This window comes from Pleuronectes platessa, chromosome 6 (assembly GCF_947347685.1).
Source record: "Pleuronectes platessa chromosome 6, fPlePla1.1, whole genome shotgun sequence".
Taxonomy (NCBI): Eukaryota; Metazoa; Chordata; class Actinopteri; order Pleuronectiformes; family Pleuronectidae; genus Pleuronectes; species Pleuronectes platessa.
The window spans coordinates 13,007,069-13,079,157 of record NC_070631.1 but is presented as its reverse complement, the minus strand read 5'-3'; the positions used below and the strand labels follow the sequence as shown (position 1 = coordinate 13,079,157).

Below are 72,089 nucleotides of genomic sequence, written 5' to 3'. Positions count from 1 at the left end.
CGAGCAGCCAGCACGCCTCGCTGCTAGAGACGTGGGAGAACATTAAAGAGGCGGAAGAGCTGAAAAGGGATTTTAATTTCTTGCCAATTGTGATGCAAGGAAGAAAGTAACTTGGCGTGTCCCTTTGTTATCTGTGAATGCAGCACGATAAAGACAAATTCACGTGGCTCGGGATCAGGACCACTGTGGGGTCGCGGCCGTTTGGTCATCTGGCCTGTATAATCAGTTATCCTGCCTCAGGTAGAACTTTTCAGAGTGAAGCAAAGAACAGATTTACAGTGTGAAACGTGTGCTAAATATTTGCGATGTGAGGAAATTCTGTTAATTTAGCCTTTGTATATCAAAGGTTATACCGGGTCAGGCTGTTGGGGCTGAATACTGAAGTCATTCACTTAGGGTAATGCAGTGTGTGGAGCATGAAGGGCGACGGTTCCATGATAGATGCTGATGAGGAGCGAGGAGAAGCATTGGAGGAGGGTAGAGGGAGGTACCAGTCGCAGGAGCAACAGATGGGGCCTAAAGCTCAGGTTGTAAACTTTCTGTTGGTAACATCTGTCCATTTGTCCATCTGCTACACTCTCTGTTTACAGTTTGTTCAGCAGAAACTCATTAATTAGAAAAATGCACGAGAGGCCACTGGTGCAAACCTTTTGTCACAGTTTATTAATTAGATACGGAAAAGAACCGAATACGTGCACTGGTGAAATGCAAATTCCTATTAGCCTAATGAATCATTTTAAATGCAATTTAATGGGTTTATAATTATAATTGCAAAAAAAGCTGGATTGGGAGGAAACACATGAAGCAAAACTTCACCCCCCCCCCCCTCCTCATTTTGGGATCCAATCAAATCCACAGTGTTATACCATTCCCACAGATAAGCGTATTTATCACATCTGTTCTACTCTGGGACAGGAGTCACGCTATGCCATTCTCTTTGTTCATTTTCTGAAGCACACAGAACTAAGTGGATGACATGGTATGTGGGTATGAGCCCTGATTACAGTTACATTAGCAATTGATGTAAACATGCCTCTCATGATCTGTGCAAATATCACACCACTTACCTAAATGTCAAAACTCACCATCTCATCAGTAACTCAATTTTTGTAAGTGGTTCATTTAGCTGATGCTCCTATTAGCACGCCAAAGCCACATGCATGTAAAATGATTACTTTGCACAAATATTAGTATTTTAGTAATAGTTTTCATTAAAGAAGGTAAAGTCCTGAAAAAGAGTTATTAGAAACCTTACATCACCTATGTGTATTTTACTTTTGTGGGGCTAAAAATATGCCCTCTTCAATTTGCTCCACAGCGAGCGGATAAGAGAATTAAGCAGCAGATCTGGGCTCAGTGGCCAGAGTGTTACATTTGACATTAATCCAGAACAGTGGACGGTTGGAGAAGGGAATAGCATCTTTTAATCCCACGCTCCATCCAAGCCAACCCTTTCATCGCACACAGGAGCGACTCACTCACGCTGAGCCCGACATCCTGTTCCTGCTTCATACAAACAAGCGTGTAAATCTCAAAACTTTACACCAACTCGTGCAAATAATTGAATGGTAACCCTTTGGTCTTTAAAGGCTCAACAAGACCAGTGGAGCATCACAGAGTGGAAGGGCTTTCTAGAAGTGTTTACTGCATGAGCACCTTTTCTATGCACTTTCCATTGTCAGCTGCAGCATCCTTCAGTGTTTCCTGAGTCTCAGGCCTCCTCACTGGGCAAGGCGAGTGCCCTGGTGAGCCCCCAGTGCTCACTGTCCCTCTAGATGTAACAGATGTTACTGGGGCAACAGTTGGTATTGAGAGGGAGGGGCTTCAGGCCATCTGTCCAGGGTCAAGGTTTGAAAAGGCCTGGTCGAGATGGTGGCACGTTCAGGAAAATGGTAAGTATTTGGTTGTAAAAGGGGGAATATAGCAAGCATTGTAATGCAGCTCAATGTGCGCTTTCATTTCACGCTGCCTTTGTGAAGCTTGTGAGTGTAAGATTAGGGAACTCCACAAATTGTCTGGGACAGGAGAAAACTGTGGAGCTTTTTGTGCAAAAGCACCATCTTGTGGTTCAACAAAATACTACACCCAAAGCATCATATTCTTCAAAACTTTATTGATATAAACTGGTATTGCATCAAACTGCTGAGTGAAGACCACAGGCTCCTGTGACACCCTCAAGATGAGTGAAGCAGAGAATGGGCAGCTTCCTTAAATCTCAGAGTCAAACTGAGATTTAAGCCTCTCAAGAGTTTGGTCGATTTCGTCCCGTAAATATGCCATCTTCTTATGACAGACTTTCCTCTGGAAGAACAGCAGAAGCAGCAGAACGTGAGGAGAAAGTGCAGCACAAGTATTCAACCCTCACTTTGTGTCATATCATCTACACAGACACTTACAAGGAAGACCTTTATCCTCTTTTTCTCTATGACATAGTATTCCGCAGCAGTTAGCTTAGTGAAGTCTTTCTTCAGGGTTAAGAATCCACAGTTAGGAGAGCGTTTTACATGTTCAGTCCTGGGCAGGAGAAAAGATATATAAAGACGATTATATTAAACTGAGAGTGGCACATAAAGAGGTCGTGGTCTTTTAATATAATGCAGTTTCACTCGGCGTATAATCCTGTGTAAAAGCAAAACCCACAAAACTAAAATATGCGTAATGTGGTAATCTGCTGATCAAGACTGAGAAACAGCTGCATCAAGTGGGAATTATGGTTCTGGGTTACATTATTGTCATTAATACATAGAAAATGGAACAACAATGTATATAAATATAATGACATCCTCAAAGACACGATGCAGTCATATGGTAGACAAATGCAGTAATACAAATTTAAGTGCAATATTTAAAATCAAACAGCAAGATGGCATAATAAATGCAAAGAAATGTGCAATAATTTTTTTAATTAAAAACAGCAAGAGTTCAGATGACATGTGCAGATTGTGTGTTAGGTGTTGCCTGCGAATTCACTGTTAATTTATTAATGTCTTAGATAGCCGCATTACACAAAAAATACTGAACATCCTCCCACCACGACCCTGGTGGGAGGATGCGGTATTTATCAGGGAAGAACCCATTAGATGTTGGTGCTGATCCAGATCAAGGGGTGGACCCAGACTTTTTTTAAACTTTCTTGAACTTTGTGAGATGGGAAATCTTTTTTTGTTTTTTTACATTTTCACCATTTTCCTCAAGGAATAACCGATGATGTGTGTGAAATTGGGAAATTCAGCTTGACTTAAAAGGGACTGTTTGTTCTTGGCAGAGCTCTGCCCTCTTCTGAGTGCTATCCATTCATCTGACATTTACCCTGTAACAAACATATTTCAAATATAATATCGGGCACTTTTGTTGACAGGACAGATTCTTAGCATGAAATGTTGAGAGATAGTGGTCAAGACACGGAGCAAAGGTCTGGTGTTGGAACACAACCTGCAGCAAAGAGGACCCAGTTCTGGATCTACAGCCTTGGCATAATATTCTTCAGTGCCTATATGAAGGTAGATAAGGTAAAGAGGGTGGTCTGAATAGGTTGAGATGCTTTTCTTACCAGGGATCATCATCTGGCTCCCAACCCTCGAGCTCAATCAGACAGTAGAAACAAGAAGCGACATCAGGCTCATTCTCACTGGGGCAGTGGATGAACCCGGCCCTGGCCATCTGATAAAGCAAACAAACAGAAACAAAGGCCTTAATGTCTTATCAAATAAAAAGCCAAGCACTAACTGAAGGAATGATATGTGCTGATAACTCAATGACAAAGATAACAAGTGTGATACAAGACAGAAAGGTCAGAGCTAAAGGAGGAGAAGTGTCAGTGCGGCTGATCTCCTTTTAACTGGTCGGGAAGTTATGATCTGGTAACATGGGGTGTAGTGTTGCTCATCAAGTGAGGTGTCAGCAGCTCGTCCGTCATGGCAAGAGCGGGGGGGGGGGGGTGCAGAGGGACGGTCCATGAAACTGAATCTGGCACCTGCTTAACCGTAAATCACAACCTGTCACAGCCTTGCAGTGTAAAATGGCTGTGAACACAAGGTTGAGGTTTAATAGCTTTCAATAATTATTCTCATAAAACCAAACAGTTATGTAATGTGCAGGTTTATGTATAATGGGCTGTATTCTGAAGAGCTGTCTGACACATCTTGTCTGAAATGAGAGGAAACATCTGAGATACGAGTCTGACTTCACATGGACCTGAACTTTAACCTCTTCCCTGCAGACATGCTCTCCTCCGGATATAAACACACATTGTCCTACTGCTCTGTCATAACTAACCATCAATCACAGATGGGTTTTTTAATACTAAATCAACAAATGTTGATTTGTTGAACAAATGTTAATTTAGAGGTGTCAAGAAGTGTCATGATCTCTGCCACAGCAAAGCATGTGTCCTCCTCACCTTCTCAGGGGTGCAGTTACATTCCTCCCTAAACGGCCAGTCAGCAAAGCTTTGTTCTCGTAAATCCTGACTGTACATGTTGTCGTAAAAGCGGAACCTGGTGCTCAGTACGTCTATGCTGGCCATGTCTTCAGCAGGAACAGGATCAACCCAACGTGTGTCTGAAGTCACAATGGCTCCACAATGGCTCCACACTAGCTCCTGCACACTAACACAGGTGATTTCAGTTTTCCACTGATGGAGGCCTGCTCAGGTTCGAGGTGGGCCGGGCTGCGACGGGGGATGTGAGGTCACCAGACTCATCTAGAAGAGGTCTGATCAGGAAGTAGTCATGGTTTTCACTCTTTGGGCAGTTTGTGAAATTTGTATTATCTTGGTATCGTCTTATTTACTTCACTTGTATTTGTTTTGTATATCCTACTTTCATGACACAGCTAAAACTGTAGTGCTACACTACACATTTTTCATGCTGCACGTGTGTTAGTTCCCCCAAAGTTCATGAACCACTCCGGCTGTATGTATGACATCTGATGAGTTGAAAGTATACAACACAATATTTTGATTTTAAAACATAAAACAGAATGGAATATTTGTAACCTTACATCACCCTCCTAACAATAAATATTTTGATTCACTAAATCCAAATCATTCTCCAGATCCACACCAGATTTCACCGCAGTAGAACTCTTCGCATTTGTCTGATTTCTTATCATCAAGATTGTTACATTATTTCTCAAAAAATTCACATAGCAAAATGTTAAACCCAGTGAGAAAGACTTCCTGGATCTGCACCAGTTTAATGGATCTTCCCTCCCACGTATCACGTCCTTCCACCTAGTTTTGTAGTTTTTGCTGAACCTTGCTTGAGGGGTGAAAACAGAACCTCCTTGTCAGAGGTTACTAAATGTATTTCATTCCACTGCACACATCAGGATGTATTTCTAAATGATCTCAGATGTGAAGGAGATTTCTACTTGAATTTTAACTCCAGTCAAGATCGTTCAACTCCTTTTTCAATTCAGCAGCATTGCACAGTCAATTCTTATTGTCTTTTTTACTGCTACTTTGAGGAGTAACAAGGACAACTTTGAAAGTATGAGTTTAATTTGGCGACTCTTGCCAAGATGAAAAAGATCTTTAAACTATTAACAACACAACATGAATAACTCCACATAAGAACATAGAGTTCCCGTTAGGGTTTCTTCTTCCAGCATTCATTTCTAATGGAAAAAGAGAATACATGTGAGAAAAGTTTTCAAGTTACTCATCTCAAAGGTAATTTCATTAAAAATAATTATTTTGGAAATGTGTTTCTTATGTTTGTGTAATGTATTTTTTTAATGTCCTCATGCAGAAACTTACTTAATCCCTCACTATCACCTTAATCAAACATCTGCTCCCCAGACGTTTTAATTAATAATTTTAATTAACACTTTAGGATTATATAAACTCTATCTATTCAAAATTAAAGTCACATCAAATGTTGTGTGAACTTTATCTCCCTCTGCTGGCAATTGAGAGAAATTTAAAGACGATGCACTGATCCTTTTTTATTGATGCACATTTGAGTCTAATCCTGTGATGAGATCATTTTAAACCTGCACCTGAAACCAAACAATTTACATAAAAAAGTACATTTGTTCCCACAGTGACGGATAATCAATAAATCAATTAAACTTCATTTGTATAGCACCTTCCATACAGGCAGGTGCAGTTCAAAGTGCTTCACAATTGACTGATGAGCCAAGAATAGACAAAACTAAAACAATGCTGACAAATAACATAAAGATATTTTGAAAGCTACGACAAATTATATTGTAACAAATTTCAAAAGTACAATATGTAGAATAAATAAAAGTCAAACGGGACAACTACTCACTGTAAAGATATTATCGGATGTATCAAAAAAGTAAGATTAGTACTCTAATTGAAATTAATCACATTTTCCAGCTGAGAGAGTGTAGAAGGTAATAAAGAAATCCAGAAATCCAGTTGTCCACTTTAATGGTTTGTAGTGTGAACTTTACCAGTGTGTTTATGAGTGTCAGAGACAGCCTTGGTCCACAGTGTGCCCCTGTAACTCTATCCCTCAGGCCCCCCGGTGCTGAAATGTGCTAACAACTGTAAACCGGTGTCCTTTTCCCCATCTAACCTTGTGCCTTCGGGAGTGCGGAGACATAGTTGTCTGAGTGTAGGACTTTTTTTATTCGGTGTGTATGAAACCAAATAGTCTGCAGCCCTGTGCCTGAATTGACTGGACATGTGTTGACATCATTTGGCTCCAGGTGGCCTGTGTGCTGGGTGGCTGCTCTGAGCAGACACATGCAGACTAACATCTACTTCTGATTTTCTGCATGTGCATGTCACTGTTGTCTCTTGACATTTTTCCATACATTGCTCTGTTTCTCTCAGCTTCTGATGTTTCCCTCAACATTGCTGCACCATAGGTGTGAGCTTAATCTGTTCGGCCTCCTTCACTTCCTGGTGCAGACCCTGGCCGTTGAGCATGTTGCACGAGCGGACACCTTTTGTGGAGTTGAGGCTTTCGTGAAAATAAAGGCCCATAACAGTTATTGACACATGCTTGTGTGTTTGCTTTGTTTGTTTCAATCTCCCAATGGGTGGTCCTCCATGAGAGACAGTGGAACTCTTTGCCACAAATCACCTCTTCACCGGTCGGCGTTTCTCTTCTCTCTTTCACTGCACCTCACTTTCATTCCTTATTCCTTCATTGACATTTGACTCCCTTTCCTTCACTCCCTGCTCTCTCCTTCCCCTGCCCTCACTTATTAAGGTCTGCCACGATCAGCTGCTGGAATCTCCTGCGCCAGCTTTGTTTTCACACCGGGCCGAGAGTGTGAGGGAGAGAGGGCGGGAGGAGATAGGAGGATGTAGAGGAGGGTAGGTGATAGAAGCAACGTGTTTGTGGTCTCTATTTCCGCCATGTCCTGCGCATTGCCTTATGGGTGTAAGGGTATGTTGTTTGCCCACGCAGCTACTGGAATCTTTTCGGACTCATGAGAACCACTGGGGATTGTTGGGGTCATTTTTGGTTTTATTGCATGTGAAGAGTTCTTGCCACTTTCATGCTGCATGCGGAAGGAGTTGACTCAAGAAACTGTCGTGACTCAGTTTTCCTGCAGAGGTTCAGAGTTTGGACTCACTCACAAGTAACAGGACTAGAAGAGCAGTCAATGTGGACCACAGGTAAGAAATCAAACCTATCTAATGCTATTTTGTCTGTTGGCGTCTATCTCAAATCTGGCATTGTCCTTTCTGGGGAGCAAGAAATACCTCCACTACAATTTTTGTGGTGATTGTTTGATTTCTTGATGTTGTAAATAAGCCTGGGAACAACACAAACAACTTTATTTCAATGAATGATTAGATAAATGTATGTAGGTGCATGTATGTAAGTGACTGATCTCAACTCTCTGCTTGAATATGTACACGACATGAGTCTGTGGAGCTAAGGACGGTCCTGACAGCTCCACCTGTCCTCTGCTGCCATCTCATCTAAACTGAACATAAACACTTTTAATCAGCGCTGCTTAAAGTGTGTAGCTGTTTGTGTGAGAGTTGGTCATGTTAGTGTGTGCGCCCTTTTTAGTTATTTGTTCAAAATAAGGTAGAACATCGGTCGTGTCTGATGAGACTATGCTTTGTCGCAGGGGTTGTGATTTATCCTTTTTCATTTCATCCATCCGCCACGTAAATCTAAACTGAGTTTAAGAAATACACTATAATCTATTGAGAATATAATCAGCTCAAATTGCTATAAAATCCACACATCATAATGTAATGACAACTTGCAACGTGTCAGCCCTAAAGCATTTAGTCTAGTAGTCACCGCACAACAGAAATTACTGAAGCAATGCTTCAGTTTTAGAGCTCGGTGTGTGATTTCAGTGCCGTTGGAAAGAAGACGTCCTCTCCTCCAGTGCTGGTGTAAAAATGTCAGGGATGTGTGAGAATGTGACAGTCAACATCCACATTCTCCGTCTCTGTAGGAGGCATGGATTCACAGGACAGGCACACCCACCTGAGTACACACTCCTCACAGACACACATCCTAATTTCCGTCTGTATCTCACCTAAAATTCAGTTTGGCTCGAAAACGGTGAAAATCGAAAACGGTGTTGCCCAAGCATGAACGTAGGCATATGAAACTAGAACGGCACTCAGTAGAACCTTTGCTAACTCTCTACAGCCTCCCTTACAAAAGCACCTTTGATATCACTAGATCTTGATTTTTATTTGGATCTACACCAAATTTCACACACTCATAAATATCAGTCCCTTTAACGTGTCTGATTTGTTTTTATCTAAATCTGTTATTTATTCTATATAAGAAATCAAGGAAACTTTTAAGGAATGCCCTTGTCTCGCAAAGTTAAAGAAAGTGGACAAAATAAATGGTTGATCTTTCCTGTGATCTGGATCCGCAACACAATAAAATGGGGATTTCCCTGAAACAAACCACATCCTTCCACCAAATGTCATGGTAACCCATCCTGGGATTTTCTGCATAATCTTTCTTACAAACAAACAGACATTCCCTTTCTGGTGGAGGTAATCAACTACTGGCTGCTGACACTTAAGAAGAAAAATACTCAGAAACTTTAGAAAACTATTTGTTTATTACTATAAGAAAAATGTCCTCCTTCATTTCTTGTCATTATTTACAACAAAGCATTACATGTTAAAAACCAGGTAAAGTAAGTGGAAGGTAAATCTAAGAAAAAATGTAATTATCTTTTTATATTGTATCTTAGGTATTCTATAGGGAAATCTTCTGTTCTCCTCTCTCTCTCCTCTTCTCTCTCTCTCTCTCTCTCTCTCTCTCTCTCTCTCTCTCTCTCTCTCTCTCTCTCTCTCTCTCTCTGTTTCTGAATGTCCATAGCCTCTACTAAGCAACAAAGCAGTTTATAACACCAAAGGCCTGTGGGTATCCTCATTTTGTTAAGTCTTTCCTCGGGAACAACCAATGCACAGGATATATACGGTTCAGCTTGGTCACATTTCCTGCACATATCCTCACCTGATCAATAATCTAAATTTAGTGAGATGATTATCCCTCACATTTGCAAACTGATACGCTGAAGCGTCAGACTTGCAGGCTCAGGCAGGTTCAAGGGGAATGCAAAGGTCTTTCTGTTCGTACTTGGTTGACTTCTGCGCTACGTGAATGTTCTTAATAATTCCCTGTAAATGGGATGGGTGTCATTATTATATATAATTGATTGTTAACTCCACCAAGAATTGTATATATTTTCCCCCTTGTCCGTTTACATGTTAGTTTATTTATTTAGTGAGCAAGGTTAACGCAAAAACAACTGAGGGCACTAGGACATTTACTTTTTTTAACATTGAAAAATCAGGCATGTTTAGGGGACTGGTATTTATGAGTGTGTGCATATTAGTTCCAAATAAAAGTCTGTATTTAGTGAGTTTAAATATTGGTTTCTCAAAGGGACTATTTTAACGTTTGCACTCTACTGAGGGCCTTTCCAGCTCTCCTTCAAGTAACACAGTTTATTTGAATCATACTTGATAGTCTAAGAAGCTTCAGTAAATGCTCTGCCACGTTGTGAGAGGAGGAACAAGTATGCTGCCTGACAGTTGCCTGGCCCCCTCACCTTTGACCTTCGAAGGCAGTCTCTAAATTCACCACCACAGTGTCAGGACACACCCAACGCATGATACGTGACCTCGGTGTGCGTACTCTGAATCAACACAAATCCTTGTCATTACATCATGCACGCAGAGTCTAGAAGAATCAGAAAAGAGTGAACACAATTTCTAGAATGTCCTGCGGGCCATGGACCACGAAATGAAATATGAGCAGAATTTATGATCAACAAAAGCTGCATTCTGACACTTGCCTTTGAGCTGCTGAAGCGACGTGAGTTAGAGTCTGTCTGGCATTTGTCACTGAGTGAAGATTTATTGTGTGTGTCCCTCCCTGCAGGATTGAATGAAAAAGACAGATTATAGCATTATATGATTGGTGGAATCTGATGTAGTCGCTCCCTCAGGTGTGATAAACCCTCACAGACTATTACTGCGCATCGTCTTTACAAGTCCCTTCACATTTGACCTGCTGCACTCGGGCTGTGTGCACTTTGCCTAATTCGATATTCTGCAGATGAATAACATTTCCAGTAACGATATTGGCAACGGCAGCTTCGTCAACTTTGTTGTGTCGACTCCACAGCTTCCTGCTTGAGTGAGGCGTTTCTGATTAAGTCTGACAGGCCATTAATACCACACCAGCTGCCCCACGTCTCTCTGGTTCCCTTATTTATCCGTGCCTGTGCTGACATGGCTCTGGGAACATTATAGCCCCTCGTTTCATCCATTTTTCATTACGGAACTTCCCATGTAGTAACAGAGTCACTCAAACTGGAAAGGCTTCGAGAGATTTTTAATATTCACTTATGAGGAAACATAATATTGTGTTGACAGGCTCGCTCCAGTAGAGGGCAGCATACACTAAAGCAATTATCACTGTACAGGTTCAGCTTTTGTGTTTGTGCGTGTGGGTGAACAATTGTATTAAAGTTCCAGTGTGTAAGATTTAGGTGAAAGGGATCTATTGGCAGAAATTGAATAAGAAACAATCCTAGTGATTTTGTCACTAGTGTGTTTCATCTGAGTTGTATGAATGTTGTTTTCTTTAGCTTAGAATAAGCCCTTTATGTTTAAATACTTTATATTTACATCGGGAGCGGGTCCTCTCTACGGTGGCCGCCATGTTTTTTTTACAGTAGCCCAAAATGGACAAACTAAACACCTTTGAGTTTTTTTTTACAACTGAAGGTTTCCACAGGTTCTCTCTCATGTTTGGAAGGGGAGGGAGAGGTGAGGGGTATTCAGCTGCAACATGTAACTTAACCACTACATGTCACTAAATTCTACACACTTCACCTTTAACATTGCGAGAAACAACATTTTAGAAATTGCATCCACAGGAATTAAAGGGAAAAAAAACTCCCATTTACTTTTAGACAATGCTTTGTGACCCAGTTTCCCCTCACAAGAATTGCATTCATTATTGTTGAGATGAAGAAAACATCACACCAACTGAACCTGTGTGACTCCATCTCTTCCTCTTATGTATTATCTGTTGTCCCCAAAAATATTTTTGTGTTGTTATTACTGAAAAACTGTCTATTAACAGCACTTTACTTTACGTGTCCCTGACGTCTGGATACCTTCCTAGTTACTTTTTAAAAACTATAAAAGTAGTGATGTAAGCTGATAGTTTTGAAATGGATCAAAGGACTTCAGGTTAGCTGAATATGCAAAATTAGAAAAGCAACCAGCATAGAGTTAAACATATATAGATTATAATAAAAGAAGCATTTGAATAGGGGACTTCTTTACCTATAGTTGGTCCTGGATTACAAATTCCCCGAAACCTTTCCTTGGAAATTATTTGGAAATTATGGAACTGCAAGATAAAGCTTCACCCTGTTTTCAATTTTTTCTGTTGCTTTTAAAGTGCCATTTGTAAGTGAAGTACCTCTAGCAATTAAATTGGATGACAAATGAAATAATGCCATCATTCATTTAAATTATTCCCCCCTAAGATTTGTCCATATAATACCTCCCCAGGGAGGTGACAGAGGTCAGCCCGTCATCTTCAGTGGCAAACAAAGGAACCTAAACATCCAATTTCCTTCCCTCCTCCCTCTCGCTTCCTCCTGTTTCTCCTCATCACCCCTCAGTTCACATACCTGTCCAAAAGTGACATCTGTCGTCCCCTCTGGTGGCCCTACCTCCTCTCCTCTGGTCTCTCATCCCTCCTTCTTCTTTCCTATACGGATGATACAGGATCCCCCTGCTCCGATTCCACCCTCTCATCATGACACCCATTAAAGTGGCGCTGGGCCCTGGGCCCCCGTTGGCCCGACAGCACATTAGCACTCGGCCCATTGAACGCCAACAAGGACCCGCTCTGAATTATTGATACCAACACAACTAATGAGGAAACCCTATCTCAGCTCTTTTGCTGACACACAAACGCACAAACACACATGCACATTGAAGGACTGGCATGCATTGCTGATGACTTTTGTACTATGTTATGTGTCCCCTTTTTAAAAACTTCAGACATGATGTGTGTTTTATTTAAGGACTCACTGGGTTGAATTCCTTTTCAAATTTGCGGGTTTGTCCTTTTGTGTTGGAAGAGGTTTGGCCCACATCTTCCACATCCATCTTAGTTTTATTATTTATGACATATGACAAACTACTTCTCTGTTTTTGATCTTGGTTGGTGGTTGTGACTGCAGGATGATTGTTGTGCACCTCACTGTAGCTAAGAGCTGCCATATGCTCTATAATACCAGCAGCTTTTCATCAGTGGATTTTTTTTTTCCAAACGTACAAGAACTTGCGTGGGTGTTTATGGACCCCTAAGTCTGCCAGTGTTTACACACAATGGATTAAATGTCTGCAGCCAAGCTGCTGTGCACAGAGGTACTGGAGGTGTCCGCCAGCCTCCTTAGTATTCACTCCAACACCCTGTGACTCACTGCCTCAGCCTGAGAGCGTGAGAAGGGTAGGGGGGTGGGCGGGGGGGGAGAGCAGAGATAGAAAAGAAAAAGAGAAGGAGAGAGCAGGACAAGAGGAGGTACTGTGAAACATCAGGCGGCGTTCTCCCCCCATAGCCCTGGGCTCACGTGTTTGTATCTGTGTGTTTGCAAGCATGCCTGCCCAAGGGGATTAATTTTTTGACAGCTTTGTTAAGCCTTCTCTTAAGCGCCGAGCTTCTCAGTAACATTGTGGCTGTGTGATTTTCAAAAGGTCTCTCACTCTCTCTCCCTTCCTCGCGCTCTGTGGCTTCCCTGTGATTCCTCTTTACAGTGGGGGCTGACTCGAGAGATAGAAGCAGAGAGTGGCTCTTGGACATGTTAGCAGACGCTGTTTGAGTGGCTTCTCGGCGTGAAGGAAGTGGACCATGAGGAGCTGGCCGTGAAGCCCGTCTTCAATTAGTGACCGCATTGCTGTGGTCAACAGTGACATTCTCCCACAGACCTTCCTCTCCTGTGTCTGTGTGTGCGTCTCTGTATTCCATCCTCCCGGTTTTCTCTGTTCTCGTCACTCCACGTCTCTTCATCCCTCTGTCAGTTTGTATTTAGTTTAATCTCTGCCCCTCCTTCTCCTGCTTCCTCTGCTCTGTCGCTTTCTATTTCATCTCTACTCTCTTGCTTTCCATCCCCCCCAAACACACACACACACACACACACACACACACACACACACACTCCCCGCTCCAATCCCAGTCTAAATTCCATCCCTTTGACGAACACAGAGGCTGATAAAATGTGTAACCTTGCCTGGGCAGGTTAGGAGATGGAGGGAGAGACAGAGCCCCACAGATAAAAGGTTAATCCTTTAACAAGTCCACATACACATGGAGTCAAAGGACAGCGAGGGGGCGGCGTGGCAGACAACAAAATGCAATAAACAGCTCTGACAATCAGGGGAAGGAGGGTGAGTCTCCTTCATGACTTCCACTCTGCATGATGACAAGTGTTTGCTGCTGCTCCCATTGGTCGAGGCTGCCACCAATCGGGGCAGAGGCATGTAAGGTGCCTTTAGGTTATACCCAACCCCAAAAACAAGGAGCAGGGAGAGAGAGAGAGAGAGAGAGAGAGAGAGAGAGAGAGAGAGGCAGGTCGAGAAAGTGAGTGTGTGTGTGTTTTACTAGAGAGACCAAAGCAGGCGCCGACTTGACAGAGCACTGAAGACCTTCCCTCTGAAGCTCCCAGTGAGATGATGCATCTGAGGGGAAAGTGCATGTCAGCTGTTTGTTGGAGACCTCTGCAATTCCTCCTGGCCGCTGTGGAGAAGATGATATTGGCTGTGTAGTCACCCCCTGCGATTGGCTGTCACACTTTAGGCTCCCCCTCCTCTCTCTGACTCCCTACTTCTCTCTCTCTCCCTCTCTCTCTCTCTATCTCTCTCACTACCCTGTGCTTCTCACCCCCTCCATACTGTCCTCAGGCTTTACCTGAGCCACAACTGCAGAAGCTCTGGACCCCCCCCCCCACACTCCTCCTCATACACACACACACACATACACACACTCGCTCTCTCTGCCTCTCTCCCTCACCCACACGCAGAAACTCAGCTTTTCACCTGGAGAGGACAGGCGCTAGGGAGGACATGTGCAGCAGCAGCAGCAGCAGACTCTCCTCACATCCAGTGCTGCCTCTCTGAGTTGCCTCTTTTTGGAGAGTGGGGAGAGAGGAACTCTGAGAAGAGAACATTTGGAGCCGTTCTCCCTTGGACAAAGCAGGAGAGAGGGGCAGTGAGGGATCTCTTGTCAACCCAGGGACACCAAAGGCAGCACACAGCATGATTCTAGGTGAGTTGTGGCTTTTGTATTGGGTGGACGGAACTTTTTAAAGGTCAGTCGTGCTCTCTCGGTGCACTCATCCTTATTCTGGACCAGCAGCACCTCTTCATTACTGGTCTGCACTGCTTGGTTCCCATGCCACACAGACATCCGTCACTATTGAGTGCTGGCTGGGATGAACCCTTAAATCATGGTTAGTGGGTGTAATTGCTGTAATAGCGTGCCATTGATGGGGCAGGTGTGAGTGATGATGGGGAAGGTCAAAGTGGACCGTATTATTATGGGCTGTTTGGTCACATGACCAGGCTCCACCATTCTCACATCCTGCTTGGAGAGCTGTGGTGACAAATATGGCTTCACACCAACGTATTGGTAACCATTGGAATGCAGATGTGCACAAACACTTGACATGGACTTAATCACGCAAATATGCATTTCTTTAGGAAATTTAAACCCAGTTTCTATGCACACTTCTCCTCTATCCATCCTAATCGGCGATGAGCAATCAGGTCATCACACAAGTGTCCTATTGTAGAGAAAAACTAGAAAAGAGTCGGTGCTCTGCTCGCTGCACTGTACAGCTTTGAGGTATTCTTCAGGGCTGCGCTGTTCTGAGTCAGCCGGCGCTTTCTTCTTTAGTATTCCGCTCTCATATTGGCCGTGTCTGAGAGAGAGAGGGGATTCTGTGTGGTCTCCACAAAGTCAGCCTGTAAATCCACACAGACGACGGGAGCTACGCATCTATGTCTAGTGAAATGACTGATCCTGGATGTATGGATATGATAGCAACAACTTGTGTGTTTGTGTGTGTGTGTGTGTATGCTCACCAAGCAACGCATTGTGTGTGTGTGTGTGTGTGTGTGTGTGTCAGCTTGTGAAAGTCTTCTAATGTTGTGTTATGTGCCCCAGAGACTTGTGTGTGGCTACCTTGCATGCATTTGTTTAAAGTGTGTGTGTGTTGTTATGGGCTTGGCTAGAGGCCACTCTGTTTTAGCGCATGCCTGGGCTGATTCCTGCTCTCCCGGCAGGCATGTTTTTCAGGCAGACATCTCTAATGATTATAGGGAGTCGTGTTGTCAGAGGTGTGTGAGTTTGACGTGTGTTCAAGAAACTCCCGTGAGGTAAAGGCTTAAAGCAAGTTGTCAAAGTTCACGCTGAACAATGACGGAGGAACTTTTGCACTTTCACCAGTTTATCCTTTGTTTCATACGGAGATCTCTGTCTGTGACTGTGTTTGTGCCAGGGTTACATTTCCAGGTAATGCGGTTGGTCAAAAGTGAAAACTGTTTCCTTGCTTCAGCCCCAGTTAACAGTTAGGCAAGCACTGTCTTGATCAGCTCGCAGATGGTAGAAGCCCCCATTAAATGATTTTTGGTCAGGACATGTTAGCGTCAGCTTTAACCCTGAGCGGCAGCTGTGGCACGGTAACAAACATTGGGTAAACTCGCTCATCGGAGCAATGGTTTGAGGGTAGGGTAGTTATTACAGTGGGTCTATTTCAATTGTGGCGGGAGTGATAAAACATGGAATGTGACTTGTGTTGAGCAGAATCATGTTTTCAGCCTCTGCTGTCAGAGTCACTGCACTGCACGGCCGACATTTACAGCAGCCTGAGTGGTGTTTAAACAGCGGTAATGTAGCTGTAGCTCAGTAATGTCAAATCCATGTGGTTTTCATCACTTCTAATGGTGTGAGGAAATCTCTCCGCGCACACACAGCTCCAAAAGCTGACACCGGCTCCTCCTCATTATTAAGTTGTCAGTCAGATAGGTATCTTCTATTATTTCTGTCTGAAAATTGAGTTTCTTTTTTTTCTAACATTCAGCTCTATTTGCATGATGATGTGGCAGCTGAGCGATTTGACATTTCTTGTTTCTTCCCCCTGAAAAGGGTAATGACATTGTAATGACCTTTACAATTCTGGCGCTGGCTGATCTGGACCTCCAATCAGCAAATTAACTGATTCACCTCGCTGATATAAATCTGCAAGGTTGTGATATGGTATCTCTGACAAATGCCGATATATATCATTCATTTTTTTTTTTAAAGCACGCGTAATATAAATGGCGTGCTTCTGCCAGCATTCACTGAATGCATCACTAGCTGTGTCTGTGTGGCTAATAGTCGTTTCCTATCCGTTGTTTTGTTTGACCTTGAGCAAACACCCGTTCCTCATGCGGCTCCGTCCTTGATATCGTATTCACAAATCCATGATAACTAGCTGTGTCTGCAATCCGTGGCCCTGGCAGAGGTCTTTGGCCACTGTGATAGTGATGACAGTCCTGATGCTGATAATGGCCTGGTGTGGTTGTGCTGTACAGAGTGCTCTAAACAAAGCCGCGGGCAGCCAGCTTTGCTCAGCCTGACATGGGCTCTGCACCAAGTTGGGGGGTATGGGGCTGCTGCTGCTGGTGTTGTGTGTGTGTGTGTGTTTGCCTATTTGACTGTGAGTGTGTGTCATCTGGACAGAGAACAGAGCGAAGCGGAACAATGGTGAGCTGATAGAGAACATGATCCGCGGGCTCCTGTAGGTGTAGAACCTCTCGATACAATGTGGCGTCATTGTGGCCAGCCGCCATGTTGAGTGACAAAAAAAGACTCCGCCTCCAGCTCGCCGATGCCCGGAGGGGAGCTCCTGTAGCAGTGTCGTCTCGCTGTCACCCAAAATGCTGCATGATGACTGTTTGACGAGCGTGTTCCTGGGACACTCCATTCTGTTTGGCTCAATCTCAATGTGTTTTGCACAACTGGTTCGGGTTATAATGTTGTTCAGCGGCTCATCTGTTTGAGTCAGAGATGACCTCCACAGCTCAGGGCCATGCGGTCTCTCTGTCTCTTTGTCTCTGTGTTTGCAGGCCCACTCCGGCCTCATCTGTCTTCATAAAGTGTGTCTCTCAGTTGACCTGTCTGCATAGCTATTGCTCATTCCATTAACCGAGCCCCCCCCCCCCCCCCCCCCCTCCCTCCCTGTGACTGCCTGCACACGCTCACCTGGCTCTAGAGGTCAGCTCGAACAAACACCTTAGAATATGTCTGCGCGGATCAGCAGTTTTTTTCCCCCTCCATTTTCTCTGTGACCGCTCTGCTCTTTTGGTTTATGTCAAACTGACACAGTAATTATAACTTCTTAATGAGCCAGATATTTGGTATGCATAGTACACTGAGTCCCTTTAGGCTTCTTTGCATATCCAAGATATAACTGGAACGCCCCATTCCAGCTAAAACTGGAGGATTCTGCAGTGAAACTTGCTAAACAGTAATATGCATTGCTTCTTTCCGATGCTTTGGAAATACCAAGATATCCACAGTCCTAAGTTTACCTTTGAATGATTCCTCACTCTGTGATCTCAGTTGGATGTTCTGTTATTTAAGTCAGAACTAAAAAATGGAGTTGGTAGGTTGTTTCTAAAACACTTTTTATAGGCAATTATTTTTTTTATTCCTCTTCACGTACCGATATTCATCGTTACGTTAAGTTGTCCTGGCCCACGCAGGACTGTAATAAACACAACCAATCATCTCATTTGGACAAAATGAAATGATTTGCTGGAGTACCGGTCTGTCACTAGCTGGCCTGCCTGCCTAGCAGAGGAGACAGCCAGAAGTTAGTAAGCAAGTCACAGAGAGGTCTTCTTCCAGCAGCTGTCAGTCAGTGCGCGCTCATGTGTTTTCAGAGTGTAGCTATATCTCAAGGGCAGTTGAGACGGGTGGGACGTATCAGTGTAGCCTGCTTTTTCTAGCTTTCCCAGGATTACCAACCCTCACTTTAATGTGCATGCTTTACATTTTCCCAACAAGTGGGACACTGGCTTCATATTTCACCACATTGTTTTGCTGAATATCCTGTTTCTCTTCAAGGGGAATATCTTTCTGGCAGCGACTCGATGTAGATGGGCTGGTTCTCTAAACTTGACCCAGGTCAGCTTTCAGTACCTCCTCCATATGGGTAGGGGCTCATTGATAAGACTTATTCCCACAATCATAATTAAAATAGGCCTCATATCTCCGGACTAACCTAGGATCCAAGATTAAAGTGACTCTGTATACTGTGTCTGTGCATGAGTGGATTTATTTATGTGGATGGGTAGAAGAAGAAGAAGTGGCTGCTCTCTTTCTCTTTTCTAGTCTTTCTCTACTTCTGTATCACTCGTGGTTTACAGAAAAATCAGTCCTCAGTCAAAAAGCCACCATAACAGGTCTCCTCTCCTTTGCTTCCTGCCCTCCCCTGCTCTTCTCTATTGCTCCATTTGTTTATGCTGGAGTGACTCTATGTCAGCAGGTTGTCAATATTATTTGTAAGAGACTCTAATAAATAGGCCTGTTATTGGACTGGTGGGAAGACAACCCATTGTGTCTGTGAGTGGCTCTGTGTAGTTGTGCGTGCGCGCGTGTGCGTGTGTGTGTGTGTGTGTGTATGTGTGTGTGTGTGTGGGCGATCAGTGTGTGTAGCACTGCAGAGGGGAGGGAGGTGGAGGTGTCTGTTCCTCCTACTCCCACTGCTTCACTGGCGTCACTGCAGTGCCCTCTGTCAATGACCATTCATTAAAAGCAAAGGCCACAGCGACACAAGAGTATGCACGGTTTCAATTTGTGAATTTGAGTGATGAGGCCTTTTCACTTTTCCCTTTTTTTTACGCAGAACACACACTGAATGTTACCATGATGCAGCTCCTCTGTGAACGCATATACATAAAGGATGTGGGCTAAAGTTTACACGCTCACCGGCGCCGGCACCTGCCACCGCCAGCAGCTCGGTGCTGTTGCTCCGTGAAGCGCAAAAATGCACCTGTGCGTGATTATGGTGTCACATTAGTGCATTCACCAAGGAAGCCTGGCTGACTTCTTACTGGGAGTCCTGGGGCTACAAGACACCTGGGAGTTGAAGCCTGGAAAATGCTCTGAATGCTTCAACGCATCGCTCTGATCACAAAGTGGAAAGAGGAACAGATGATTCTTCACACTGCAGCTCTCTAGGGTTTACAAAGTGCCACTGTCTCCTTTGTCATTTAGATTATTTATTTTCTATCTCCTTTTCTTTGGTAAGTCTTTGTTTAACTGCACTTTTACTCAAAGCCCGAACCTATTGATATGTTGATTGGCAATTACATTTTGATTTATGTTCATGATCATGCTGAACTTTTGATCTTTGCTTGATTATTAGCAATGCAGGTACGTGTCCACAACCTTCTTGTACTCCTCAGCTTGAGATAGTTAGGACTGAATGTCTTAGTATTCTGTTAAAATACAAATACAGGTTATTATTTTGGCTGTTATCATAAGGATATTAAAATTGCATACTTATTCTGTTAGGTAAATGTGGGGACTCAATTTCAACCAGAGCCCGACAATGTATACTGACATAATGTGTATCAGAGCCGGACAGATTTTTCAGATATATTGACTGATGTATATATATTTTACAAATCTGGTCTGTAATTAAGAATTTATTTTAAAATAAAACCTTATTATAAATAACTGTTGACAAAGAAAACATAAAAAGTCAATAACAACAGAATATCGAGAACTTTAATCAAGCAAATAAACAATTTTTTCTTGCACATCTTATCGATATGTCGGCTGATATTATTGGCAACCAATATATTGATATTGTGTTGTACGTTTCATACAAGAGCAGCTATACTATATTGGAGAAACATAGCTTCATAACGACCATGCTTGGCTACTTTTACAAGGTCAATTTCATTTAGAATTTTTCCAAATCATACACAGCCCTCTGATGCTACAGTGCTCAGAAAAAAGAGGAATGTGATTTCCCCTCGGTTTTCACATTCGAAAACATATGAAATACAGTTAATGCCGGATCCAGTCTCTGAATTTTCTCTCGGACAATCACGCTCATCGAGTGTAAAAACTATTTCATCAATCAATTATTGTGATAATTCAGTAACAGTGGTGAGAGGGGCTTCACTCACGATTTCCCGAACAGCAGCCAAGCATAAAAAGGTTTGAGCAAAACTAACGTTTGGCGGCGATGGATGTTGCATTAATCATGTCTGCTCTATTTCTGTGTGCTTGGTGGTGAAGATCGGTAGCAGAGGAGGGAGAGAGAGAGAGAGAGAGGCAGACATAAAATGGAGTAAAAAGTGTCCTCATGAAAGAGAATTACCTCCATCCAGCTCTGGGGGGAGAGGAAATTCCTCTGAGTGCAGTTGAGATAGGGTTTCACACAAAGACCAAAAGAGAAATCAATTCTCCTTGAGATGCAGCAAGGTCAATTCATAGGGGCATGGCTGTAGAGGAGAAAGCTGAAGGGAAGGAGGAGGAGGAGGAGGAGGAGGAAGAGGAAGAGGAGGAGGAAGTTGATGAAGCAACCAAAGAATGGGAGAGCGGGGCTGAGTGAATAGTGTAGGAGGAGAGAGACTTAAGGGAGCATTGAAGGGATAAAGTCGGGGAGGAAATGAGCAAACGGTGAGATGAGGAAGACTAAATATGTGGTGAGCGGGGGGGAGATGGTTTTTCGTTTCAAGCCGGCCTATGGGGAGAAATCTATGCTTCCTTGCTGACTGGATGCATTGAACTGTAGTCTCTGTGTATCATCTGACTCATGCAGAGGGGAATTGTGAGCAGTGTATCTGACACACTGTCGGGCATGTCACCCTACAGCCCTGTGTGAACTTCACTTATAGCCACAAGGACGTCTCCTCACTCTGTGACCTCATCCACCCAAGCAGCTCAGGCTTTACTAGCACGGGGTTAGGCACACAGACTCAAGCAATCGTGCTTTTGCTTCCAAGAAGCCTTGAGCTTGCATTTAATCCTTAAAGTTACATGAACAGCTCAAAATAGCTTAAATCTCCAGCCTCAACGCCTTCCCCCAGCCATCAAAATCTCCTCAGCCATCTGAGTGTTTTAATGGTTTCTGTAACGGCTGATGAGACGCAGAAAGTGCAGGGTGATTAAAGAAGGCGGCAGTAGGCTGAGGTCAGACCTGCCCCTTGTGGCATGTTGCCCATTGACGGCGACTGTAAGAGATCTCTTTTGGAAATGCTTTAGTTCTGTGTTGGACGAGAGCCGGGGAGTTCTCTCCCTAGCAGGTAGTTACGGGATCCGCGTGGCGCAGGGCTTAGTACAGGCGTCTGGTATGCACACCTGTCTCCACACAAGTTCTTCCCTGAACAAGCGGCCCTACCCCTCAGAGAGGAAGAGAGGGTGGGGAGGAGAGGGGGCTCTGCCAGGACCTGCACCACAGCACCCTGCCCCTGCCTAGGGGCAGAGCGGGGGAGGAGAAAGGGAAGATCAGGAGGGTGAGCTGCAAGAGGTGCGGATAAGAAGGCTGTAAGGGACACAGGGGTAATTTGGTATCTGAGGTCATCCCTTACTAAGTCTCTACCTTGTGGCTGGTGTCACATTTGCTTCCTTGATTTCCTTTTATTATAAACACATTTATTTGATTTAATATAAATTAAAGCATTGGATGTTAACAAGGACTGAATTCTCAAATCTCAAATCTCCTGCTGACAGCTTCTCCGTGCAGCGTCTGTTATCGGATACACGGATGAATATTCTCCTTCTTGTATGCTCAACACAGCTCTCAGCTAACACAGTGGCTGTTAACGCGGTTCAAGAGCGCACTGATTAAATGTAACACATGGATACGCAGAGAGGAAGGATGGAAACAAGCATCTCCATTTAATTAGCATAGTCAGGATCGGTGCAAATGGCCCGGACGAGACAGGACGAAGCGCCTTCACATTGTGTTCTTCACATCTGAATAATGTTGGTTAATGTTTGGGCTTGTGATTGGTTTGCTTATTAATTCAGCATCAGGGTTTTGACGGGGTGTCAAAGCACAGCAGTAACAGGCACATATATATTGTAACAGCACTGCTTTGGCCTCCGCCCTAAATGTTCTCATTTGCTCCAGTGATAGCTTGTGTAAATGTGAGAGATTGTATTTACAGTAGTACCGAAGATGTCACAAATCTTCATTAAAGGATTAGCCGTCAGGGAGACAGCTTGTGTTCCTTTGCTTTTACTGGTGGCCGTGAATCCACTGCTTTCAGCCCTGGTCTCTCTCCTTCTTGTCTCCTTTCACTGCAGCTCACCTGAGAATCTCCCACTCACACCACGTGCACACCGCGACTCTGTATTTGTGCCTTTGTCTTTGTCTCCCTCTTTACCCTCCGCTTCTCATCTCATTCTATCTCTGACTTTGTCCCGCATATGTTTAAATCTGCATCTACATCATGCTCACAGATCCTGTCAGTTTGTTCCCTTGAGGTGCATCAGCAGCCCGGTGGGCACTCATACTCAAGACAGAACAAATTAAGGTCACAGCAGGGAGAGCCGAGGCAGTGAAGGACAACATGATCTGCCAAGTATATCTGTGTGTAATGTGCATGTATATATATATCTATATATATATATATTTATTTGCCTCTTGCGACCTTTAATCATTGGCACGACTCCGGAGAGATCTACTGTCAAATGACTCTGGTCCTGTTCAAAGGAAAACTGACCCCCATTGCACCATTTTGCAGGATAAAAGGGGCCTACCCCCAGTCTTTGAATCCAGGCATGAAAAACAGAGTGATGAATGCTCTTTTGAAGGCTCTTTGATTTCACCTGATGAAGACCACAGGATTAAATTCCCTCTTGTGCCTGCTGGGAGCGTTGTGACTCATCTCAGGCTGTTGTCGTCCCATCAGTGCTTCGCTGATACCCGGGGGCTCCTGTTCACACACCTTGGTGGTGAACATACACAGAAGCCATGGACACACTGCTGAGGCAAACTGTTGTCTCTTTGTTGTCTATGGATAGAAAGACTAAAGCTATATGTTAAAGGCTGGTCCCGATGGGGTCCATCTCTGCCATCCTGAGCCCCGGACCTCCACTGAAGGGCAGTGTCGTATTCTGCCTGACTGTGCGCGACTGTGTAATCCATAGCTGCAGGGAGGGTGACCTTCACAGCAGGCAGCCTCACAGCAGCCTGCGACACAGGCACTCAGGGAAGAGGACAGGCTGGACACGGGGCTGGACACGGCAGTTCTCTGCACGTCTGCATGTGATTCTCTGTCTCGTGCGACTGCCATAATGAATATTTAATTGTTCTTTTCCTAAAGGCTGTTTAAAAAAAAAGAAACACATTCATTTAATCTTCTTTAGTGATTCCCATTTTTTTTATATCATTCGAACAAGGCTGGACTTGAAACATCTTTGATATTTATCTTTTATGCGCTGCAGGGTCTAATGGAGAAAAGCACTATAAAAAATCTAAAAAACAAGTAATACAGATTCATTTCTGGCTTTTATCTGCAATTGGAATGGATACAATTGGCATTTACTCCCAGGTTAAATGACTCTGCAGTAGACTCAGGTTTTTATCGACTCTGGCTTAGATCAGCAGGGAAGAAAACGTGACAGCCAGGTGATCGCTCAAATTTGGCAAGACAGCGAGTCGAGAGCGCTCCTCAATTTTTGGCGCATGTGTGACGTCAAACGTGACCAATCAGGCGAGAGGCAGTGGGAAAGGAGCCAATCACTTTAAGCGGGTGAATCCGTATTTAGAAAACCTGTGTATAACTGCAGCTTTTGTTATTAAATATTTATCAGTGAAAGTCCCATCGTTGGCCATTAAACCATTTCCTGCGGTTCACTGTTTGTCTTGGACAAAGATGCTATTTGCTATTTTTTTCAATGATGGCTGTTTGCATCCAGTGCATCCTGCTGCCTGAAGTAACGGTGACACCAGAGGCAGAAGAAGTTATTGACAGTTGTGTGAGTAGATGACGCAGCCAAATAAGTCCCCCGCTCATGAATGATGCATGTCCCCACCGGCTCTGATGGAGAAAGAGAGCAAAGCTGGATGACAGCTGGGGTGCTGTGTGTGCATGGTGCAGAACAAGGTAAGTCTCTTTATGGCACAGTCCACCACTCTCTCTCCCTCTCTCTGTTTGTCTCTGTCCCTCCTTCTTCTTTCTTTTACTCCCCCCGTCAAATGCACACAATTTAAGGGCTTCTCAGTGGAGATGTTCCTCCCTCGGGTCTGCATTGCCACACAGTGACCTCAAAATGGTCTCCTCAAATGCTCCGTCTCTCCCTCCCCTAGCTTCTCCCCCTTGCTCTGTCATCCTTTGACTCCCTCTCTCTCTCTTTCTCCGTCTCTCTCTTAGCATCTCCATCTCACTGAGCCCCCTCTATTTTCGTCAGAAACAATCACTGTATTTTCCGTCTCACTGCCCTGTGCTGCCGCAGTCTGAGGCTCTGATAGCAGGAGGGAGGAAAAGAGGGATGAGAGTGCAAGGGGGGGGGGGGGGGGGGCGTGGGACATGCAACACGCAGTCAGGAACGGGAAAGGCAACATAACGGTTTGTTGTCATCGGCACTGTAGCGTCACATCTGTCTGTCCTTTTAGCTGCGCACCAGACTGTGTGGGTGAGCTGTTTGTCGGTGGCGTGAGGCCACTGACACCACAGTGACACCAGGATGACAGTAGCTAAAAGTATGCATGCGCACAGACTTGTAAAAGCATGCAAACTGCATATGCAGACTTCATCACCGCTGCTGAGGGGAGACACTTTAGATTACTGCCACCATGCTTCTGCTGATTTGGCTTTGAGTGCTAGCGTACCCGGAGTAAGAGCTCCCTCCACAAGTAAGGCCAGGAATATAAATTATATCCGAGACGTTAAGAAATCTTTGCCATAGCTGCGGTCAAATCTAAAATAGCTCCAACAATTACAGTTGCAGCCTTCGATTTACACATGTCATATATATCGAAGTGTTTCGGAAATAGAAGCAACTGGACAAACAGGGAGGGGTGAGAGGGAAGTGAACACTGCAGTCTGCGTTTTTTCCTGTGGCTGTTTGTATTGTTGCAGATAAAACCAGTGTCGCAGCTGATCCAGTTTTGACACATTCACAAAAGTGCACACACACACACACACACACACTCACACACACAAATATACATATGTCAGCATTGGCCTTAGGGATTGCATCAATATTCATTGGATCTGAAACTCTGACTTGTCCCATTTGCTTGGTCCAAGACAGACCAGGGAGGGTGTTACTCGGAGGATAATTGCTGGTGATAAACTACCTCTTCAGACACTGCTACATTGATTTGGACAGAGCATTTGTGTAAGGGAAAGCAACAGTGATAGATTTCAACACTTTGCAGATGGACCCGGCGAGCATTTGAATAAAACATTGCGTACGCACAACATTGTTGGGGAAAGCCATTAACGCTCCGATTAGTTAGAAAGTGGCTAATGCCGACAGCCGGTGTGTAAAGCTGTGTGTCTGTACAGCACTCAAACAAACACATCAATCTGACTAACAGTGTGTGTCAACATGCTCCATGATTACCATTCTAATCCCATAGCAGCTCACAGGAGACCACAGGAGATCATTACCGGCAGACAATGGACCCATACGCACATGTGGAGTTCTTTTCCCCCCAAACACTGATATTCTCCATTTTACAGACCATTTGTAAAATTGTGTTTTTGACAATCAGCATAATGTAAATGGCTGCTGAAACTCCCGTTGTGCTTTGCTCTCACATGTACACACCCCCACACACACTCACACACACACACGCAAACAATGCATCTCAGCAGTAGCTATTCAGGCACCAATTTTATAGCACTTCAGCAGTAATGTCATGTAAATGTATTGTGAGTGTTGGAGCTTTCATGGTGTGTTAGTGGAGCAAGCAGCGCCTGGAGGGTAGGGAGGGGGACTGCTATGTGTGGGTGCATGTGTTCATGAATGTGTGTGTGTGTCTGTGTGTGTATTTGCAGGGTACATTGTGTTCAGGTGCTCTGCGACAGAGTCAAGAGCCCCTCGGTTTGTGCTTGCAGATGTGTGGTAGTGGGATGGGGGGTGATCCTGAAGATATTTGAGTGAATTTTAATAGACCTGTTTTTTAAATAAGGGCATAATCTGAAGTGACAGAAGTGACCATGAAATAATGTGTTGCCATGTGGCTTTCACACCTGATGTGAAGACATTATGGTCATGATGATGAGCAAGGTCATTATTGTTTATGAAGATGCTTTTGCACTTTCCTCTTTATAAGACAGTTTCCCCCATTTTGTGAAGCGAAGTGCATCGGCAAGATACTAAACCCCAAATTTCCCCTGATAGAGACATTGGTAGATGCACAAGAAAATTGTTGTATTATTACTAGAGCTGTGAAATGATTACAATTTTTAATCAAATTAATCACAGGTTTCTATGGATTAATCATGATTAATCACATTACCGATTTTCTCGGAATATTTTTGTGAAAACAAGATTTATGACATTTAACTTTTCTTTTGTGCTGCAACTCAACAGTTCTTCAGCAGTTATCATTGCTTTTCCATATGGAACATTAATATAATCTTCATCCTAAACAATATTCGGGCTCCTTAGCCATTGTGTGGTTGAATAAAACTTTTTTTTTTTTAAATCAAACAGAAATTATTTGAGCTTCTTAGCCATAGGATGGTTGACATTTTTTATATTTTTTGTCACACAACCATTAACCACACCATGATACAATCTAATGCCTCTAAAGGCCCTCTTAGCTACTCGGTCTTTAGCCAGTTGGTGAGGCAAACTAACTTGTTCAAATTATCTGACAGTAAAGCTGACCGCTTCTTTTGCACAATGTGTCCGGCGAGTGAGTCTGGTTTGGCGCATTCCACTTGAACGCCCCTCGCCAACCAACACATGCTTTGCGTTGCGGTGGTTAGGCAGGTATTGCTACGGTGAAACGATAACGTCTTCTCGCAGAGTGTGCATATCACCTTGGTTTTACTGAATGTTCGATCTTTGTTTTTTTGGAACACGATCTTCCCGTCCAGAAGGTCCTCAGGTGCATCAGAATTATCCATGTTGTTTGTTTGTTTGAATGGCAGCTGCCGTCTGACTGCATTACGCCGGGTTCACACCGGACTCGGAAGCGACGCCGAAGCGAGGCGTAAGCGCAGCGCCAATCCTCTGGCTCCCATCCACTCCCATGTTAAACCGCAGCGCTGAACACACCGGAGGCTGAAGCGTAGCGTTGTGCCGCGGCTGCCTAGCGCCGTGAAGCGATCGTTTCGGCGTCGAGTCTATTTTTTCCGCTTGACGCGAGCGTATCGCGACAGTGATACGTTCAGTGACACTGAAAAATGATTTTAAACGATATAGATGACATATTTTATATGATATAAATGATCAAATATGCATCCCATACTTTGTATTCACGTTCTGTTGTCTTGGAGTTTTAATTTTACCACTTTTACCAACCACATTATTTAATGTCCCCCTCTGCCCATCCACTACAGCCACACAAGCAGTCATAAAGATAAAAAGAGAGCACGTTAGAGAAGTATAAACCAAAACGAGTCCGTCGATGCAGCTGCGTTGCCTTCCGCGGTTAGAGTCGCGGGACTATTCTGCCTTTACGCCACGCTTCGGCGTCGCTTCCGCGTCCGGTGTGAACCCGGCGTTGAGCGGCAAGTAGTGCAGAGGCGGCGGAATTGGAAGGTCCTTCTGCGCATGCGTTAAATGCGTTAAAAAAAAAAACGAATTAATCCTGTAATTTAATCATAACGCGTTAACGCGTTATTTTTCACAGCTCTAATTATTACAAACCATTTACTCAACATTCAACCAGTTTTTGGGGCAAAAGTAAAGCTGAAATATTGAAATATTGATAAAAATACAACATATAGTAAAAGGAAAAACGAGCTGTATAAAACATACATGTTGATGAAATTGATGGATAATACTAAAAGTAAAAATGGCTCATTCCCATATGGGATTCTTTGTGAGGTTAAACGGTTGCTATTAAAAAAAAATATGCTCTTCTTCTTTCATTGAATACAATCATTTTCAGAGCATTTTTCTTTCTGGTGACTAGCACTATACGGCTCCTTAGATTTACTGCGGGTGAAGCCGATTTAGTACTTGGCCACTGTATTTCTTTAAAAACTAAATTAAACTTAGAAATCCACGTTTACTTTTACAAAGCTCGTATTCTGCATTCCACCACAGCAGCATTTTTCACTGGAAAGGAGCAAAGGAAGAAAGTTAATTGTTAGTTTGTTGGAGCTTTATGAGTGTGAGACGACCCAAAATAACATAAATCCACACATTCATAACAGAGAGCTACTCTGGCAGATTAGTTTAGAAGTAGCTGAAAATAACTCAGGCCAGGAACACTTAGTGTTTTTGTTTAAAAAAGAAGATTGCTTTGTTTCAAAGTTAAACCTGAACACGTTAATAATGTAATTAGTACATCTATCCAGTCTTTTTAAATTAGAACTTCTAGCATTATGCGCTTTGTGGATTGTCGTTTGTGATATGAAAGTGAGAACACCTTCATACAGGCAGACATATCTAGAAAGTTCACACTGCACCGATCCCGTTATATAACGATGGGACAAACAGTACAAAATGTAACAGAATGAGTTAGGATTACGTGGGGCTTGTTGACACTCTTGAGAGTTCCTGTGTGCAACGTTGTGCAGATTTGGGATAAGAGCACTTCTGTGAGCTTGTCATCCTTTGTTGTCACCAGGTCTCCCCAGGATTGGACATGTGCTGGCGCTGCACATCTGCACACACCTCCGCACAAACACACGTACACACATGCACACTCACTCACCACGCTAACACTGCGCTGTCCTCCAATATTAATACATGAGGGTGATGATGCAGTGGGACTGTACACATGTCACACTGTCACTGTCACAGCCGAGTAGAGGAGGGGAGCGAGAGGTGGGGGTGCAAGAGAGAGAGAGAGAGAGAGACGGAGAGACAGAGAGGAAGGGAGAGGGAGGGGGCTAATTTAGGATGCATGGCATGTGGAGTTAGGATAACCATCTTTTTCTGCAGCTCTCCTCCGCCACACTGTTTGTTCAATTACCATTTACTGCAGAGAAAGAGAGGGGCACTCAGAAAGAGGGAGAGAGAGAGAGAGAGAGAGGGAGAGAGGGAGAGAAAGAGAAAGAGAAAGAGAAAGAGAGGGGGACAGGCAAAGGGAACTGAGAGAGGGAAGAGCAAGGGCGATGGAAGGAGAGGAGGAGGAGGAGGAGGAGGAGGAGGAGGAGTGGTGCTCAGTGATGCAGGGGATGAGGAGGTAGATGCGAAAGAGTTGGGGAGAATAGAGTGAGAACAAAAACAGAAGGAGAGAGAGAGAGAGAGAGAGGAGAGAGAGAGAGAGAGAGAGAGAGAGAGGAACAAGCCAAAACAATCTGTATACAGCGGCAGGGCGAGGAGCAGAGGACACAGGGTGAGACGTGGTGCAGAGCTGACAGAGAGGAGAACGTGTCACGTACAGGTGTCAGGTGCAGGGGTCGAGTCCCGCCGGTGCTCGACCGCTTCTGCTCCAAAATGTCACACGACACCGTCTCGTGTGTTGATTTCTTGGAGTTTTCGCGATAAAGGACGTAGAATCGGTGCGGCATGATTTTCCTTGTATAACAGCCTTGTACATGCAGGGCTTCTGTTATGAAACGCCGCCACTGTCTCTGCTTTGATAAGCGTCACGGGCTGTGAGTGTAACTTGGAAAACAGACTATTCCAGCTCTCTGCATGGGGTCCCAACCGTACCAAATTGAGATATACAGAGATGAAGCTTGATCCTCCAGCTCCTCTCACCAAGTCTCCCCCTCTTTTTTGCATCCCCCCCCTCTTTAAAATTCTAATCCCTCCCTCCTCATCCTTCTTCAACTCCCCCCTTCCTTCACAGTCCTTCTCTCTCTTTCTGTGTGTGAGTGTGCGTGTGCTGTGTGTGTGTGTGTGTGCGTCCCCTCTCTCTAGTTGGCTCCGGCTCCAGTGTACAGAGCAATTACGGAGATGATATCCACTGTCAGTCAGCGGCTCACAGATGATGCCGGGCCTCTTTAACATGCTAATGGAACGCCAGATTCAATCAGGCCTTTGTATGGTAGAGGGTGAGGGCAGCGCTGCTCATTAAAAAATAAATAATAATAACAATGAGGCCCTGGCCGCAGAGGCGAGCAGCACCTAAACCGTGGCGTTGAACTCGCTCCCTGACTCTGCTCTCTGAGAAAACACCACTGGACCATCATCCCTCTCTTCCACCCGTCCTCCCGTCCTCCTTCTGATTTTCAGAAGTGGGTTGGTGAGGAGGCGCAGGAGGAGGTGGAGGAACAGGTCGAGTGTGTGAGGGTGCAGACTCCTTCAATCATATGACAAAACAAAAATAGATGATGTCAAGTCAGCACTCTGTCTCAGGTTTTGGTTAATCGTACTCCCTCTGTCCCTCAACCTTTTTTTCTCTCTCTCTCTCTCTCTCTCTCTCTCTCTCTCTCTCTCTCTCTCTCTCTTTCTCTCTCTCTCTCTCTCTCTCTCTCTCTCGCTCTTGCTCTCTCTCTCTCTCTCTGTCACACACACACACATACACACACATACACACACAAATTACATTACATCCTTGGGACTTGCTCTGACCTTAAACATAACCACTACTTGAATAACCCTATTCTAAATTACTTAACTTGAAAATAATATCATGAACTGTTTGTCCAGTGCCTTGGACCAGGCAAACAATATATAGCCTGTAGAATAAGCCAATTTCAGACATGGATTCCAGAAAATTAGATCCAAACATTTTCAGTTTAGCTTCCACATATAAAAAGATCAGCAGGAGACTGTCTGGGTTAGAAATGTCTGGGTGGACATGATGGATGCAGGACATGACCTTTAAATTCCATTGCAGAGATCACATGTTGTGTTTACAGCACATTGACACACAGGCTTTTGAATCTCGTCCTTCTGTTCACATCTTCTTGATGTATGGCACGTGTCCATTAACATTTTTCCTTCCGTATTCTCACCTGGGCTCTCTTGGTAACTCTCCGGACATTTTACTTGGGGCTGGCAGTAAAAATAACGGCTAATGTCTGGAGCACCTGACATTTGTGTTCCCTCAGGAATATTTCAGGAATATGTCCCTTTCTTCTCTCCTTGTCTGAGAGCAGCTGCAGTGAGCAAGTCAGGGGGGGGGGGGGGTTCTTCTGTTTACTAAACTCAGACTGAATCTTTTGCTGAACAGAGATATTGAAAATGTTTATCAATCTTGACATCTAACAGCCAGAAAGCAAATTAAAGCATTTTCCAAAATGTTGAAATTGAAGATTATTTACTTATTTTAAATAGCACCACAGTGATCTAGTATTTCATGTTACTGAAGTAGGAGGAATTGAGAGGGGAAAAAAAGGGTCTGAACGGATTTGCGGAGCTCCTTGCTGCCCCTGTTGTAAGTTACGCAATGAGTCTGAACATGTCTACCACGATGGCGCGGTGGGGGCCTTCTTAAATGTCAGTGTGAACCGAGGAAATGTTAAGCCACAGGACATCATATTGGCTTCAGCGGGGATTTGATTCACAGTCAAATGAACGTCTGATGTAATTCAGCTGTCACATTTAACAAGCATATTGCACCACATTCAGCATCTGATATCCTCATTAATCTCATTACCGTGCCGCTTTGGAGAGCCGCTCAAAAGCCCGAGCTCCTTTCATCCACCGTACCCATTGTTTGAGATCTCTCTCCGTGGAGGTGTGATTCATGGACGCTCGGTTCCTCTTTATGCTCCGTGAATCAACACCGGAGAGTGGAAGTTTGTTTGTGAGTTGGTGCGGGTTTATGTCCACATGCCCACAGACGAGAGATTTATCACAACCGAGATCAACCCGGTGCTCACTGAATAATGCATCACCAGACTACCGTGGAAAGAAATATGCTGAATATGCCTCAGCTGAGCAGAAGGTGCGGGAGGAGTCGCGAAATCACATAAAGCTTGTTGCTCAATTTAGCTTCAGTGTACGAGACAGCAGAGGGATTGCGTTGCTCATATGTCTTGACAAATGAGCTCCGGTCTGTTTCAAGGAGGTTTCCCTCTGTCATATAATGAGCTTTGCCAGGGGAATCTGCCTCCGTGGGGGACCTGAGTGTGCGTTTGACTCAAGAAGTCTCCAGCGTTCTTTTAAGACTAAGTTCTTGTATTAACCTCCATAAAATCCTCGGCAGCTCACCCTGATATTAAAGCTCCTGAGCTGCCTGCAGTTCTTTATAGGGGGGAGATGATGGATGCTGATTTAAACAAAAGTGTAATTTGTGGTCACACCCATGCCAAGTGACATTACAGAGGAGACCTAAACCCCCCCCCCCCCCCCCAGCACTTAAAGAGAGTGGGCTGTGGTTAGACTGGCCAAGGATGAACGGAGAGCACTGTGATAGAGGACATGCCCGTTTGTTAGGCTACTCCATATTCAATGACAAAACACTGCAGGGCCGCAATGAAAGCAGGGGTCGTCAACCACAAAGTATCCTCCCCCCCCTCGGTTTGGCTAATAGCATTTTGCCCTCTACCCTCCCTGGGGACCGGAAGAAATGAAATGGACTGGCAAACACCGGGCAGGGGTATATTATGGTTGATGTTCTTCAAACAGCTCAGCTTTTTTTATTTTTTTCTAATCTCAAAATCTACCCTTTGCCAGCCCTTCATGCCTTCTCCTGTTCTCTTCAGCCTTAGGGCTTGTGGTATAATCTCATAGAGAATCTGGCGCCATTGTTGCTCTCCTCCGAAGTGTATTTGGGTTTGTCCACCTGCTTGTGGCTGAGTGATAGAATTCCATACCTGAGGGCGCAGGATTCTGGGAGGTGCATGGGAATGAAGTCGCTGGCTATTGTTCCACCTGTGACCGCTGCCTCGAACAAGGGAAGGAGGGGAGGAGACAGGAGAGACATGTGGGTTAGGGTGTGGGGGCTGGGCGGCAAGGAACAAGTAGGAGCGGTTCTGAACAGGCGGAGGACAGGTGGAGAGAGGGGGAGAGGGGGAGAGGGGGAGAGGATACATGTTATGGTGGGCTGCCTTCTTAGTCCCAGAATGTCACCTTGTCCTTCTTTCCCCTGTCTCTCCCTCTTTTTCTGGTTTTCTCTCTCCATCTCTTTGTGCCCCTTCACCTGTGCACTGATATACAGACAGCGTCTCCTCTCTCCTTTCTACCAGTGCTGCATGTCTAATCTCCCCCCCCACTGCAGTGGATCAGTGTCTTTCAGCAGACACCACAAGGTACACTGCTCGTGTTCCTCCTCCACAGCATTCCAACAGTACATCCATCACTGACTAAGACTGCGCCCTCAGCCATGCAGAGACATTCAGACACATCTCCGTTGAACAAACTCCCTGATCATCTTACAAACCTGACTGGCCTTCAGCCAAGGGAGGAGCGTTCATCACAAAAGCAAAATACATAAAAAGACAGAAACCTGAGAAAGAAAGAGAGCAGGCAGCAGGGGATTTCAAAGGGGACGGGGCTGTTGGAAGAGATTAATTTGGAATCCGCTGTGAACCTTTTTTGTGTTTTTTGCTGCTGGATGATTCAGTGAGTCAAGCAGGTTATCCCCAACATATAAAAATATGAAAATAAACACTATACTACACGAAAAGATCAGTCTTTGAAGTTCTAAATGTGTCACCTTGAGACTAGTAAGGTGAGGACGGCAGCGAATACTGTCACATTCACATATTCACATATTCAAAAAGTGTGTGTAGAGAGTCAGAGCCAAGTTTCTAATGTCCACAGACACGTTTCATACTAGTTCTCTCCAACACTGGTAGTCTGCGAAACATCCGATGAATCTTTTCAGAGCCACATTTTTAAACGTACAATATGTAACTTCTGCAGCTAAAGGTCCCTCAGTCTAAACAAAAGATCTAGTTTGATGACATCACGAAGCAGCGTGGAATAATGGGAGTTATTGTCTTCACCACCAATTCTTGTACCATAATAAGCGGTTATGATGCAATTTAAAGGTGACCAAAATGAATCGTCCTGTAACTTTAGCTGCTTTCAGACATGCATTGAGCTCTGGAGATTCTTGGCACTTTCCCTGGAGGAGGTGCATGTGTGAACGCAAATTTACCAGTGAGAGCCTCCGGATTATCTGCAGACTTTATCTGCCTGGCTCCTTCTAAAATCCGTAGAAATTCCGTAGAATCTGATAAGAGAACACAGCAGAAGTGTCCCTGCTGGATTCACAGCCAGAGAGTGGGGGGGGGGGTTGATGACGCTTCCTACACACGACAGATGCAAGAATGAAAAAAAACCTAAAAAAAAAAATCCCAAATATCTCAAGGTGAAAAACTTTGCCGTAGAAGACACAGACGAAGATGTCAAAAGAATTTGTGGTGATAAGAGCTGACTATCTGTGTGTTGTAAAACCATGTGATCTCTGCAGTGGATTAAATACAAATTAATTCCTGCCTCGGCCTGCTGCACCCGGCTGCACCACCTCTGGCTTGAATAACGTGGAGGATTTGTTGCTGTTGTGAACAAATCTGAACTGAAAAAACATCGCTGCATTGTGCATGTGTGAAAGACAAACCACAAGTGAAGTCCAGACCCAATTCTCCAGACTTTATCCGCAGGTTTTATCTGAAAACGAAAATTGTTGGTTTGAACATTGTTGGAAACATTTACATCTAAGTACACAAGTCAACAAAAAATACATCTTAGGTCTATTTGTAGACATTTTAATGAAGATTTGTTACATATTCTATCTTGAACAGGCAGTGACTATTTTGATTATAACCCTTATATTATTATACCCTTTATTTTCAAGAGCTACATGTTTTGGTAAAAGGTCGACGTTTATACTGGGATTAAAGTTACATAAAACAGGGTTAGCTGTCTGACCATGTGGGTTAGGATTAGTCCGAAAGGGGAATGAATGTGAGCCTGTGCCCTGACAAGGGTAACCACACAGGGGTGTGTGTTTGCTCATATTTGTGTGTTTGTTTTATGCGCTCATTGTGACCCTCTCTCTGTGTGAACACTGTGGCCGTGCTCCGTGCCGTGTCCCTACAGTTGGCCTGCATCGAGCTGTGCTGCACTGTTCTCTCTGTGTTCCCATCATTCCTGGCTGTCCTCATCCATTAGCCCTGACAGCTATTTGTCTGTCATTACTGACCTCAAAACAGCACCAACACTCTGCGTCACCACACACACACACACACACACACACAGGCTGCACACTTGCTGATCCTTGCACTGCGAAATGATTATGTGCGTGCGCTACAGTTTAAACGTAATTACACCGTTTGCTCTCATCGCAAAAAGGTGCTGCAGTGATGAATATCACATTGGAATGTAACGAGACCAAATTCATAATATTTTCATTAAATCTATTCAACCCGTCCTGAATGTGTTGGTGCAGGTTCCAACTTGAAGCCAGACGTATGGCTACTCTCCCAAAGTGTCATCACTTTCTTTATCAGATATTGATTTAAGGTGGAATCAGAGACATCCGGGATATCAGTCAGGGAAGAAATACACCTGGATCATTTTACCAGCCCACCTTTACTGCACTTTGATGGATAGATAATACAGATCCAACGTAAAATCAAAAGAAAAATTACGCAGCATATCTACAGAACGAATAAGTCAGGTCACAGCAGAGATCAGACCACTAGATGTGTGCGCTTGTGTGCGTCTGTCAGTGTGCGAGTGTGCCTCGTGTGGTTGTGTGTTGCAACGAAAGCCAACAGTCTCCAAAAGGTCAGTCACTGCTGGACGAGTAGCCGGTCAGGGATTTAACAGAAGGATTTAAAGGGGGTGTGCATCTGCTTCTGTGGCTCGATCACATGCGTCTGACCTGCACGGGCTGAGAACCGACAGGCATCGTAGGCGGTGGAGGGGGGGGTATCAGAGACACACTGTCTTCACCCTCATTCCTTTGCATTATATTCGCATCATGTCTCCTCCCCGAGCTTCCATCGTTCTTCACACTATCTTTCTTGGAGTCCCCAGTCAGCAGCTCCTCTGTGTCTACCAAAGATTCAGACAGGCAATTAAATCCTCCTGGCCTTGATTCAGCTACTTAGGAGAGATCAAGGTAGGGTTTTTTGAAGGGGGGGGGGGGGCTTTGGGGGCCTTCCTCTATCATATTATCTCACTAGGGTGTCATTACCACCCCATTCCACTCTGTCATTATGCACGATACTCCTCTGTGGGCGAGACTGAGGCTTTACCCTGCCTTATATAAAGTATGTCTACGTGTTTTTTAATAGCTGGTATGTGAGCTGGATGTTGTTTGTTAGTATTTTGGAGTAAAAGCTGCTCTGGATTGGAATTCAGTTCTCCGATCAGATTGCAAGTGGCAGCAGATTGGCCTCTCTGCTGTGTGACTGTGTGCAGGGAGGGGACTCACCCTCATTTGTCCTTTCACCTAAAAATGTAAACTATGCATGTGAGACTTTGAAGCTGCTCTAACTTTGTTTGACCTTCACTATGCTGGTACACGGGCTTTTTTTTCCTTCAATTCTAGCCACAGAGCATAACACCACATGCGTGCACGTGCTGCACCAGGCTGTACTTTACCCGTACTTTAGAGTCCAATGAAATTAGGTAAATTGCTGTTCTCAAAATTGGTAGGTTGGGTAAAATCTAAAAGACCTACAATTAGAGGGGAAAGTTTAACACCCCCCCAGTGACGCGGAGAAGAATGTACAGACACAAACATGTTGATTGTGCTGCACCGATGCTCGCAAAAAAAACAATTAAAGAAAATTAAAGCTGCAGTTCATTTTTAAGGCATTTCGGTAAAGCATCACATTTTACTACTGGCACGGCACATTATGGAATGTTTGCAGTGCGTGTGTGTGTGTGCGTGTGTGTGTGTGTGTGTTCATGAGTCTCACTGCAGTGCTTATATTTGGATTAAGCACTGAGACATGTTCTGACTAATACTTAACACTGTGCTGAAGTCTTGAGCAGCAACCACTGTATCATATCACAGTAACTAAGCTCTCATAACGTGTTTTACACTTCCCCACAGTGTGCACTGTCAAGAAGACACACACTCACACGCACACACACACACACTTGTACTTCTGCCTTACTCATCGACATAATGCATTCCCTAATCCCTGACATTAACCATGCAACTAAATGCCTACATCCGAACCTTTATCCTAAAGCTAACCCAGAACCAATTCCACCACCCAAACTTAAAGGTGTTTTTCCGAAGGTGAGGACCAGTCAAAATGTTCTCACGTTCCTCAAATGTCCTCACACCAAAAGGTCTATAACTCAAACGGGTCCCCCCCCCCCCCCCCCCCCCCACACACACACAGACATACCTTACACACAACACTAACGCGAACAGAGAAGCCAACTCTGATTTGTGGCACTCACACAAAGTTTCAGCTTTCCCCGCGTAATCCTCTCTTAACGTAGCATAACACCAGCGGTTCCAGGCTGCAGCAAACCAAACAGATCTTTATCACCATCCACCTGCCCTGTGTGCATATATTAACCTTCATAGGAAGCTAGACATTAGCATACCGTGATTGGAGGAGATGGGGGGAGATAAAGTTTGATCACGCAGTTATATTTTATAATCATTTTCAGATGCTAAAGAATGGACTTGAAGTTGCTGCTCTGACATTTACACAGGGGCTCAGCGGCACCCTCTTGTGGTCACTGACAGTCCAACCTGCCTCAGTTGCGGGGTTTAAAGGTTTAGCCTGCTTGTGTGAAGGTGGGCAGCTTCACTGTGTGACTCCCAGCGCTGTGTGAGCCTTGTTTACCTCCTCTGGTGGAGTGTATCGTGAGTCAGGCGCTGTGAGTTCAGACTGAGGCAGCGATCTGGAGGAGGGATGCTGCTGCCACCGCTGTCTGTGAGGAGAACATCAAGGCAAGCAGCTCAGAATACGGCCAGCAGAAATATTAAAAAACCTTTGGGACTGATGATCAAGGTGATAGGGGAGGCAAACTTAAAACAGAGTCATGTGCCTTATGATGGACACTGGTATAAAGCCAGTGTGACATGTGAGTCAGAGGAATGTTGCCTCTAAAGGGCCTGACTTCATAATCCTAAATGTGCAAACCTGAGTGCACTGAGGTGTAAGTGTGCATTCAGTCTTTTGGAACAGTGTGTGTGTGTGTGTGTGTGTGTGTGTGTGTGTGTGTGTGTGTGTGTGTGTGTGTGTGTGTGTGTGTGTGTGTGTGTGTGTGTGTGTGCACGGACATATGCTTGTGTCTGTAATGTGTGTGATCAAGCATTTATCTATTACGTACATACACATCTGCCAACCTTAGATTGAACCTTAGAAGATTGTGTGTGTATGTGTGTGTGTGTGAGTGTGTGAGTGGTGTGTGAGTGTGTTATTATCTCTGTACCATTCGGCAGAGCTTTTGGCGAGGCCTGTGATCCTGTTGATTGGCCCGGTGGTCAGGGGAAAGGGAGGCACAATGTCCTGCTGGGCCTGAGACTGGAAGGGAATACTGAATGGAACAGGACGAAATTTTCATTCTCTCTCTCTCTCCCTCCTGTGCATTGTGTCCACTCTCTATCCCGCTGCCTCCGCCGCTGAAATGAATTGGCTATTCCTGCAGTCCTGGGCACAGCTGTGTACAGCACCGAATACACACTGAGCTGATCATGAGGGAGGCGAGGAACGAATCTAGAGAGGGAGAGGGATGGTCGGAGAAATGGAGGTGGACAGCCAGACGGAGGGGCAGCCATCCGTCACACTCTACAACACATATGAAACAGTACAAAATCTGACAGCTTCTCCTGATCGCAATATTTGAAAAAAGTAAACCAGTCATTTTGGTCATGAGAATTCTCCCCCTCGTCCGTGGTTATGAGACAGTCTGGCATCCCCAGTTTGTTTCCCTGCCATGAGTTTGTGCATGTGCAGACAGCCTTCATCCTCTGATCTGTCAGACTGGGTCTGAGCAGCCACTAATGGTGCTTCTACAGTACCAGTCTGCTGTTCCCGCTTGTGTTAGAAACAGAGAGAGAGCAAGGAAAGAGAGAGAGGGAGGAGGTTTGATGAGAAACTATATTGGGGTCTACGAGGAAGCTCCCAGCTCCCGGTCTCTTCAAATCATCCCACCGTCTCAGAGCTCTGTCAACAACGAACACACGGAGCAAGGGCAGGTTTTCTCCGGCTGAGACAGTCGTTTCTCTGATATCTCACTGCACCGCACACACACGGCTGATTAAGACAGTTATGATCATTACTTGCTGCTTGACACAAACCTTTGAGAATCCCCCAAAAAGTATTTCTGAATTGTTGTCTGACTAATCCCCAGTAAGGCGCTGTATTGTCTATTACAGGTTAAAGGTTCTTCAATTTATTTTTAAAGCAAAAAAAGGCCTGAACTCAAAATACATATCTTCTCTGGCCCCTTTCCACTTCCAGTCGAGGCTGAGGGGTGAGGGGTGAGAGTGCGTTCTCTCTAGCTGCCCCCAGTCTACTCCCCTTCTGACGACATATTTAAGACTAGACTGAATGCTCTGGGCGTTTGAGTGTCCTTCAGTTGCTTTGATCCACATCATAAAGCATTTTTATTTAATTTAATTTGATTATTTTCTGGTATTCTTGTATTGGGTTGCTAAATAAACTTAACTTGACTATTATCAGATGCATTGAATCATATCTGTGTCCCTGTTGGTGATATTCCAAAATCAAGTACATCGACAGCTATGACTAAACCGTGTGTGTGTGTTTCCTGATGTCCCCCTCCCCACTGGGCCATGTGCAGGACAGGTGCCCGCTTTACGGCCCTGCAGAAAAGGCAAGTTGGCAGACTGACTGCTGCCGCCTCGCTCTCCCCGGCCTCTGCTGCCAACAGCCCTGGCACATCTGTGCCTGTCCAGCCCGCCGTGTGCCAACTTACCCCGCTCTTATTGTTCTCTCCTGAATGCACCTAACGCCCATGGGAAAGAAGGCTGAACACAGTGTGGCACAACCTACACAGCCTGTTAGATAATCTGCAGACATGAAAAGATTCTCTCAGCCTAGATTCTAGAAACAGCTTTTTGTTTTGCAGCATAGGCAAGGAAAACCCCCGACAGGGATATTTTTAAGATTCTTCCTCCATCAGCTTCTGTTTCTAGAGTCAGACATTCATTGATTTTTTTTTTTATTTAGTTTGTAATAGTTTCAGAGGTTTGTTTTCTACTATCATCAACAATATTACAACTTTTCATAATCATTGCATGAAGGACATAGGGGCACATCACACAATACATAGGCAATAGAAACAATATAAGAAGGCAATGATCCCCAATCTATTATTTGCACTTAACTGTTATGTTGATTTCCTCCAATTGTACAAACCACACATACATGCATGTACACACACACACACACATACAACAGTGTGTGTGTATGTGTGTGTGTGTGTGTGTGTGTGTGTGTGTGTACGTACTGTATGTATTTCCAGAGTGGAAGCGCTGATGTGACCAATAGCAGACTTATCAGGGCCATGCAGGCTGGCAAATTATTCCAAATAGGAGAATCAGTCACTCTCTTCTTTGATCTCACTGCTGCCTGCTCTCTAATTTTAACCCTCCTTCTTTTCCCCCTTTCCAGTCTGTCTATGCTGCACCAGTTTTCATCTTTCTTTCCTCACCCGCTGCCTCCACCTGCACATGGCCAGTTCTATCCTTTCTTACTGTCATCTGTGTCTGTGCGGAACAGCAATGCAAGTATTGGTTTTTGCCTGTCGTGTGAGAGCTTATACAGACACACATATGAATATGAGCTGCAGCCACAAGCTTTTAGGCTGTTTAATGCTCTGGTTTTATGGCCGCTGGTAGAGCAGGGGGTTCCTTGCATGACTGAGGGTTTAACAGCATCCAAATCACTGACCGAGTCCTGGCTGCTCTTCCAGTCCGGCCTGTCCGTCAGTCTGTCTCACTCGGGCATCTATGCAGAACAAGCTCAAAATGTCAGGGAGAAGGACAGAGGGAGGAAATATGGCAAAACACAAAATAAAGGCAGAATTTATCCTCACTTGCTTCTGTGTGGTGCAATTAGCTTTTTAGGTCTTAAGGTCCAACAGGTTTAACCATTACTGATTGCCATTCTGTTCACAATTGTCTTGTTTTTGATCTATTAAATGATAAACAGGTAAGTAGTGAAATGACAGAAAATAGTATTCTTTAATTTCCTGAAGCCAAAGGTTGCATTTCCAAAGGTGCTTGTTTTGTTCTACCGACAGTCTAAAACCCCTAAAAAATAATAGCTTGACATATTACGATATTAATACCAGCATCAGAGTCTACCATAAATGCTGTTTTGGGCATTGGCGAGTACACAAGTGTGCAGATATGATACCATGTATTTCAAATATATTAGTTTCACTCAGATACAATTAAAATTTTCTTTTCCCCGGAAACAATTCTTTGCAGCTCCAAATCACCAGCGACGAAGGAGAGATGATTTCGAGGAGTGTAGCGTTAGCCAGAGCTATAGCTAACATGTTAGCAAATTTAGCAATGGTTCACATTGGATTGTCCCACGTCCCAAGTAAAATGGCAACATTTACCACGTGTGCAAGGGGTGGCAACAATTACAACTATATTAATCTCATAAAGCATTTGTAAAGGGTTGAACCTGAGCCAGACCAAAAGACAGCAACCATTACTTCCACACAGGGTTAGTGGCATACAGCTGTTAAAATTTGTTATTTATGTTTGTTTTTTAAATGCACTGTTATTAGATCTGAGCCAGTAAAGCCCAAATATCGGTATTGGGAGGGTGAAATATATTATTGGAACATCTCTAAGTACTGTTATAAAATAAAGACAGAAAAGCAGCCGTTCAGTAGGTTACTAGAGTGTTACAGCTGTGTGTGTGTACGTGTGTGTGTGTGGGTGTGTGTTTGTGTGTGTGTGTGTTGTTGGGTGGTATGTACACATTAGTGCACAGAGTGCTGTGGTTTTATTATGTCATTTGATTGACTTTCTCTGTTGCAACAACTGCAGTTGTTTGAAATAACAAGCACTTATGACTTATCGTTTTATTAGCTCTGGCTCTAATGCAAGATTTTGTCAATGAGCAGAGCCGAGCCTGGTGGGACCATATTCAAATATGCACTTACTCACAATCTGTGCAAACACACATATGCAAAAAGAAAAAAAACATTGTGTGGGTCACACAGGCACACTGCTACACAGCGATTTGTTTGATTTACACTGTGAGAAGGTCCCCAAAGAGAGGTTTAAATTAATGTGGGTAATTATACACTGGGAGAAGAAAGCAACCACACACTTGAATTACACACACTGGCAAACACACGTGCCTGCTCCACGCATGCAAGCACCCCCCCCCCCCCCCCCCCCCAATGGGACAGACTGACTTTGCTTCAAGGACGACTGCTCCTCTCTCTCCTGGCTGATCCTCAGCTCCGTTCATTTTAGACTGCAGCTCCTCCTGCTGCTGCAGAGACATGTTGTGGTCCCTGGTCAGCCAGTCTCTGTGTGTGTCTGCATGCCAGAGGCTGGCTGACCTACTGCCAGGAACAGCCTCCGTGTTCAAGTGCAGACTCGCTGGGGAGCGGCAAACATTACTACTGTGCAACTACAGCTGACAGGGTGTCACTCATTCCAAACAAAACCCACACGCACAGGCACCGGGCTATGTAGCAGCATGTGGTATAGTGCCCTAATAAATGCATTCAAGAGGCAGTGGATTAGTCCTCTTGTTACTGCCGCAGACCCAGAGGATCAAACTGCCTTCATCAGTCATGAAGGGGAGAGGTAGAGGAGAGAGCAGCTGAAGGACCTCACATCCTCTGGCATCACAGCCAACGGCATCGAGGCGGAGCTCAGTTTAAAAGACCGACAGAAGATTGGCTGGCGGGCTGTTTGTTCTTCTGAGAAATGATTTGGAACAACACACACAAACGCATCACTGTCCAGTTTTAACACTGGAACATACTGAAACGCAAATGGAGTGGAGTGTGTGAGAGAGTCAGCTGGTGAAACAAACAATGCACCAGCTGGAAAACCAACAGGCACAAGGCAGCTAACTTGTTTCTAATACTAGAAGAATAGTTTTGTGTGTGTGTGTGTGTGTGTGTGTCTGTGTGTGTGTGTGTGCGTGTGTGTATTAGTGGTTGGTTCACTGGAAGAACCTCCCTACCTAACTAGAGGTAATGATGCAGTCCTCTCCACCTCGAGGCCCACAGATGCGCAGCAGAAGGCAGCTGGGCTTCAGCTGAGACAGCACTTTCACCCAGTCTGACAAAGTCAATCTCTCTCCATCTTTCTCACCCACTCGCTCTAATCCAGACTTTGTTCACTGAATCTCCCCACACTGTCTCTCTCCACTCCACAGCCGTATCATTTCCCTGATCACATCCAGTCGACACAAGGCTCTATGAAAATGCAGAGGTGCCACATAATGTCCAAATTATCATGTGAAAGCGTGGAGGCGGGAGAGAGAGAGAGAGAGAGAGAGAGAGAGAGAGAGAGAGAGAGAGAGAGAGAGAGAGAGAGAGAGAGAGAGAGAGCGTATATCTTAGAGCAGACCCAAAAAGGAAAGCGGCAGAGCTTTAAGTCTCGGGGGAATTTGAAAGCCACAGAAAATCCAGTTGCGGATATTAAGAGGCTTAATCTAAGAGCTTGCTGAGGCTGAGTTTTGCTGTGTGGGTCCCATCACTATCATCCTTGACAGAGGTTAAAGAGGAGACGAGGGAGGGATAAGGAGGAGAGGTAGAGGAGGCAGATGGGAGCAACAACGCGAAGAGGGAGCTGTGTATCATCATGACAGCACGGCACGCTTCTGTAGGAGAATTAAACACTGACATATAGTGCACAGGTGTGTGTGTGTGTGTGTGTGTGTGTAGATTTGTAGTACCTGCTCACAGGTGTCTTTGTTCTTCTATCCCATCAAACATGTTGGATACAATCAAAGCCAGAGGAGCATGTGTCAGACGGGCGTAGGGGAATCAGGGTCTTTGATTCTTTCATTCTAAAATTAGACTCAACCAAGTGATCCAACTCTGGTGCACGGGTCAGGATGACATAAAGCAACACATGCTGCGATGGAACTCATTATCATCGAGCTGCAGATGTCTCCCAGGGGAGGAGAGAGGAGAGAGGAGACTGGCAGGCAGGTGGAGGAATCCCCACTGCCTCTGTGGCATTCCTGCTTCACTTGATGTGAATGTTTTAGGCTTCGGTGCTGCAAACTCCGTAAAGCCCACAAACCCATAGTGTATAAGTCTTGTCAGTTTGTCAGGAGAAAGCAGGACGTCTGTCCGCGGCAAACACTGCAGGGCTGTTAACGGCAAATGCTGCTTTTCCACAGATTGGAGCCACATAACTTTACTCTGTCCATAGAGGAATAATTGCTTTTGCAGAGCTAAAATGGTCCATTGTGCTTTTTGGAAGTCAATAGAAGATTTTCAGCGAGCAACAGTTGTTATTTTATTCAAGAAATATATCTAGGACATTTAATACCTGCATCAATGTCTTTACGTTGCTGAAAAAACCATGGGAACCTTGTGCCTCTGAATTATATACACTCAAGTATCAAATTATTTGTATATTTATCTATCTCTGCCTTTTGCGTTCTTGTAGGAGGAATAAACCGGGCCGGGGGGGCGGTGCCGACGTTCCTGCGGACCCCCACGATGCTCCAGCCCCACCTGGACTTGAAGCCCTTCCTGCAGTTCCCCATGGAGACCCAACATCCCGCACACAGCATGAACCTCTTCCACAACTTCAGCACGGTGAGAGTTGATGCAGATATACGCAGACACACACACACACACACACACACACACACACACACACACACACACACACACACACACACACACACACACACACACACACTGCAGTCTTCTAACTCAGCCTGTGCAGTGAGGAACACACAAGATGTCTAGCTCCTCCCTCGAATTAGCCTTGTATTGAATTCAGGACATTAAAGATGTCATTGTAGTGTCTGTGTATTTACCTTCATGATGATTTCACAATCCATGTGCAACTTATACATTTTTAATGCATAAGTTGTGTCTTCTAATTGTTGAATGGCTGCTATACCCACATTAAAAATACATTCTATAAGGGACGCAAGACATTCCCGAGACTGTATTATTTCTTGTACACACACACCCTTCTCCAATTCCTTAAATCAAAGACCCGAGAATTAAAGAGCGGCTCTAAGGCCATCCTTATAGCTACGTACTTCAAACATCGCAACTTGTTTGATGTGGTATTTATTTTAACGGAGAGGGATCTTCCTGTTTCCCCAGGCCCCGACTAATATCTTATAATTTAGATTAGACTGTGGAGACATTTGGCATTTCACCAACTCAGCATAATGGGCTGCCTGCTCCTCCAGACTCCATTAGGGATTGTCAACACATTTCTTGTCAGCAATATGTAAAATTAGTGAACCTTGTATATGTGCAGTATGTGGGGCACTGCTATTCCTGGACCATGTCTGCACCGGAGTTATTTTTCTGCGTGTCATCCGGGTTTAGTTGGCTGTATCCTTCAAAGACGAGACATGGCAATCTCCTGTCACTAATTGGAATTAACTGGCATGTGCTGGAGCCATGTATGTTACTACAGGGATAGTGACACAAGTCCAGACACTGTTAAACCCCCTTTTAACGATACAGTCATTCTAATTGCCCTCCACGGGGCCAGGACATAAGTGGGAGCTCTGATCTTAAAACTGCAGCACAGCCAGCAGACATGGATTAATAGAGATACTGAAATGATGCAGCCACTCGGTTTCCTCTCTTGCATCTGTTGGCACAGCCCTGAAACTCAGTCTTGCTCGCTCTTTCTTCATTTTTTGTCTCGCTGCCTCTGCGGCGCCCACCCACCCCACCCCACTGAATCTCTCTCTTCCTCTTTTTGTAACATCCCTCTGCTCCCCGTCTTCATCCTCAGAACATCAACTTGTGTCTGAGGGTTCCGCAGGGACGCAGTGAATGTTAATAGCTGCTGTAGCTGCTGCTGGTGACTGCGAGTCAGGCCTGAGTGGGGGGTGTTTTACAGCCCTGTGTCCAGGAGATGGGGCCATAGGAGAGGTCTTGGAGGACAGTGTGACCTTATAGCTCAACTGCACACTGGCACATTGCATTGCATTAAAAACACTGGAGCTGGTGCCTGACGTTAAGCTGTTTTATCGCTTACTGAATAACTCTCTGGAATATTTTCAGCTGTAAATAAATGAAAGGATACAACTGAGGATGCTGCAGATGAAAACGCCGTCTTGATGTTTTCCAACAGATGAAGTCGTGGCCCTCAGCTTTTCCCAGAGAACTTTCTCTGTTTGATTTACTGCCGTGTAGTTGAGTCAGTTTATACAGGAAGTCCCAGAGTTAATGAGTTTGCCGCTCTGCCTACATCCCAGACTATATTTTATGTGTTGTTAGGCTTTTGGGCTGGAAAATGTGTGAACAATCGTTTTCTGTTTCTTTATGAATGGAGGCTGAACTATATTATTATTTCACATTGAGATGTATCTCTGATGCCTCTTGCTTTCTGCCCGCACCGGCGCACTGTGATAAATACGGATATTCACAATATTTCAGTGAAAGCACAGCGTAATAGCAGCAGTTACAATGAGAGATGTTCCCGCACAAAGCTGGCAGCTAGTTATTTTACCATTCTCTCTTAATAAGTGATCTGTGCTGAGTTTGTGCAGTCTTAATGAGACGCTCCTTCACGTTGAGGGTTATTATCCTCGCAGCAGAGGAACGGCCTCTCCTGAAGCCATATTCAGCTTTAATGGTGCTCTAATGTGATTTGTCCTCTACCTGCCTGTCTCTCCCAATGTGCCTGTAGACAGTGATGAGGCTGAATTATTTATCTGCCGAAGCGGGTCCTGATGTAGACGAACACGCTCACACACAGCTCTGAGCCTCTGAGCAGAGTCAGGAATTTCTGATGAAGGTGTCGAATCATGCAAAGGCTGCGCGCTTACTTGTTGAATGTGACCTGCCGCTGGTCCAGCTTTCATCTCTGCTTCCCCTCTCCTGCTAAACACAGCGCGGCTCCTCCTTCATAACACTTTTATCTCAGTCTTAAACATCCCAGGACTCACTGATGTTGCCTCTGCAAGTTTCACACTGGGGTGGATCAATCAAAACTAGCACCAGTTAAAGGTTCGTTTTGTCCAGTTCCTGGTGGGGCTCACAGTATGTGAATCGTGCCTATGTGAGAGACGTCACACACTGTACCTGTTAAAACCACTGTAAAAACCTCATAGTATTGTTTGTATTCACACATGGTTGAAGTGGGGGATTTGTGGGCCGGGGGGGGGGGAAAGGCTCCACCGGCTGATGATAACCTTTGATAGATTGTGTGAACTTGGGGAAAAGGGGAAAAGTTGAGCAGGAGGGCAGTGGGACACACAATCCTCGGCTGCATCTGGATCTGGACACGCTGAGCATGCATGAAGAAAGGGGGTAGAGAGAGAAAGAGAGAGAGAGAGAGCAAGAGAGAGAAGGGGAGGAGAAAACTGGGAAGCGTGGTGAGGGGACGCGTGATACAGAGAGAAAGCAGCTGAGAGGAGAGGAGGTGGAGGCTGAGCAGGAAGGATAGGCACTTGTTAGGTAATGTGTGAGGGAGAGATTTGAAAACATCCTTGCAGCAGACACTGGTTTTTCATTCATTAGGCACCAAGTTTTTTTAGTTAGTTAGTTGTTTTCTGAATTGGCATCAGAGCAGGAGGCTGAATGAGTGAGGAAGGTGCAACACTAGCTCTGAGTCTCACACATTCTGAGACCCACAAATTCACCTCGGCCGGTAGCACACACACTGGACCAATGCAGCTCCAGGCTCCCACAGACATGGAGGAGCAGAAGGTGAGTGAGAACCTGAACGTTTGGAGCTTTTTCGCAGTTTTGGTTTCTTCTGGACGTAACCCAGACGTGGTGTAGAACTTCAAAGGGGTTGTTTTTCTTCTTTATCTGGCAGCGTGCACGACTCCACTGTGACTGCCACAGCGCACGGTCCCTCAAAGGGTCACACAGCAACACGATTGGTGTTGATGGAATTCAAGAATTTAAAGCATTTTGTTGCAGGCAATTGATCAAACATGCAAGAGGGAGAGAAGAGAAACGACAGACAGGATGAAAGAGGGGAAAACAAAGAGTGGGGAGAAGTGAGCTATAACGAAAAAGAAGTGAAAGAAAGAAGAAAGAGGATGTAGATGAGGCTTAGGTCAGTGAAGTCCCAGAGGATGCTTTGTTGCTCTTTTATCTGTTTCTCCACTCCAGAGGCTCTGTGGTTAATACATACTCTGCTGTGTTTGGGTCTCAAAGGCCTGTGGAGCTGTTGATGTGTCTGAGTGAGTGACTGAGTTATGCTCGAGGTCAGTGATCTGTGTGGTTCACATCCAACGCTCTCACCACGTCCAAATGTCTCCGGACTCTAGGTGACCTGGAATTTTACAGAGCTCACCCAGCTGGGTTTTATTCAACAAGACAACTCTACCTATTATGTGCTAATTGTTCTTTTCTCAGACTGAGTGGTTTGCAGCCAATTTGAAACTCCCAATGCAGATTTTTCTCAAAACCGGTCCAAGCAACCGAGCGTGTTTTGGAAACTTCCTCTTCAATTACATCATAGCGCTCCACTCCTATTTCATGAGGACATGTTTTGGAGAGCGTTGGGCTGAGAGGCCGTGTGAGCAGCCATCCAAAAAGGCTTGTTGGCAGCTGGAGAGTGGGTTTAGTAACAGCTGGAGTTACTGGAGGGATCGTAGGTGACCCACACCCAAAGTGCTGCACTGAACTGACGGGATGGGGAAAGGCCCATGATTCACATGTACAGTTACTCCACCGCTTGTTATTGTTCACATTTACTGGAAGGGGCGATGATGGGTAACAGCATGGACGCCCTGAGTATGGAGTTAATAAAGTGACGTTTGGTGGTCTTTGGACTCACAACGTTGAGTTGATTGTTGACACAAACGTGTGTTTAATTGCACTCATTGTGTTACATTTTATCCAAAGTGACTTACAATAAGTGCATTCAACCATGAGGGTACAAACCCAGAACAACTAGAATCAACCGTGTTGGTTTCAGATGGCTAGTGCATAATTGTATCTTCCACCCCCACGCCTCAGTCTATGTGAATCATCAGCAGCAACAGCAACAGAGCTGATGTTGTGTTTCTGGGGAGAGACGTAGAAGTATAGTCATGGAATGAGGAGTATGGTGAACAGAGCCAAATGAGATAAGAATGTGCGATGTGAGGATGTCCGGCCCTGCGCCTCTGCCTCGCTCTTTCTCTAGCGCTCGTCCCCCCCCTCTCCTTCTCTTTCTACTCCTCCCAATACATCTTCCTCTCCCACTCCTCCACTCCTCCAGATGGTGTGTTTCTCGGCTGTCCTGTCACCCAGCTAAACCTCTTGGTCCCCCCCCCCCCCCCCCCCCCTTCTTACTTCTACTGTTTACCCTGTTTCTTTGCAGTTGCCGAGGAACAAGCTCTGTGCAGAAATTCAAATTGTTTAAACTTGTCCTTGCTGTGAGGAGATTCATATCCTCCTCTCCCAGCTCTTCACTCTTCAGGGAGAGAGTCTTTCAATATTACAAGAGAGCATGGCTCTGAGTGTAATGTAGCTTGTTCATTAGCCAAATTAAACACATTGATGAACCAAATGTGTCTTTTAGAGTTTGTCAGGCCCCCCAAACCCACAGACTTGCATCAGACCTGGAGAACTCTCTGGAACATTCCCTCTTATTAATTCAAAACAAACACACACACACACGCGCACACACACACACACACACACACACACACACACACACACACACACACACACACACACACACACACACACACACACACACACACACACACACACTCCATGTCAATATTGTTCTTCAGGCCAGAACTTTTGTTTGTTGTCCTCTCTTTTCCACTCCCGTACCGAACCACATCATCTTCTAATTGTTGCTTGCTCCATCTGCAGACCTCCTGCCAGACAGTTGTTTGTTATTGAAATCCCAACCAGTCATTGACTCCAGACTAATTCTAAGGTCTATTAACGATGATCGCGGGTTAAATTCAGCTTCAAACCCGGATAAATAACTCAAAGGAAGCCCTTTTAGATGAGTACAGACAAGGCCTTTGGTGTCTGGGTCAGGCTTTAAGTCGGAGGCTTAGCCGCCGACACATGCTAAAGAAAGTCAGTTAAATTTATACATAGATGACGGACGTCCTAGCTGAGACAATTAGCACGGGGACAGTATGAAGCTACAACTTGGTCAGGATCATCAGCCTGAGCTTAGGTAGGGCGCAACAGGTGTCTCAGTTGTAGCAACAAGCTGTCAACAGTGTTGACCAGTGTTTGCTGACTATAAACACAGACGTACAATAAACACTGGAAAGACACGTTTAACATTCGTGTCTTTGGATTTAGCGTGGTCTTTGTAGAGGGGCAGAAAAAACTAGGGGCCTCTTTACCCCACACTGTCCTCTTCCATAAGAGTGAGTGGGCGGAGCACAGTGACCCCTGTCATTATGAAGTATGAACTGTAGCTCACAGATTCCTTATCTTCTCTCTCGTTTCTCTCTCTGTCTCCTCCCCTGTTGTTTTCTGTCAGATGGACCCGGTGCAGAAGGCCGTGATCAACCACACCTTTGGAGTTCCTCTGGTCAAAACCAAGCGGCCAGTCATCTCCTGTAACGTCTGCCAGATCCGCTTCAACTCAGAGGTACAGGGACGCTGAAGAAACGCACCAGCACATACACAGCATTTCTCTGCCTTCATGTCTCATGTTGTTTTATTTTCCCCAAGCGGCATTCAAAATGTTGTATTCTATCCCTCACATCTTCAATCAATCAGAGAATCAAGCTTTATTTGTATAGCCCATATTCACAAATTACAATTTGTCTCATAGGGCTTAAAAACATGTGACAGCCTCCGTCCTTAACCCTCAGCAAGAGTGACACTAACAAAAAGAAACAGGGGAAAATAAATTTAGTTTAATAGATGGTGTGTGTAGCTGAGCACATCGACAAAATAACAATACTTACAATATCAATGTTTCAGTATAAATACTTACGAAAATGTCTAACAGAGATGAAGGAGCAGTAATGGCAACTTTAATGAAAGATGTATTGCCAATGATAGATGTGTAGAGTAGGAATATCTCAAGTTGTGATCATTATCCAGCATCACAATCCACCACCACCTTTCACAAACACATTATCCGGAGGAATGTGTTGGAGGGCTATCCATCCTATTTGTTCTCCTGAGAGCACGTACCGACACGGAGGATGTGGTACATTTGTTTGGGCTGTGTTTTGGCAGATGCGATCCGAGTGGAATTCATTTGTGTTTCAAGAGAGCGCAGAGTTTAGAGGCGATAATCACTGCAGCACAAAGCCTCAAGAGCCGCTGCAGAGGCAAGGAGCTGGAGATGGGATTTTATTTCCAGCTTTTTCAAAGAGATTTTCTCTCGCTCGTCAACACGGACGAAGCTTGATTGAGATCGTGAGCGTGTGGAAAGTTAATTTCGAATTGGCATTAGGCATGACGTATAATCTTAATTATGTTTTTTAATGCTTTTGTATAATTCTATCAATTAATATTAGCAGCAGTTTCATCAGTTTGTCCATATGGTGTAGTTTATCCAAACTCGTAATGTGAGTTTAATGGCTTGGTGTGTCCCTGGGCAACTTGCAAAGATTACTGATGGACAAATTAAAATAAACAAAAATCAAATGAAAGCATTTTATGTGCAGTGACAACAACTCAGGATCAGTTTTGTCTTTTTGCTGCACACGAGGACAGACACACAACAACGTCAGTGGTAAATGTCAAGTGTGCAACGTATAATTTGGCTGATTCTCCATATTCCGTGGTGCAGACTTCAGGTCTAGGGCGTGCATCCATCCACAATACACAACATTAAGGAGTGGACCCGTGCTTTAAATACTCCTCAGGCCTACAATCATGGTTTCCGTGTGGTCTGGGAGCTGCAGGGCTGTGATGTGAAGCCTGCTCTTTGTACAGTCCTCTGCTGTATATCCTCCAAGGCAAAGGAAACCGTTGGACCGAGATGTTTACATAGTGAAATACTTAAAGACCTGCAGCTAGCCATCAAATAGTGGCATCTTTAGTTAAGACGTGTCCTCTTGGATGAGGTTAAAATATGCAGGGCATCTGTGTAGAATTTAAATACATAAGGTAACAGCAAATGTATTGTTTTGAAGCAGAGAGTGAAGAGGAAAAGACAAGGGAAACCTTAAATATGTGTTGTAATGTTTAATAGAGCATTTCTGTCTGTAAATTCTGCAGGGATAAGTGAGTGAATACTGCACAATGCTTGTTCATCCTCAGGATCGGGATTGCAGGACTACGCCACCTCTCTGTTGTCATTGTCACTATCACATGTCCCCGAATCAAGCCCCCACTGCGACGTAATGTGTCCGCAGCGCCACCCTTGCAGCAGGCTGTCGTTGCTCCATCATGTTCAGTGGGAGAAAAACTGGCCTCCATATTGCTGTAGAATTACTTCCCACCCACACTCCTCGCTGTTACACCCTCTCAAATGAGGAGGAATATTTCAGGAAACACATTGAAGAATCCTGCGCCGCCGTTTCCAGCCTAATTTCTTCCAGTTCTCCCCTTGATATTGACATTTCTCTGTCTTTGTCTGTGAGCGGACTGGGTCTGCTCAGGTCGAAGATGGAGATGAGGGCTAACATATTATGTCGTAATCAATTTATTTGTCTTCAAAAGGATCCAGTTCTGGCTCCTTGCACCCGCCCTGTGCGCCCCTCATTTCACGCATCATTTTGCCATCATTTACTCATCTCATTTGATCTTTCTCATCTGTGCCTCCCCCCATTCTACGCCTTCTTCTCTCCCAGCAACCTTCCCCCATCTTTCTGTCCGTCTCCCCCTCTCATGATGCATTATTTACAGTGTAGAAATGCCTAAAATTGCCTGCCACTACTTATTATAAGATGCATTTGTCAAGGGCATGGATTAGTGTCTGGTTCTGCCTTGCCCCAGTGCATCTTGGGAAAGTTGGAGTGAGGAGGCTTGGAGGGGAAGGGGAGGGGGGGGTATGTGCCCCACTGTCCCTGTGTTGCGCGGTGCTGTGAGGTGCTAAACGGGGGTTTTATGCAGAATAACCTTGGAGGCGTGCCGCATTAGTGACATCACAGGGTCCGTCGCGCTGCATTGACCAACGTCACAGCCGCTGCAGCAAGATCTTGGCTGATATGCTTCACTCGTTTCCTTCCTCGTCCTCTCTCCTTGAGGACTCTCTCCCTCACTCTGTTCCGCCCTTGTTTAATTTTTTCTCTCACTTTTAACTTCCTCTCCTATTTCCCCCCCCCCCCCCCCCCCCCCTTATCTGGAGCTGAAGCTGAAGCTGTGCTCGGACATCACACAGCTTTCCCTTGAAAATCAGAGTCGTGCTGGGAAGTGATAATGAAATACGTCATCACAGGCTGATGCTGCGCAGTGTTTCGTGTCTGAGTTTTTGTCTATCTCTTTTACATCATTCCTATTTTCCGTCCAGCTTGTTGAATCACCTTGTCTTGTTCCCTGGCGAGGAACTTTATCTTTCCTTCCGTTCTCTCCTTCCTCTCCATCCAGGACCTCAAACTGTCATTCAGCAGCTTGGCGGTTGATCCCCTAGGCTTGGTGGGAGAGGTTAAGAAAGCCTCTTGTTTCTGCCTCACCATTCGCCACCATATACATTTCTATCTGCCCGCATTCCCTTCCTCATCTGAGAGATCACTTTTCTTCCAGCTGCCCCCGCCCCTTTCCCCTGACCCACCCCTCTTTCCACCCACGGCTCCCTCCACCTTGATCTGCTGGTGTAACAGAGTTGGCTTTGCTAGAGCAGCTCCTTAAGACCCCTCTGACAGCGTACGGTTACAGCCCGATTTGTCTTCATGATTTACAAGACTCATGTGATCTTCTCAATCACTGCAGCCCAAACCCCTGGTTTACCCTGCCGGCTCGTGTCCTGGATGCCATCAGGCACGCATAAGGCAAACATACACAACCGGGGCTCACATGCATAACTCATCGACCCCCTGCCTCCTTCACCGAGCCAGTCGACCCTCGCTGTTGAGCCTGCGGCCGGCCTGACGTCCTGAGTGTCAGTCAAATTCTCTAAGCCTTTCAGCACCTATGGCAGCTGTCAGCCGCTCTTCACGAGTCAAGACCATGACGCTCCCGCTCCCTGGCACTGAGCTGTAATCCAGCCACTTAACAATCATCTTCATCATTGGCCCCTCGATGCGAAAACTATTTGGCACAAGTGCTCACACAGTAGACTCGTGGAGACAGCAGGGAGCTATCTGAGTCAAAGAGGGGAGATAAGTGCGGGTGAACAGATGGCAAATAGGGTTTCATGTATGCCACCCGGCCAACGTGCGTGTGTGACTGTGTTTTTGTTTTAAAGTCACCATACTACATGTGAAGCCAGACCACCTGTGACAGCTCAGTATAGCCAACGCACATCTCGTCCACCGTGTCGTCCCCGACTCACATACCTCTCTGCAGACACAAGCAGACACAGACTGGAGACAGACTCCGCGGAGTCGCCTGTCAGATGACTCACCTCTGTTGTTTATGCGCCGAACAAACACATTAGCTCGTAGCTTTTTCTATCTATATAGTGGCTAAAGCTTCTGTAATAAACCTCCTTGCATCATTGTTTTCTTCTTGGCTTGAATCCCCGGTGATCTTCAGTTTCCAAAATAAAAGTGTTTGGGTCCATAAAAAGCTTTAGGAGCTTCAAATGCTCGTGTGGTGTCATCCAAGCGTCTATAAGCCCCGACGTTCAAATTCCACTCGAAACACCATCATTTACACCGTGTTGTTATCCTAAATGGCCGCTGTTAGCCTCCTCCAGTGAGTCTTTCTCTCTTCGAGTGGAACTTGTATTTCGGGGCTTACAGACACTTGGATGACACCACAGGAGCAGTATGGAGGCATTTTATATTTTAGCTTTGTTGTTTTGTAATATTTGAAGAAATTGTCACCATTTACTTCAATTGTGTTGGATTTGGCAGCAACACTGTTTACCCCTGAGACTCCAAACGTTTTTTATGGACTCAAACACTTCACTCAACCCTCCTTTTGCATAGTGGTGAGAAGATAATGAGTGAATTTTAATTTTGGGGTGAACTTTATGTCTGGGACTGTGCAGTAGCCGCTGCAGTCAGCATTATTTATGGTGTAAGAATCCAGATATGCCCGTTGATAGTATTTATGGTAATAATGGGTATGTGTTGTAGGAGGTAGGGCCGGTCAGTGAGGGGGTTTATAGGTTCTCCAGGCAAAAAGCATGGCGTCATACTGTCCCTCAGGAGGTCTCTAGTAATGTCAGTCAAGTACAGTAGAGGCTAAAGGATGTATGTCACTTTGAGCTGAGCAGTTAGTCCAATGCAGACAAACAGATCACCCACAATAGGCATAAGTCTGGATATACTGCATGATTTATTTATTGTTAAATCGGAAACCTGACATTAAGAGGACTGAGCTGCAGGCGGGGCAGACAGGTATATGTCTCAGGTGTCTCCTTCACTGCACCATTGCATCTTTTTTGTTCCCATGCCTGTAATCAATCTGATCGTCCACTGTAAACCTGCCTGCTGTCTGTGGCTCCAGTCTCAGTATATTGGATTACATCATAATAACATGCATATGTATCCCCTTTGAAATGGTTTTTTTTGTACCTGTTCGCTTGCAAAGTTAACAGGTACTTTGTCCCGTGTTCTCTTGCAGAGTCAGGCAGAAGCGCATTACAAAGGAAACCGCCACGCCAGGCGAATCAAAGGCATCGAAACCTCCAAGAGTCGTCCTCAGGAGGGGGACAAGCCTCACACTGTGCCCCCCACCTGCTCCCCGTCTCCGCCCGGACCCCTGAGCATCATCTCAGACATTGAGCCCAGCAAAGCGGGTGAGAGAGCGGATAATGGTGCCAGGACTAGAACGCAAAAAAGAGACTAATAAATAATAAGATGTGTCTTTTGATGTAGTAGTAATCATTTCAACCCTTGCAGTGTGTTTGGTGGCTTTTATCGTTTTGCAGGGAAATAAAATGGAAAATGTGCAAGAATAACAAAGGCATCTGATCACTGCAGCTTTTTGCAGTGTGTTGTTTTTCTTGTGTGCCATTCAGCACTGTGTGTGGTCTGATTTGGCTCGGGCCATTATTTTTCTGGCCAACAACACAAACCTCCAGAAAGGGTTTGCACTGACAGCGTTTATTGGATGGAGAAAATAAAACAAAGAAATCATAAATGCCTAAATGTGACTCAGAGTTCCGGGGAAGTTGCGTTAAAAGTTGCACACCGATGAAGCAATCAGTTCCTGTGAATCTAGACACATACAATTTAATCAAGATATTAAATGGTATTAAATTGAGCTTTAAGCAGCATGTTCGCGTCCCTTTAAAAGCACTGGGCAGTCAGTTCTGCCAAGAGGCAAAATATTTACTTCTCCAACCAGAGCCTACTTTTAAATAGATTATAAAGAACTTGTATGAAGCTCCAACAAACAGATGTTTAGTGTTAGACCATCAGTTTACATCACAGGCTTTTCTTTTTCAGTTTAATTTAGTACAACATGCCAGGGGATCACTTTTTATTGATCCTGTCTGGCCAACAGCTGAGCAGCAGAGAGCGAGAGAGCGAGAGAGAGAGAGAGAGAGAGAGAGAGAGAGAGAGAGAGAGAGAGAGAGAGAGAGAGAGAGAGAGAGAGAGAGAGAGAGAGAGAGAGAGAAGTAAACCAACCCAGATGTCAGGTGTCTCGCTCTCTGAGTGACAGGTGGATGAAAGTAGACGCATCATCACCCCACCACAGATAGTCCTCTGTATTAGTCCAGTCCAACCACAGCGATGCTTTGTTCAGCTGGTCAAAGTGAAACTGGTTTGGTGCTCGTCCATTTAGACTGTGAGTGGCTGTGTTGGCATTGAGCGATGAAAACGTGGCAGTTTCTTGCCATGTGTTTGTCTTTATGTGACCGAGTAAGTGTGACACCACAACTTCAAAATAGACCATGTTGCTTGAGTCCAACGTGGGGATAACGGGAGAAAAATAAAGAGGACACCATTATGAAATGGGACCAGAAGCCAGAAAGAACAGAGATAACAGCTGATTTGAAATAAGTGAAGAGTAATTTCACATGGCAGAATTAGTTGTTTTTTCTTTTTCTCTCCCTGTCATGCTCATCTTCCTATTTCCAGCTACAGTTCAGACACTGGGGTAGACATGGGCCTCTGCCCTTCTCTTGTCTCCACTCAGGAGATTTTCCATTGCCTCAGTGTCACCGCTCTGTCTTTGGATCAAACACGGGGGAATGAATAGACCAGTCGTGTTTCGGTGACATTTACAAAAGGTTCCTGTCGCTGACTGTTTACCAGACATTTCCACCTTATTGACAGGAGGCCACAGAGCAAAGATGATGAACGGAGATGAAACAGGTCCAATAAAAGGCAAATATTGCCAGAGCGCTGTCTTTGACTTTTATATTTTACTGTCCATAAAAATAACTTTTCACGTTTATTCTTGCTGATCCAGAGTAGTAAGAGGCAAGACCTTTTTTCGTTTCACTCACTCTCCCTCATGGGGGATCTGACATCAACTCCAGGCCTATCGCCATTAGTGAGACTTCCCGGGGTGAGCTCCAAAAACTCGAGGAGCCAAAACAAGCCTGCCATGATTGAGATCTGAAAGTAGCAACATGTGAAAGAATGCCTTTTTCCGTCCAAGCCTTTTTCTCGTGACCCTGGAACCTCATCTCTTCCTGATCTGCCTGCATGCTTGCTTACTTATGCGCGTGTGTGTGTGTTTGTGTGTCTGTGTATATACATCCTGTGTGTCCCACTGCTCCATGGTATATGGGGCAGATCTCTGGGAGCAGACATCTGTGCATGACCTCAACTGGGAATGCATGCATCTATAGACAGACACAGGTCACACAGGGGCTGGTTACCCGGAAAATGAAAAAGACACATTGGGCTACACACGTACACAAGTTTATGCACAAACATAAACAAACACACGTAGACAAACTCACATACACAAACAATGTGGTTTGGCCGGTGCAAGCCCTATTGTGAGGAAGAAGAGTATTTCTCCCAGTCCAAATCCCTTAGAACAGCGTGTGTTTCTTGTGAATGGTTTATTTGTTGATATGGGATATTGAACAATATCACAGTATCCTGAGACATTCAACAATTAAACAGTCTAGCATGGCAATAATTATCTTTTTCTTCACGCCGCATAATTTGTCGTTAACACACTCACATGAAATAGTGATGGCCATAAGCAGGATATAACATAAAGACCTTGCAGATGGATTTAAACAGTGGAAGGTCAGTTATGCTTTTGTTTTACTCTTGCTTCTTCAACCTAATGGCTGCCAGAGCAGGTCGGGACTTTTAGGGCCCTTCACGGGTTTGTGGTCAGTGTTGTCCCCAAAGACGAGGCCTTTGGCTCTGGGGGATTTGGCCTGGAGAACTGAGGGTTTGGCCGATGGAGCGGCAGCTGTTTAGCCGGAGAGAAACCCTGCTCTCCCTCCCTGCCTCCCCATTCTCTTCATCCCTCCCCTGCCACTCCCAGACTAATGAAGGGCCCTGTTAAAACCACCCTGATATTATAGCGCGCTTGAGTCCACACACACAGTCCAAGGGCGCGCACAAACACACCCAAGGTCAATTAAACAGAGGACTTGCATGTGAGGGCTAGGGTTGCACGGCAGTGAGGTGACTGCAGTGTCGGCTTACACAGAGCTGATACATTTGCTGTTTGTCTTGGACTTTGTAGTTTCTGGGAATTCACCCGATTTTTCCTCCTTGGTGAGCTTGATGAAATGTACCTGCAATAACACGCTGATAAACATAATTTGCTTGTCAGTGTGTATGTGTGCATTCGTGTGGGAGTGTGCGACTCAGAGTTCAGATGTGGGCCAGACGGGGGAAAACAGCACCAAGCTGCATAATGAATGAGGCTCGGGTCTTGCATTACGTTTCGTTGCTCGTTAATTATTAAGAATGGGCACTGGCAGGGCACCAGCAGGGCACTGGTGGCAGACAATGTCAGCCTATGTAACTTTTACCCCTGATCACACTCACAAACACACACACACACACACACACACACAAATACCCTACAAATGGCCATACCAGCACTCACTCAATACCCCATTGCTGAGGCAAACCTGTTAACTTGAAACTGAAAGTAACGTAAACCTCTGTAATCTGATTACCTGGATTTTAATTGCACTGTTTTGATTGGATATTTACATTAAAAAAAGCACTTGTGTCACTTCATAATGTTGTTCCCACACTGGGGATTAACTACGGCCATAACTCTGTGATTTTGCTCTCAACTTTACATTATTAATAACATCAACATGGGATCTCTCACCCTCCATTCATTCCTCTTTCGTGTGACCCTTGTACTTCTATTTTTGTGAGGACCAGTTGGAGTAACAGACTCCATGATGTAAAGGCATATTCAAAGCTTAGGCAGGAACTCTTTAATTCTCTGCCTTCCACACCAATTCCACGATCAGATATATTTTTAATTTCCAACAAGCTCTTGTTCATCCCAAGGAGTCGGGATGAACATTGACTCTCCCCCCGACGCCAGTGGAAGTTCCTTGGGCCTGAATTTGAATTTGTCTGTATTCAATCCCGTGGCTTTATCAACAGAACCTCTCCCCACGGACCGCATACTATACATAGCTTTAATTTCCTGAAGCGGATTAAGTCCATGCAGACACACCAGGCTGTAGTGTAAAGCATCTGGACTGAGTTATCTCCCTCCGCTGACCTCTCCCCGTGAATAATCCCTTCTTCTGTTTGGCTGTGAGGCCAGCTACAAGGGGACAAAGGTCAGCTAACTGCCTTATCAATCTTTAATTAGACTTACAGCACTTTCTGAAGAATCGAGTTACTCTGAAAAATTGGATAATCTGAGTTTCGGGTGAGGAAAAATAAAGCATTTTGTCTTCTCTGTGCAGAATCTTCCAGGCTTTGGATTTTAGACACTAAATGTGACAAAAAGAGACACTCACGCACTGAGAGGAGGGGATTTTGTTTTGGGACAGACTCAGTGCATTACTGTGGCTTCATTGCTAGGCAGCCTAAAGGGGTTGGCCTCAAGCTGAACTTGTACTGAGGGGGGGGCGTGTAGGATACGTTCAGTGTGGTAATAGTGACTGGATGTGATGGTTCGGCGTGGCGGTCCTCCAGGTTATCCCTCACTTCTATCTGGGCAGCCACCTCTGTTCTCCTCTCTTGATTTTAACTCAAACCACATGTTATTGGCTTTGTGGATCCTGCGTTTTGTTCCCCCCCACATTTTTATGAATTAAAGGGCATGTGTTTGTGCTGCGTGTGGGCAAACGTCGACATCCATACTGGAGATTACGTATCATTATTATTATTCTGCCTAGTCATTCTGAGCTACTCAACCCATCTAGCTCCGTTGCACAGTGGCACAAGCAGGCACATTAAGAGTCACAATTACCACTTCAGGGCTGCACACAGCACTTTGATCCTGCTTTATGGCCTCTCTATTGCTGCAGAGAGTCGGCGCAAGAAATGATTTTATCCTTTTTAATTAAACATCTGTTAGACAAAAGCTACATGCAGCCAGCGACTCTGCAGCTGGAAACTCTAACCATGGAAAGAGAGGGAATTTTGATCCTGGAAAGCGGTGGAATGGAAAGCACTCACAATGGCATTTTCACCAGAGATGATGCAATAGAATAGGCAGAGCAGCTCTGTAGTTATACAATGCACAAATTACCATATAGTCACATAAGAGTCTCAGAGTGGAACAAAAGCAGAAAACTCCACGGCCCATGTATGGTCTCTGTCATGTGACAAAAACGACAAAGCGATGTGATCCTTAAAAAGTAAACCGAGTAGTTAAAGTCAATACTTCTTTCTTCACAGAAATACTCCACGTTATCCCTTTAAGACCATAATCCACTGGGGCTTTTTGCATTGTGTGTCTTTGGCGCTACATCCTGGGGAGCTCGAGAAAGGGGCCTACTGGTGCCTCCTGATGGGAGAGTTCAGAATACCCCACCCAAATTTAGGGGGTCTTTTTTCAGCCAACGCCCACCGCTTGGTGAATACCGAAGGCATTGCACATGGGAGTGGCTGACCAGAAACATGTGTTTGGAAATGTATGTATAAACATGTTCCGTGAGGGAAAAGAGAAAAATCCATAATAAGAAACTGCACAGAGGGAGAGAGAGTAAAGGGAGACGTGTGCAGAAAGCGAGAGCAGGGCTCACCTAATGATATTTTCTTTGGACCCACCGAACTGAACTATGACAAAGAAGGTGTCATTTAGCTTCAACCCCTGCCAAGAACAGCAGGTGTGTAGGAAAGAGTGGAAACATGCACATGCAGGCTGAGCTATCTGTTTCCTATTCCTCGCTTCGGAAGATATTCAGACCACATCAGTGACAGATTGGCCTGCAGACTTCAAAAAGCCTTGAAACATATTACACACATGGCCATCCCTTCAAACACGTGGGACATGAGTTTTCCTCCTCTAAACCACTTTATGTGTAGCTTTAATTAAAAAGGGGCGCTCTCTGAATGGGCCTGTACAGTGGGAAACAGAGAGAACTTCCGCCTGTGAGCGCTTTATGCTGGTTTGTCTGATCTGTGGAGCAGCCTTCCTCGTTCAGCCGGGTGTTGTTTACCCATGTGGTTTGACGTGGTAGAGTTGTACTCCAGCTTTCACCACAGAGTTTGAAGATAATGGCGTCTGAATCTGTTGTGTGTGTATTTTTAACTTTTTGGACATAACAACTGCTTATATTCTTCCACACGTCGAATTTGACGCTCACTTTCTTTCTCTCCTTTGTGTTTTGTAGATGAACCACGGCCTCTATCACAGTTAAATGTGCCCCTGCTGGCCCCGGGACCCCTTCCCACCCTTACCACTCCACCCAGCACGCCCATGGACACCTCCGTGCCCACAGTGTGCCCCCTCCTGCCCAACCTCACTCCTCCCTTGATCCCCCCTTCCCCCTCCCCAGGCTGCGGCGTAGGCAGCACCCCCTCGGAGCAGCTGGGATCCGGAGCGGGAGCCGCCGGCGCTCCGGCCTCCGGCAGCCCGTCCAACCCAGAGACAGAGGAGGACAAGGCCAAGAAGCTGCTGTACTGCTCACTGTGCAAGGTGGCAGTCAACTCATTGTCACAGCTGGAGGCCCACAACAAAGGTGAGTTCATGTGTGAGCTCTGATTGCTGCCTGAAAATAACTGTCAATCAAACCACGAGAGGTTGAGTGTGTTTCTCTTTGGATGTTGTGTTTCTGGGTTGTCTCTGTGGTTGGATTGTGAAAACACTGCTGATTTTGTTGCTGCAAACACAATGTTTCCCAACCTGTGTGTGTCAAAAGGAATTTGTCCTTTACTAGTCGTGGGTTAGAAGTTATAAATGGAGGAGAGAAGATAGGTGGGTGGAGAGTGGGGAGAGAATTGAAATTGAAATGAAAATTTCAATTTTATTTCACAATTTTGAAAGGTTAACATCACTGTTGCCAGGACAATCAAATAGTAACTTCATAGAACTAGAATGTCGTTCAGTAGAGTGAATTCCTCTGCCAAGGCCCAACAGCCCCCTTATGAAACCACATTGAAATTCAAAGATTAGGATTTTTATCTGGATCTGTACCAATTTTCACACAATTTCAGATCCTGCACAATAACAAACAAATGCCGATGACATTATATCCTCCTTGGTGGTAATCACATGTAAGCTAGGTGCAGGTGAAGATCTACTAATATTTAATGGACTGATGTATCATATTTAAATGAGCTTATCCTCCTCAAAGTCGATTGAAGAAATGTCCTTAGTAGGCGTTTCAGGTTGAGTGCGACCCAGCACAGGATGCTGAGAATAACACAGATCAGCAGATAGCTGATCTGTTTGACACTGAGGGGCAGCACCTCTGTAACCGAGCCTTGATCTCCAGGTTCCAGCGGCTCAGTCAAGGTGCCTCATCTCACCTGAGAGTGTCTGCTCTCTCCCACGGCACGCTGCTAACACATCAACACCCCAATCACACAAGACATATCATTATCTAGAAGACAGCTTTCCCCTGACTCAGGGACTCATGATTTATCTTGTCATTGGCAGCAGGAGACGTTTAAAAAAAAAAACAGGGTATTGCATAGCCTGGAGCCTTTCACTTGAGAAGTTGTAGAGAGGGATGGTTTAGGCGTGTATCCACTGTATGGGGGATTTAGAGGGACAATAAGAGGGAAAAAAATAATTTAATTTAATTTATTTTAATTATTATTTTCATTTGCCTGAAAAAAATAATTAATAATCCTTTCAAATTCAAAAGGGCCTCACTGTCTGTCAGTGCTTGTCAGTGCTCGGGCCCTAAATAGGCGGTTATGTGTGTGAGCTCAATACAACACCAGCCTCAACATTCAGTCAGACAGCTTTCACAGATAACGACACTTTCTCATGGGGTCCAAATATCCCCAGAGGTTCTGTCTGCCTGCTTTAATTCTTTATGGCCTACACACGCCACCGCTGCCTGGGACCCTGTTTACCTCTGACAACAGTTTCTACCTGCTGGATCTCCACCCTGTCTTCAGGGAGTCGTACTCTCCAACACGCACAACTACTCCACATAGAAAAACTACGACGCACAACAGGGGACGGCCTCCACATCAGTGTAACTCAATTCTACTTCCTTTGAGGATTGTGAGAAGGCAGCCAACCGATACCTCTTAATGCTGAAGTGTTAATCAATAAATATGGACTCACTTCATGGTCCGATTAACCCGTGGAAGGCTTTTAGAATTCACATTATATCATGCCTTAATTCATTCTGTAGCATAAACCACCTAACAGTACATCTGCATTACATCTGCCCACCAGCAAATTGACTATGTACATGCACATGGAAGTAAAGCAAGAGATCAAACACACACACAAACACACACACACAGTATACTACAGCTTCTAAACATAACCACAGCCTGATTAGATAATTAATAAAGTTTATCCCCTGGATTAATAAGAGAGGAAATGGCTGAAGCTCTATCAGCGAAATGATCTGGAAGCAATCACTTCTATCCTTCTCAAAATCACTACGGTCCATGTTAGCATAGTTCCAAAAAAAAGCATATGCCGTGCAGACACAGAGACATGAGCAGAATGCATGACACAGAACACACTGCAGAGAAGAGAGAGGACAGTAAGATTGATGAAGCCTATGCAATGTTCTTTTAGTATTTGTGCTGTCAACGCACTGCATGTTTTTGAGTTTGCAAATGCTCCTTGTCTCCATATGTGTCGGTTTACGCTGTGAGTCAACCTTACGAAGACGAAAACTCCACTGACCCATCCATTGTCGGACCAGAATAAAACATAGACAAAAACAGACACCTCAGGAGCACTTTTCTGGCCACGAGCAAACTACGCCATTCCAGCCCCTTTCCTCCCCAGTGGCGCCCGCAGCCTCCATGTTCCCCCACCTACCAGCCGACCGCCACGATTTCCGCTCTCTTCTGTAACCTTAACTCCGTTCAAAGGGATTTTAGAGAGTGACTCTGATTCAAAGTCGGAGCCAGTGACAGTGCAAGACTCTACTCTGAGAGCAGAGAGGCCAAGCAGTTGTTCCCTCAGCCAGGAACAAAACGTGTGATTATTTAATGAGATACTATTCTGGCACACTCTTGTCGTGTGCTGCTTTGCAGACCACTTGAAATGGAAAGTAAGAGTGCTTCTATTCTATATCCGATCTTTGTTGCCAATTCCGCCTCTGGCATTTGTTGGAATTATTAAAAAAATATGCTGAACATAGAAATGCTAGACATGAAAGTATGAAACATGCATCCCCACAGTTCAGAATATCTTTTATTATTAGTGTGTGGACATCATTTAATCACATGCGTCTGACAGAATATATTTCTTCTGAAATGCTCAGTATTCAAGTTTTTATTATTACAGGAATAATAATTGGATTTAAAGCAGGACGCAGGGGGTCAGCACATTAAGATGTCTGAGTTTATGTGTTATATATTGATTTATGTCCACTGTGTTGAACACACCTCTATAATGAAGCTGCTCAGTGTTTTATCCGCTCAGCATTATTGATGGTCGACAAAAACATTGGCCTTTCAACAGCAGGCGCCATTTCACAGCGTGGACTTCATTCAGAATCAACATCTTTATTTGTTCCCACTGTGAAACAGTGAAAAGCACAGGTGGAATGATCTTACAGCAAAGTCTCTGAAATCCCTGCCAGGACAAACCTGCTTCTCATAATAACTTGCCCTTCAAATTTCAAACTTTGACATTTACGGCCAAAATAATTTATTTTGAAGGTGAAGCTTCGGTGGTTTTGTGCTTTCATCGGTGTTGGCACATGTGGTGGAGGAAATTTACTACATACTGCAAATAATGTATGACCTCATCTCAACCTCTCCCCTCATTTAAACATAATAGATCTGTTATATAGCTAATATTAACATTAGAGGGGGCTTGGAGTTTGTCCTCCACATCACCAGCTGCACAGCTGTCCAGCTGCTGCCATCTACCGGTGAAAATCTGGCACTACAACGTTATATTGCAGCACATTTGGTTATTTATGTCCTGCATATGTTGTGATTTACTGGAGAATCAAGGGCCCCATACATATTCTTTTCTTTATGCTCTGATCTTTGTGGCTGTTACTGATTTCAGTGCATTGAGCTGCAGAGAAACCATGTCCACACGCATTTTCATCTAGTCAGGCGGAGGCAGCATGACTCATATGTTATATATAGTGATACATCTCCACTGTATTACTCCATTTTATTTCATTAGCTTCTAAATAGGTAATTTCATCTCGGTTAATGACATTGCCGTGTATTTGTTTGTGTGCGTCTCTTTCTGCAGGTACCAAACACAAAACTATCCTGGAGGCACGGAGCGGGCTGGGCCCCATCAAGGCGTATCCTCGCCTGGGCCCCAAGCCCATTGGAGAGCAGGGAGGGGGGCCGGTGGACCCCAACACTCAGGAAAGAACCTTCCACTGTGAGATTTGCAACGTGCGGGTCAACTCCGAACTACAACTCAAACAGGTAGAAGGAAGATAATCAACCCAAGTGGCTGGATTTTTCATCCGTTTGACTGGAAAACGTTTATGCTTACAGATAGTGGGGCTAATCTGTCTTCCTGTGTTCTTTCCTCCCAGCACATATCGAGTCGAAGGCACCGGGACGGCATGGCGGGCAAGCCTAACCCCCTCCTCAGCCGACACAAGAAGCACAGGGGAGCTGATCTGACGGTAACCTTTCAAGCTCACAGTTTAATTCTGACTGAGTCAACAAACCCGAAAGCCAAAAAGCAAATACACAGTGATAAACAAGAACATGGCGCGTGGTTTAAGCATGTTGATCCGGTCGCTCTGCTTTTGGCTGGGTCTGAAATCGCTGCATTATGATTGATCCAAAGAGTCTGAAAAAGAAGGTCTATATTTGTTTCGCCGACATGTTTCGACCTTCTGGTTCTAATCATTTTATCCCTCTCTCTCCCTTCCCCCTCGTCTTGTGTTTCCTGCCTCACCCCTTTCTGTTTTTAGTCTACTTTGACCTTCTCCAAGGATCTCACCAAAGCTTTGGGTGCGGGCCTCTTGCCCAGCCCCTTGGCTGTTGCTGCAGCAATGGCCGCTGCAGCATCGTCGAACCAGATGGCCCTTCGAGTGGCAGCTTCCGCCCAACACGCGCACCATCATCATCACCTATTGCAAGGCCCACCTCTCAGCCACGCCATCCTAAGACCTGCTCCGGGGCCCATGCGCACCACCCACGGGCCAATCCTCTTCTCCCCTTACTGACACATCACCGGCTGACTCCGGCCAGGCAGGAACAGCCACTCCAAAAGCACACTGTGAAGATACAAACATGATCAACAAACAGCAATTGACAGGGGGGGCGGGGAATCCAATCATTTAAATAACGAACTGAGAGAAAACAAGGGAAAGGAGCCGCAGAGAGGAGTAGAAGTATATGTCTCTCTTTCTTCCCTTTACCTGAAACTCTCCCTTCATTTCAAAGACTTCTGGGCGATGGAATGAGCAGAGGAGAGATCTTCATTATGCATTGAACTCCCTTGGGCATCTCTCACCTCCCCCCGGTCCCTCTCCCTTGCACTGTGGCCCTGTCACGGCCGCCTCGATCGCTACAGACAAAACCCATGCGGACCTTTCTAGAAACATTAAACCACATGTAGTGTTACATCATTATTCAGTCATCACGGCTCAACGTGTTCTCCTCATCCTATGCACCTCAAAAAACCAACACAGTAATGTTATGTCAGTAGGGTCCTCTCTGTTTGCGTCACATGTAGCTGTGGCAGCCTCCACCCGTACTGTACACGCCCCCTTCTGCACCGGAGGCCAGCGACTCCTCAGTTTGTGACACTTAGCTTCTCGCTAGATACAGCATGACAGGCAGGTGGTGGCCGCATCTTAGCACGTCTGATGGGTGTGTGTGTGTGTGTGTGTGTGTGTGTGTGTGTCTGTGTGTGTGTGTGGGTGTGTGTGAATGTGGGGGGTTTAAGGGAGCAGAGAAGTGACTGTGGGGGATTGCGCTCCCCACTGTCATTTCCTGGGAGGCTGAGGCAAGAGGAGGGCTGGCACGGGTCAGTGGAGGGATTGACCCCCGGGCGGCATGCAGACACACACAGGCCTGAGCGAATCTGTGGTTTTTAAAATAGACCGCACCAACATGCATCGCTACAGGGCACGTCTGCCAACCTTCATATCAGTCAGAGCAGAACCTCTCCAAAGGGGAAAGACGAGGGGGAAAACAACAGAATTCACACATTGGTACGTACTGTGCTGCTGTATTACACAAACTCCCTGTCCACAGCCTAGATTCCCTTAGATGGGAAGGTTGTTTGCTTTTACTCACAGTAATGAGAAATGTCCAGGAACCTAACACATATGATTTAAGCGTGAGACTTCTATTCACATGAAGTTATCAAAAAAACATTTACTGACATCCTGGACCTCACCCTGGTCTTTTGATTGGCTGTGTAGGTGTGAAGGTCTGACTTAGGTGTGACCCTGGGCTCCGATGTGTTCGCGTTGTTTCTGCTCACAGCCGCCACCACGCAATAAGCTCCTGAAGGGTCAGGCCTCTGCATCACTGGGTCAAACTCTTCCATTCCTGCCCCATCCTCCTCACCTCCCCCGTATCCAAAGGTTTAAATTAGTCTATGGTAAAGGGCACACCGGCGCTGGCAACCATAATGCTGAAAGGGAACAAATTAATAAAAGGAAGATGAAAGCCAAGCCAAATACGTTCTCGGAGAGATGATGTGGAGCCGGAGTGACAGCCGAGCGCAGAAGCCCACAGCGAGGCCACTGGGAGCTTGAGCCCAAGGCGTCCATCAATACTTCCTGTCTTGCAACTGAAAGCCATGAAACGCACCATGATTTGTTTTCTTCTACAAAGACTGGTGAGCACTTTGTTTTGTTTGGTTAGGACTGTTCGTGTTTATGCGTACAAATGAGCTGGATAAGAAAAAAAACACAATAAAAAATAATATTTTTGTAGATGGAAAATGTTGATATCTGCATCCGTGAAGGGAAAAGCAGGGAGGGGGTGGAGTTTAATGGATCCTGGATTTGACTCAGACACAGAATCTAACTCAGCGGGCAGCCACAGGAGCTCAGCTGAGCTCGGCGGCTGCAGACCTGTCTCGCTCGACTGCCTGAAGCTATCACTCCCTTTTTTTTTCTGAACAAGATGTACACTGTGCCCTTTCATTGAGAAGCAATGAGCTCTAATGTCTTACCCTCGTCTGAATATTGCAATGCAATGAGCAATTTTTATCAGAGTGACCTGTTAGCATTGTGACATGTTGTCTGGAGTCATGTGTAAACCGGGAGCATGCCAGCTGACAGACCTTTCGGTTTCTTCCATGAGGCGAGTGCGAGCCCTCGCAGGGATTTAAAGAGGGAGAGGCAGAGGTGGAGCTGGGTTTAGGTACCGACCCTTCATATTAAAGGGCCTTTTTACTATGGTAATCTCTGCTTGGGGAACAGGGTACAATGCCAGGTATCAAGGGATTAAAGATAGATGTGTAACCTTTTTTTGTTCAACTTAATGAATTGCATTTTTTTTTTTCTGTGTGTGTGAGATGTGTTTAAGTGTAAGTCCTGAGGAACATTATCAATGCCATTACTTAAAGAAGAAGCTGGCTTGGGGTCAGCTTCCACCATCGTGCTCTTTTTTCTGTTGTTGCTGGACGAAGCCTCCTTTGCAGTTCATTCTGCGTGTGAGATAACTCTTCCAGGATCCGTGCTCTCTCTCTCTCTCCCATTGGTGTGTGTGTGTGTGTGTGTGTGTGTGTGTTACCATATGTACTCTTGTGTGTGTTGGGACCAGCTCTCACCCCCCTCTCCCCCACCAATCAGAGACAGAAGTGACCTGGAGCTAAAGTGCCCTAACAAATCAAAACAAAAACCTGCACCAACATTTGGTTTAGGAAGATCTCTCAGTCCTCCTGGATTCTTATTAGACTCAATCAATGACCCAACCTGACAAAGTACTGCAGTCCTGTCCCCGGTAGGTCAGTCAAGTAGCAGCACCACAGATATGTTCATATTGTCCTTAACATGTTCAGTCTGTGGTTATTTCCATTGATCCATCTCATCATTCACGTATGGGAAATAAATGTTAGATTCCTATTGGGCAGGTATTTCATGTTAGCTGTGTTTAGGCTCCGAGCCTTAGCCTTATTCTGCCCTCAGTCTCTCCCAGAGAAGAGAGAGAGAGAGATAGAGAGGCTATGGTGTAATTTTTTTGTCTTGCCAATAAAGTTATTTTTTGAATTTCATTGTCACGGAGGACAACGAGTTTGTATGGCGAACTGTAGCAATACCTGACTCATTCTGGCTACTCTTGTTTATTGCAATAAGAAAATGAAACAATAAATGTGTATGTGAGTAAAACATTATAAATGTAATTTAAATGAAAAAATAAACTTTATGGTAAATACTATTGGTATCAAGAGAGACCATGGTGGATATAAAAAAAAAAGTACATGTCAATAAATCATTAAATGAAATGAACGTCTGTGCTTTTTATGAATCAGTAATTGTTTGGTTGACTTGACATTAATGGTTTTAGATGGTAAAGCTGGAATCAAAATGTTAAAGAAATGAAAAAGTTCAAAGTTTATTTTTTAGGACAGAATTTGTGCAACCACAGATATATATATATATATATATATATATATATATTAAAACTAAGTAAAACCTGCTTCCATTAATCAGGAGTCGCTCAATTATTAACTGTCTGTGGAGATTTATCCCAAAATGACACCAATGTCACATCTGTTGCTTTCAATCAAAAGGGAAGACGTGTTCAGATTTGATCAGAAGATGCCTGATAACTAACCACTGTAACTTCACTGTGGAATGAAGTCAGAAGATGATTTATTGACGGGTCTATTTGCCTGATGCTTCTGGAGTCCACATTCCTCCAGGAGGCCACAGCACAAATTTGAGGAGTGGCAGATGGACAAAGAAACGTTGTTTTGACAAATTTGAACCTCTTCAGGAATCGATTGTATATGAAAGTGCTCAACTCACTTTACAAACAGACACTTCTGAATTTATGGGCATGGAAGACCAGACACAATATTTAGAATTCCCGTCCTTAAAGGGATAATTCACTCTTCACCCGCCCCTCACCCCTCAATCGGCATAGTGGTGAGTAGATGAGTGAATTTCCATTTTTCGGTGAACTATCCCTTTAAGAGTAAAACTGAAAACGTAATCATTGGTTTTGCTCTTTCTTAGGAATTTGCTTGTTTCCATGTGGAGATGTTCCATTTGAAATTTATATATACTCCATCATTGTTTCAAGAGTGTTTTTCTATTGTTAATGCATACTATTTATCTCTCGGTAAACACTCACTGACATTAACTCAAGTGTTGTTTCCTGGAGAAGAAGGAGCTATAAACAGTGGAGGGAGCTTCTCCCCTGATGTCATGGTTCAGGTTCAGACCATCCCGTCACGAGAGTGCCACAGTCGGCACCAAGGGCCCAAAATTAAAGCTCTTTATTGCACCGGATTGTTTTACGTAAAGTTTTCACGTGTGTTGTTTTCAGTTTTCTTTTCTCCAGGTTTGGTTGAGCTCATTTGCATTGCATTGTAAATATGCTGCTTGAGAAAAAGAAAAAAAACACATTTGAGAAGCTTAAAGAGCCGATTTTTCCTTCACTTTAGTCGAATGCAATCTAATACAACTTCTCTATCAGGTTTCTATACAAAGCTCAAGATGTTCAGCTTTTCTTTAGACAGGGGCCAGAATATAGGAGACTTTGTGACTCCTCCGTGAGGAGCAGATTCAGTCAGAAGACTGTTGCTGCATTGTGCTGTGTGATGAAGAGCGGCCTTGTTCTGCCTTCAGAGGATTGCTGATTTCCTGTCAGACACGACCCTTGTGTCGTTCCACTGGGACATTTTTTTAAAACAATTTCTAACTACAATGACTGCAATTCTCTGCCTCTTTTAACAATATAGAAA

General features: G+C 44.9%; 2 protein-coding genes across 3 annotated transcripts; one reads left to right on the top strand and one right to left on the bottom strand.

The window, feature by feature from the left end:
- Positions 1-2,208: 2,208 nt before the first annotated feature.
- birc5b (baculoviral IAP repeat containing 5b) lies at positions 2,209-4,525 on the bottom strand. Its single transcript, XM_053424152.1, has 4 exons — positions 4,400-4,525; positions 3,551-3,660; positions 2,397-2,514; positions 2,209-2,301 (listed from the first exon to the last, which is right to left on the bottom strand). The coding sequence occupies exons 1-4, from the start codon at positions 4,523-4,525 to the stop codon at positions 2,209-2,211; spliced, it is 447 nt and encodes a 148-aa protein (XP_053280127.1).
- A 9,539-nt stretch (positions 4,526-14,064) lies between these two features.
- znf385a (zinc finger protein 385A) lies at positions 14,065-70,622 on the top strand. 2 transcript variants are annotated; one of them, XM_053425597.1, is made up of 8 exons: positions 14,065-14,780; positions 45,136-45,287; positions 51,133-51,243; positions 56,289-56,463; positions 62,413-62,760; positions 66,441-66,625; positions 66,739-66,831; positions 67,126-70,622. In XM_053425597.1, exons 1-8 carry the CDS (start codon positions 14,771-14,773, stop codon positions 67,378-67,380), a joined length of 1,329 nt encoding a protein of 442 aa, XP_053281572.1. In that variant the 5' UTR covers positions 14,065-14,770; the 3' UTR covers positions 67,381-70,622. The 2 variants fall into 2 exon arrangements, with proteins under 2 accessions (XP_053281572.1, XP_053281573.1); XM_053425598.1 differs by lacking the exons at positions 14,065-14,780; positions 45,136-45,287 and adding an exon at positions 48,074-48,383.
- Positions 70,623-72,089: the final 1,467 nt, after the last annotated feature.

Excerpts from the sequence above, each read along its gene's own strand:
- birc5b (XM_053424152.1), bottom strand. The coding sequence starts at position 4,525 with ATGGCCAGCATAGACGTACTGAGCACCAGGTTCCGCTTTTACGACAAC. Across the intron at positions 2,515-3,550 it reads GAGCCAGATGATGATCCCTG|GACTGAACATGTAAAACGCT; the intron begins GTAAGAAAAGCA and ends TCTCCTGCCCAG. Across the intron at positions 2,302-2,396 it reads AGAGGATAAAGGTCTTCCTT|AGGAAAGTCTGTCATAAGAA; the intron begins GTAAGTGTCTGT and ends CTGTTCTTCCAG.
- znf385a (XM_053425597.1), top strand. Across the intron at positions 56,464-62,412 it reads CATTGAGCCCAGCAAAGCGG|ATGAACCACGGCCTCTATCA; the intron begins GTGAGAGAGCGG and ends TGTGTTTTGTAG. Across the intron at positions 66,832-67,125 it reads ACAGGGGAGCTGATCTGACG|TCTACTTTGACCTTCTCCAA; the intron begins GTAACCTTTCAA and ends TTCTGTTTTTAG.